This window comes from Gossypium hirsutum, chromosome D11 (assembly GCF_007990345.1).
Source record: "Gossypium hirsutum isolate 1008001.06 chromosome D11, Gossypium_hirsutum_v2.1, whole genome shotgun sequence".
In the NCBI taxonomy this organism is placed as follows: Eukaryota; Viridiplantae; Streptophyta; class Magnoliopsida; order Malvales; family Malvaceae; genus Gossypium; species Gossypium hirsutum.
This window is the reverse complement of record NC_053447.1, coordinates 19,547,389-19,618,290: the sequence shown is the minus strand read 5'-3', so window position 1 is coordinate 19,618,290 and position 70,902 is coordinate 19,547,389. Positions and strand designations below refer to the sequence as shown.

At 32.2% G+C, this 70,902-nt stretch overlaps 7 protein-coding genes and 1 pseudogene across 14 annotated transcripts; 5 read left to right on the top strand and 3 right to left on the bottom strand.

Moving 5' to 3' along the window:
• Positions 1-2,882: 2,882 nt before the first annotated feature.
• On the top strand, positions 2,883-4,782 carry LOC107911328 (uncharacterized; annotated as a pseudogene).
• A 2,446-nt stretch (positions 4,783-7,228) lies between these two features.
• On the top strand, positions 7,229-12,328 carry LOC107912877 (UTP--glucose-1-phosphate uridylyltransferase). 3 transcript variants are annotated; one of them, XM_041103861.1, is made up of 22 exons: positions 7,229-7,356; positions 7,462-7,546; positions 7,648-7,695; positions 7,783-7,874; positions 7,959-8,049; positions 8,159-8,219; positions 8,322-8,399; positions 8,493-8,543; positions 8,664-8,737; positions 9,558-9,630; positions 9,741-9,798; positions 9,898-9,944; positions 10,022-10,087; positions 10,448-10,480; positions 10,680-10,732; positions 10,800-10,875; positions 10,946-11,002; positions 11,087-11,170; positions 11,258-11,356; positions 11,433-11,537; positions 11,658-11,729; positions 12,041-12,282. In XM_041103861.1, the coding sequence occupies exons 2-22, from the start codon at positions 7,494-7,496 to the stop codon at positions 12,065-12,067; spliced, it is 1,398 nt and encodes a 465-aa protein (XP_040959795.1). In that variant the 5' UTR covers positions 7,229-7,356; positions 7,462-7,493; the 3' UTR covers positions 12,068-12,282.
• Positions 12,329-14,228: 1,900 nt separating this feature from the next.
• Positions 14,229-18,889, bottom strand: LOC107912878 (isocitrate dehydrogenase [NADP]). The gene is made up of 16 exons (XM_016841236.2): positions 18,682-18,889; positions 17,951-17,994; positions 17,737-17,846; positions 17,253-17,290; positions 17,021-17,098; positions 16,876-16,929; positions 16,684-16,785; positions 16,474-16,565; positions 16,273-16,376; positions 16,108-16,176; positions 15,908-16,023; positions 15,741-15,775; positions 15,416-15,558; positions 15,207-15,329; positions 14,917-15,012; positions 14,229-14,462 (listed from the first exon to the last, which is right to left on the bottom strand). The coding sequence occupies exons 1-15, from the start codon at positions 18,728-18,730 to the stop codon at positions 14,934-14,936; spliced, it is 1,236 nt and encodes a 411-aa protein (XP_016696725.1). The 5' UTR covers positions 18,731-18,889; the 3' UTR covers positions 14,229-14,462; positions 14,917-14,933.
• Positions 18,890-56,350: 37,461 nt separating this feature from the next.
• On the top strand, positions 56,351-57,239 carry LOC121223811 (uncharacterized). Its single transcript, XM_041106403.1, has 2 exons — positions 56,351-56,673; positions 56,746-57,239. Exons 1-2 carry the CDS (start codon positions 56,502-56,504, stop codon positions 57,198-57,200), a joined length of 627 nt encoding a protein of 208 aa, XP_040962337.1. The 5' UTR covers positions 56,351-56,501; the 3' UTR covers positions 57,201-57,239.
• A 412-nt stretch (positions 57,240-57,651) lies between these two features.
• LOC121223812 (uncharacterized) lies at positions 57,652-58,387 on the top strand. Its single transcript, XM_041106404.1, has 2 exons — positions 57,652-57,765; positions 57,844-58,387. Exons 1-2 carry the CDS (start codon positions 57,718-57,720, stop codon positions 58,336-58,338), a joined length of 543 nt encoding a protein of 180 aa, XP_040962338.1. The 5' UTR covers positions 57,652-57,717; the 3' UTR covers positions 58,339-58,387.
• Positions 58,388-60,745: 2,358 nt separating this feature from the next.
• LOC107912879 (transmembrane 9 superfamily member 4) lies at positions 60,746-64,287 on the top strand. 2 transcript variants are annotated; one of them, XM_016841238.2, is made up of 8 exons: positions 60,746-61,212; positions 61,294-61,334; positions 61,412-61,988; positions 62,070-62,207; positions 62,296-62,452; positions 62,988-63,472; positions 63,749-63,996; positions 64,094-64,287. In XM_016841238.2, the coding sequence occupies exons 1-7, from the start codon at positions 61,061-61,063 to the stop codon at positions 63,966-63,968; spliced, it is 1,770 nt and encodes a 589-aa protein (XP_016696727.2). In that variant the 5' UTR covers positions 60,746-61,060; the 3' UTR covers positions 63,969-63,996; positions 64,094-64,287. The 2 variants fall into 2 exon arrangements, with proteins under 2 accessions (XP_016696727.2, XP_016696726.2); XM_016841237.2 differs by having other exon boundaries at positions 63,749-64,287.
• A 278-nt stretch (positions 64,288-64,565) lies between these two features.
• On the bottom strand, positions 64,566-66,164 carry LOC107912880 (uncharacterized). The gene is made up of 3 exons (NM_001398576.1): positions 65,746-66,164; positions 65,392-65,629; positions 64,566-64,915 (listed from the first exon to the last, which is right to left on the bottom strand). Exons 1-3 carry the CDS (start codon positions 66,007-66,009, stop codon positions 64,785-64,787), a joined length of 633 nt encoding a protein of 210 aa, NP_001385505.1. The 5' UTR covers positions 66,010-66,164; the 3' UTR covers positions 64,566-64,784.
• Positions 66,165-66,434: 270 nt separating this feature from the next.
• Positions 66,435-68,956, bottom strand: LOC107912881 (gluconokinase). Of its 5 annotated transcripts, XM_041106402.1 has the most exons (6): positions 68,776-68,920; positions 68,559-68,615; positions 68,439-68,481; positions 67,836-68,074; positions 67,206-67,285; positions 66,435-67,088 (listed from the first exon to the last, which is right to left on the bottom strand). In XM_041106402.1, the coding sequence occupies exons 4-6, from the start codon at positions 67,838-67,840 to the stop codon at positions 66,649-66,651; spliced, it is 525 nt and encodes a 174-aa protein (XP_040962336.1). In that variant the 5' UTR covers positions 67,841-68,074; positions 68,439-68,481; positions 68,559-68,615; positions 68,776-68,920; the 3' UTR covers positions 66,435-66,648. The 5 variants fall into 5 exon arrangements, with proteins under 5 accessions (XP_040962336.1, XP_016696730.1, XP_040962335.1 ...); XM_016841241.2 differs by lacking the exon at positions 67,836-68,074 and having other exon boundaries at positions 68,776-68,956; XM_041106401.1 differs by lacking the exon at positions 68,776-68,920 and having other exon boundaries at positions 68,559-68,757.
• Positions 68,957-70,902: the final 1,946 nt, after the last annotated feature.

The following is a 70,902-nucleotide window of genomic DNA, read 5'->3' as shown; positions in this document are numbered from 1 at the left end:
ATTTTTTGTCGTGCAATTAATTAAATTATTAATCAAAAATTAATAATCAATTGAATCCCTAAAATATGTTTTTTCATCAAAACCCTAATGAATTGTTAAATGTTGACATGGTAGGTAATATGGTAGCTGACGTAAAACAATGATGCTGTGACGATTGGCATGGCATTTGACTTGAAAAACTTCTGTGAAGGGTTTAGTTAATTCTTAATTATTTACTAAGGTTTGATTTATTTTTTTAAAATTATTCTGAGAGATATTTAGAGATGATATAAAAAATAAAAAAAATGATAAAAACGATTGAAATTTTATAAAATTTATAAAAGGGCCAATAATTTTAAAATTTTATAATATTTAACAATTTTAATAACTTATGTAATTTTTTATAACTTTCTATTTTTACAATTTTCTAAAATTTTATAATTTTATAATTTTTTTAAAAAATTAAAAATTATTACTCTTTTTTTTATTTTCCTTCACATGTTATGTTACATCATACCTCAATTTATTATTATCAAACATCTCTCACATCACCTTTTCTCAACTAAAATCATTACGCATCACTATACCCTTAAGCAACTAAACAATAAAATTTTTATCTCTTAGACCCCTTACTTGATGCATCATACAAGTTTGATTATTATCACACTTCAAACTCCCCATTAAAGCCAAATCCCAATCTTCCAAATAGCAAAGATTTCTATAAATTTTTTTTTATATTTTTAAAACTTTTAAAACTTTTTAATACTTTTAATAAGTTTATATAACTTCTATAATTTTTATATAATTTTTATATTTAAAACTTTTCTATAATTTCTATAATTTTAATTATTTATGTAATATTTTGCATATTTTTCGTAACATATAAATAATGTTTTATAATTGTCGTACATTTTTATAATATTTAATAATATTTATAGTTTTCTTATAATATTTATATTTTCCAAAAAAATAACATTTTAATGATTTTTAGACTTAAATAATTAAAAATCAATTAAGTCTTCCTAAAAATAAATAAACAAGCAATTAAACCTTTGTAAAATAATTAAAGATCATTTAAGCCCATTATGTCAAAATTTTTTCACATCAAATGTCACATTAGCTACTACATCATCATTTTTTCCACGTTAGTCGTCACATCAATACTAAACGGTTTGTTAGGGGCTTCGATGGAAAACCATATTCAAGAGACTCAATTAATCGTTAACTTTCGATTAAGAATTTAAATGATTGCACTTTTTACAAGGGACTCAATTAAATTTTAAATTGTTTTCAAGGCACCTTTTTAGTACTTAATCCTTAAACTTCTAATTGAGAATTGCCTTTTAATCTTTATTTTAAAGTAATAAATTAAGGGTAAACTATCAAAATAGTCACTTTTGTTTATCTCAGATTACATTTTAGTCACTTATGTTTGAAATGTTATATTTTAGTCACTTACGTTAACATGTTGTAACATCTTAGTCACTGAGTCGTTGATTATCGTTAACGGTGTAATGATAAGCTGATGTGGCACGTTAAATAATTATTTCACACAAAAATTTTAGGTTAAATGATACAATTGGTCCTTATATTTTTTCTTTTTGAGCAATTTAATTTTGTTCTTTTAACTTTCCTTTTTTTTCTTTTTTTTTCCATTCTCTCCTGCTTCTCCCTCTGTTTTCCTCCTTTCCCTGTCTCTTTTAATATTTTTTTTATATTTTCCATTTGTTAAATTTTTTTTATGTTTATGAAAAAAGAAAATGTAAAAGCTAAAACCAAAATAAAACTTGTTTCACGTATTATCACCCCATAATTACAGACCCTCATCGTCCATCATCGCTTTAACTAACCACTTTGGATCTCTCAATGATTTAGTCTATAAGCTCACCTCACTCGAAGACCTCGCCAGTCGTGACTTATGGCAATCCACCCTCAACAAAGTTTCTCGAGCAAGTCCCTTTAACCTTCTAACCAACCCCTATGACTACCTTATCTATCTTACCTACAACATTCTTTCCCTCTCAAAGTTACGTTGTTTCACAGATTCTTCAAACGAGCTCTACACTCCCAATGTCTAAAACGACCACAATACGAACTTACCCTCAACTTTACCCAAATTAGTTTGGTTCCATCTCCCTTTCTCTCTTCGGTTCATCCATGTCGGGCTTCCAATCAAGCTTGTTTGGGAATATCCAAGAAGGTTTAGATCAATTTTGTCACTTGCTTAATTTTATTCATTAGAAAATAAAAGAAACGGAAATGAATACTCTACACGATTTTATAAAAGTTTGGAAACGAAAAAATTTTGTTTTAAATATAAAGAATTTAATTTAGATTTAGATTTGATTAAGGCTATGGTTTTTCATATTGATTAGTTAGATCCAAGTTTAGTTTCAAAATTAGGTTATATTCAAATCAAAAATTGATTAAGAATGATTGATATTTGGTTTTAAGTGAAATTCAATTTAGGAATCATGTGAAAGAAACAATGACTTTGTTCATTTGGTAAGTAAAGATTATATTTTTGCAATGAAGAATATGAGAAGAGAGAAAAATAAAATAAAGAAATAAAAAGAAAAATTAAAGTGTTTAAAAAAATAAAAGTACAAGGACTAATTTTAACAAATGGAAAATATAGAAAAATTATTTTAAAAAAATATAGAGAAGGGAGGAAATTTAAGGGAGAAGAAGAAGAGAATAGAAAAAAAAGGAAAGTTCAAAGAAAATAAAAGAAAAAATTTAAATTGTTTAAAATGAAAAAAATATAGGGATTAATTTATAATTTAACTTAAAATTTTCGTTTAAAAGGATGATTTATCATAAATTAATTAAAAGGGGAAAAATTAAGATTAAAAGGGAAATAAGATGTGGTAAACGCAACATAATAATTAGTGACCATTAAAACAAATTAAGAAAAAACAAAAACCTACGATTTCTATAGTGTTGAGAAATGCCCACGTCTACGTTTGATGAATGCAAAAGAAAAGGATGAAAAGGAGAAGAAGAAGAAGAAGATGGCGATGATGATGATAACGATAACGATAACGATGATGATGTTAATGGCACTTATGTTGGGAGCAGCGGCGGCGTGCATCGTGGTGTTGGTTCCATTGGGAATGGCTGGATGGCATTTGAGTCGAAACAGCGTGCTCCTTTTCAGCGGCGCCATTTTGATTACTCTGTCTGTTTGCGTCCATTTCACTCCCTATTTTTCCTCCGTTTCTGATTACGTTACCTCCGTTTCATCCGTTGCCGTCTTCCATCGCCCTAAATCTTCTTGCATGAATCTGATCCACCGGATTCATTGGGAGGTCAGGCCCAACGCCTCTCTTCTAAGTTTTAATGCCACCCAAAACCTCTCTTCCTCTTTCGATTTTTATGAAAACACTGGGATTGGTCCAAAACCCAAAGGATCAAGGCTTGCCGCATCCACAAGTTGTCTAAACCCGAAGCTTCCCATTTGATAAACGGCTCCTGGGTGTTGATCGCAGGTGATTCGCAAGCTCGATTGTTCACCCTCTCTCTATTGAACTTGATTCTGGGTTCCGAACCCCAACGCATGGATTCTGTTAAAACTGCTTTGTTTAAGAGGCACAATAATTACAGCATTTCAGTTGATGAAATCGGTATGAAATTGGATTTCGTTTGGGCACCTTATGTATTGAATTTAACCCATTTGTTGACGGATTTCAAGACTAAAAAGAAATACCCTGATGTCATGGTAATGGGGGCTGGTCTATGGCATATGCTTCATGTAAGCAACCCATCAGATTACGAACTCGTTTTGCAAACGTTAAAAAGTTCCTTGGTTTCTTTGTTTCCATTTTCAACCGAGTTAGGCATTAAGTCACCACCCCATTTGTTTTGGCTCGGGTTTCCGATGCTCATCAATGGGATGTTGAATACACACGAGAAGAGGGTACATATGATTGATGCAATGTGGCATGCCTATGATAGAGCCCTCGGCGAGAGTAGGCTATTGCGCCAAACTGGTGGTCCTATGATCTTGTTAGACATCCAGTCTTTGACTTGGAATTGTGGGGCGCATTGTACCTATGATGGCATGCATTATGACACAGCTATCTATGAAGCTGCTGTTCAAATCATGCTTAATTCATTGCTTATTAAATCTCGTCACAGGCATTTAAGCCGCCAGCAGTTTTTGTTTTCCTAAATTGTATCGACCCGCTGACCGATCAAGTATTCTCATTCCTCTTTTTCCCGCGCTGCGTTGCACAGCATCATGCTCGCAATTTGGTACCGTCTTTTTGAAACGCTCATAGGTCTTTCATGTCTTTTTCATCCCAAGATGCACGTCTTAAGTTTGAAGACCTCATTGCAACCATAGTATTATAACACTGGATTGTGAGTACAATGTTAAGCAACATAGCCTAGAAAAAAAGAGAGTACCTGGTAATTCGATGGGTTGTGATAAACTAGTTAGCTTTCCACAAATATACTAATGGGCTTACAGCATGATTCACAAGCATTTGGCCCTTGAGAGAGCTAGTGAGGGTCATTTCTACTTGCCAATCTAGAATCTTTGATTCTTGCCAAGGTTTCCCATGCCTCTAGATTAAACACACTAGTAAACTTTCTGTGTATATTGGAGGTTTTTTTTTAATTACTGTTTTCTTTTCAGATATTTCACATGCTTGTATGGTATAGTTTGATGACACAGTATGATTCGCACTCAATTTTGTTGTGACCTAACTTGACAATTGTATAATATTTGGATACATCTTTTTTATTTTTTGCAATATATAATAGCAGCAGTGAACTCTGTGATATCCTCCGGTATGTTTTAATGGCATAGCTTTTCTGAATTGGCACTTTTTTAGTTTGTATGGCATTTTCAAAAGGAATGTTGATAGATGGGGAGGGTCTTTTCTTATTAGTGTGTGTGTGTCTCATACATACATACATAAAAGGCCGCAACAAATCAAAAAGAGTAAAAAGGTTTTGTGGAGAAGGAGCCGTCCAGTCATTTAGACAACCAAAGATAATATTCCTAGAGACTTGCAGTTTTATTTGCTTCCCGACCGGTAAAATAGAATGATGCATGCAAGAAATAACAAAGAGAGGAACGAATATCCTGTTCGTTCGCCAATATATTCTGATATTCAGTCAAATAGACAAAATAAGTTGAGCACACGGCAGGGTAGTCATTGCCTCTGCTACTTCGGCTGTTCGGCAGAGTTGGCAGAGACAAGGTCTGGCATCCCGTCAAGCAAGTTTTATTGTTTTAGTTCTGCAGACGACATGTATGACAATGAAAGCATAAATTTGTACGCTCACCAGTCATATATGAACCAATGGACGTTGATTAGGGATTTTCCATCTTTTGTAATGACTTTCAATTAAATATCCGAAAGTTAAAAGAGAAAAAAAGGGGGTCATATTTGCGTTGTTTCTACATCAGTACCTGTACATATAGATGCGTGGTTCTTTTCTGGAGTTGGTCTTGTTTAAACAAAAAGGACGAAAATAATTTATTTTTAGATGATAAATCGACCAAGCCTAAAAGGCTCAATTTGGGAGTTATATCTGTTGATGTCTCCAAGGAAGTAATAGCTAATTGTAAAGATCCGAGGCATCATCCTCCAAAGGAGAAAAAAAACGATCCGAGATACAATCCAATACTCAAATCACAAAAAGACAAGGGAGGGGTGGGGGGGACAACGAGGCGAAATAAAAATATAATTTTATTAACCTGCCTTATTTTATTTGATTGAATATTCGTTAATAAGAAATATTAATATTTGAATTTAATTAACTGAAATTTCAATAAAAGAAAAGAATATATTTAATAATTTTGTTAAATTAATATATTTACTATTAAATGGATAAATTTAATATTTTATTATTAAAAATATTAAGTAAAATTAAATTTGAATAGAGTTAATATTTATTGTTCAATTGTATTAAATTAATATTTTTACTATTTAAAATTATTACTTATTGTTTAATTGTGCTAATATTTTTAAAGTTTTTATAGTTTTGTAAATAAAAAATTTATTTTGAATTGGATTGCGATTAAAAAAAATATTAAAAGATTTTTGTATAATAAATATTGTGAATTTATTTAATTTTCTAAAATAATATAAAAATTAAATTGATTTATTTAATGATAAAAAATTAATTTAGACCTGGGACCTCGTAAATAATTTAATCGAGGTTCATCTATAGCGATTTGGGCAAGCCGCAGGCGATGGGAATCCCATGTTGATGTTTGATTTAAATTGGGTAAGACACTCTCCTTCACTCAAAGGTACGGGGGGTTGACACCCACGTGGATGTGTTAAGTACGTCGACTTCGAGTACGTGAGACAAAGGATTCCTGGTCTGGCTCAAGGCCTGACCCTGTTGGTCTTTGATCGAAGCCAGGCGATTGGGCACGGGCTGATAGGGACTGGCTACATGGCTGCAATCCATTCACACCAATAAATCCAAAAGGAATCGAATCATTTTGGAGTTTTTTCAAAAACAATTTATTATTAAACAAAACATATTCATATTTTAAACTTCTAGATCTAGTCTTAAATATAAATTAATAATAAAAATATTTATGTTGCCTACATGAAATATATTCAGGGAATATGCGAAACAGGGGATGAAAGGGTAAAGAAAGATGCCGCGAGTGAGGTGTCTCGTTTAGGTAGAGATGAGCGCCACCTCTCATCTCTTATTTTGCTGTGGGCTTCGCATTCGTCCATAGTTTTCCTTTTCCAGAAGCCCAACCAGAAGTAACTCTAATTTCTCTTTTCTCTTTCAAACTATTCATTCTTTTCTTACAAACCAAAGTTTAAGACTTTTTATTACACTTCTCCATTTTCCTTTTTTCCTTTATGGACTTTGAATTTAGCTTTCACTTTGCGATTTTGAAAACAATATTTAAAGGGTTAAATTGAATCATGTTATAAAATAATTAAAAAAAACTGCTTCATTTCATTGCCATTTAATTAAAATTTCAGTCATTTTGTTCATTATTTATAGAGCATTTTTATACATTTAAATAATTTAAATAAGTACAAATTAAATTAAAAAAATTAATATCATGCTTAAAATTAAATTATTTTAATAATCCAATTTGTGATTAATTAATTAAAATAATAATAAAAGCATAAAATGTTAATTTAATATTTTTTATTCAATTAAAAAATTAAATTTATAGAGAGACAGAAATGTCATGTCAGGCTATTAATTCCATTGCACTCCATTTTGTATTTTTTTTATTAATTTGTATAAAAGTAAAGGAAAAAAAATGGTTTAGATATAAATTTGTATATATGCGTTATATTTTCATTTCACTTGACAGAGCTTAGATAATTTGTTTTGAAGGTGACCAACAACAGCACACCACACAGCAGCGCATTTGTAAGATTCTCTCTTTTGTGAATTCAGATTCCTTTCTCCTTTGCTTCGATTTGGTTTTCTTGGATTTTGAGATTCATCGATCCTTATACTATTATTCTATCAGAGTCTTGTTCTTGTTCTTCTTCTAGTTGTTTCCAATGGAAAAGCTGGAACACCTCAAATCTGCCGTCGCTGCTCTTTCTGAAATCAGGTTTGTTTCTTATCTTTCGTTATTCACTAAGTATTGTGGCGATTACTGAATTAACAGAGAGTAATAGTAAACAAATCTGTGGTTTCTGATTTGTGTCTCAGTGAAAATGAGAAAAACGGATTCATCAACCTTGTCTCCCGCTATCTCAGGTATTATTATTTCAAATCAGTTCTCTTCCATTTGTTTTCCGTTAGATTCAGATCCTGATGCTGAAGATTAATTTCATTTGATTGAAGTGGAGAAGCTCAGCACATAGAGTGGAGTAAGATCCAGACTCCAACTGATGAAGTGGTTGTTCCTTATGACACCTTGTCTCCCTCTCCTGATGGTAATGATCTTAACCTTATACTTTATCCGGTCAAAAGCAAGTATCTTTTGGATATGATTGATCTCTCACTATATCTAATTGCAGATCCTGCTGAAACCAAGAAGCTCTTGGACAAACTTGTTGTCTTAAAGCTTAATGGAGGTCTCGGAACCACTATGGGATGTACTGGTCCCAAGTATGCTTCTCAATCCTTCACTTTTACTCTATTATATAGTTTTTCATTCTGCACAAATTCATCTAACTGATTTTTCCTCTCTTTCCCCCCCCCCAAAAAAAAAACACAGATCCGTCATTGAAGTTCGCAATGGCTTGACTTTTCTTGACCTAATTGTTATTCAGATCGAGGTCATAAGCTGTTGATTTCCTTTCCTCTCCTTTCTTTTTTTTCCTTTTTGTTTTTGTATGATCAGATCAGGCTAACATTTTTTTTATCGGTATTTTGCTCAGAATCTTAATTCTAAATACGGATGTAATGTTCCGTTGGTTCTGATGAACTCATTCAACACCCATGATGACACATTGAAGGTTCCCACTTTTATGTTACATGTTTGGTTACTGATTTATTTTTGCCTTTGTTAAACATTGAATTTAACTTCATATAACTCTTCTTCATTGCAGATTGTCGACAAGTACTCAAATTCAAACATTGAGATTCATACTTTTAATCAGGTTGGTGATTTCAATTTTCAGCTTCTTCTGCAGATTCAATTGAGACTCTAAGACTTGAGAGATATATCCTTTACTTGTATTATCTTTTCTCTGATTTCTCCTCGTATTGGATTTGCATAGAGCCAATATCCTCGTCTGGTTGTTGAAGATTTTGCTCCATTACCAAGCAAAGGCCAGCATGGCAAGGATGGATGGTAAAACTTCTTCCTTATTTACTTCTTTTCACTTTAGTAGTCAATTAGTCATTCTGTTGCAATGAAAGTGCCAGCTTGGCATGGGTAAACTGTAACTTGTAGCTAAAGATGAATCGGAAGTTAAATGACCTGAAGTTCTTTACTTTTATCTGTTGGTTTCATTTTATATGTCTTCAGTATCAGCTCTGAATCACCATAGAAAGTTGTTATTACTTTTGAACTTTGTAGCTTAACTGAAATTTGTAATTCTTTGAAGCTTTGAAGTGGTTCCCCAAGGGATGGATGTATCATAAAGGTTTGTTTAGTTTTAATTCAAGAAAGTACGATAATACATGTGGCCATAATATTTAGAGTTTCAGAGATTTTAAGGCATTCTAATCTGAGCCATAAGACTTTCTAAAAGTGAGCTATAAGATTATAAGAATTTTATGCCAATGATGTATGTTACTCTTATAGTATAAGTCATTCAGAGGACGGTTGAAGAGGTTCAGCATTTTTTATATGAAGTTTAAGATTTTTGTTCAATGATGAATTGTTTCCTTCTATGTTAACATTTTCACCTGATTCTTTATGGATGTAGTGGTTGTTGAAGTTATAGGACTGGTTCATCTAAAATTATACCTATAGCTTCTATAATGTTCTATCTTTGCATTCACTTGTATAGTTTCATTTGACAACATCTGTATGTTCCTACTGTTTTAGTTATCTACATTTCATGCAGTGGTTGTGTTTGAGAAGCATTCATGGAGATTTTGATGATATTTTTGAATTGCTTATTTGGTGGTAATACTTTTACCGAAACAAACTTTTCTGGCTGAAGGTACCCTCCTGGTCATGGTGATGTGTTCCCATCTCTAATGAACAGTGGCAAGCTTGATGCTTTCTTATCACAGGTTGTAGCTGCGATCTGGTGTGGTTTTTTTAATATTAAAAAAAAAAAAACATTTGATTTATAAAGGTTCTTTGTTTTGGTAATTTATTTGTGTTTCATCATTCATTACAGGGCAAGGAGTATGTCTTCGTTGCAAATTCAGACAATTTGGGTGCTATTGTTGACTTGAGTATCCTCACTCTGGTTTTCAGTGAACTCTGCTTTCTAGTTGTTAGTTACACATACAAGTTTTTTTCTGCCAGTTTTAGTCCTTGACAGGTTGCTCTAGAAATCTTAAACCATTTGGTCCAAAACAAGAATGAATATTGTATGGAGGTACAAATCGATCTGTAAGCTATGTTATATGGATTTCCTAGCTATGTGGTTTTGCTATATTACTTCTATTTATGTAGGTTACACCCAAAACCCTAGCTGATGTCAAGGGTGGTACTCTTATTTCTTATGAAGGAAAAGTTCAGGTATGAAATGATCTCTTGTTTGATTTTAGAATTTATATATTTCAATCCTCCCTTTTTTTTTTCTCTAAACAGAAGTGTGTCCGAGGTTCTAAAGATATGCTCCCTCTCATTCTTATAAGCACCTTAGGTTTTGGAGTATAATTATTGTTTCACATGTTTTTCAATGATGACTTGGTAAACCAACCAAATGCGTATCTGATATCTTTCTAAAACTTCTTTTATGAGATTTTCAAGTTGTATGAGTTCTACTCTAATCTCCTTATGATTATTGAATAAAACTTGGAATGATTTCTGCAACAAAGAGGCTTATTGCAGTTATCAGACTTGATTAACACCCTTCCATTTTCTTCTGTGATTCAGCTCCTTGAAATTGCTCAAGTCCCTGATGAACATGTAAGTAATCTATTTCTCTATCTTTGTTTTTCTATTCGTTCTTCTACCTTGATTTTTCTACGAGGACATGAGGTTCACTGCTTGAAACTGCCAAGGCTAAACAACTAGACAACTGTAAATGCCATACATTGAAAAACTAATGAAGATAACATGCGGAAGCTTTATGGTTGAGGCTGACATGATTCTCTCTTTGTAACAGGTCAATGAGTTCAAGTCTATAGAAAAGTTTAAAATTTTCAATACAAACAATTTGTAAGTCATATTGCCTTAACATGTTAGAACTGTCTATTTGGCTTAGTTCTAACAGTCAATGTTACAGGTGGGTCAACCTGAATGCTATCAAGAGGCTTGTGGAAGCTGATGAACTCAAGATGGAGATCATTCCAAACCCAAAGGTTTGTACCTCTTTCTTACTATGTCGTCTCTGGTGGATTTCTGATTTCTAAACTATAAAATTGGCTGCAGGAGGTCAATGGAATCAAGGTTCTTCAACTGGAAACTGCAGCTGGTGCAGCAATTAGGGTATAAAATTGTACCAATTATGGTTATGATGTATTAAAATGTAAAAAGATCTGTCTAACCATGTGTTTTCCTTATGTGATTAAGTTCTTTGATCATGCTATTGGTATCAACGTACCTCGATCGCGATTCCTTCCAGTGAAGGCAACTTCAGATTTGCTTCTTGTTCAGGTCCTTTTCTTCTTCCCCTGACATCACAATCAATCTTGAATGATAATATGTAGTTTCCTCAACCCATCTCTCGTATTTCGTTTGCAGTCTGACCTTTACACCTTAGTTGATGGATTTGTTATCCGGAATAAAGATAGAGCGAATCCTACAAACCCATCCATAGAATTGGGGCCTGAATTCAAGAAGGTCAGTGCTTGTGACGTCAATCTTGCAATATAAATTTCCAGAAAAGACCTTTATGTATATTAAAATCTCTTAACAGGTTGGTAACTTCTTAAGTCGATTCAAGTCAATCCCGAGCATCATTGAGCTTGATAGCCTTAAGGTGACTGGTGATGTTTGGTTTGGTGCTGGCATTGTGCTCAAGGTATCTTTCTTTTTCGGTTTTAAGCTGCAGCTGTTATTTAGCAAGTTGTATTTTTAAACTGTTGAAGAAACATGGAGAAGCAGAGCAGGTGGGTTTATGTTCTAAAATATGATTTTTCAGGGGAAAGTGAGTATCGCTGCAAAACCCGGGGTGAAGTTGGAGATTCCCGATGGAGCTGTAATTGAGAACAAGGTAAAAACTTTCGCATGCATGCACTAATGCAACCTAATTTCCTTATTACAAATTGTTAAAATCAGAAAATTAGGAAAATTTATATTTACAAAAAAGCCAAGGATGAATTCCAAAACATTTAATAAAATAATTGTTTTTGTTAAAAATCCAGTTTTATTGGTTCTCGGTTCTCTGTTTTTTAGGGTTCTGGCTGGTTTTTTAAAAATATGTCGCCATTGGGTGGAGGCGGACAATGTGGTGTGGTCTAGTTTTGACTTGTAATCCAATTTTTTGGTTTTGTGAACTAATCAGTAATCTTATTGGGTGCATAGGAAATTAATGGCCCCGAAGACATCTGAGAGAGGCCCGTCTGCCAGCCGAAGTTTCCCTGATTTTGGTGTGTTGCAGTAGATAACGAACGCATCTTTTATATAGATAGGAAGTAAAATAAAATAAAAATACTTGGAACAGAAGTAGTATTTGCGTTTCATATCACATATATATGTTGTATGTCTTGCGGGAGTTTCCCTTGAATTACTATTTTTCGAGGTATGATGAAAAACAGTGTTCTGAATGTTGTATCTACTTTTTGCACCAAACAACTTAGCCCCTTTTACCAAGCATCTTCAGTTACGACATTTTAAAACATACAAATTATTTAGTATTTTAATTTTGGAAAATGATAATTATTTGATACAATGGTAGAGATTTTTATTATTAAGTATTTTAATTTTGATAAAAGATAATTATTTGATACAATAATTGTAGAGTTAAAAAATCCCATTTTAACTCTTGTGAGGAGTTAAAAAACTCTTTAAAAAATTTTAGGTTTTGCCGACCATCGCCCGAGGAATGTATAGGCATTTACCGGAATAAACAATGTTACAAAGGCATTTTATTTGTCTAGTGTTCCTTGTTTTTAATTATGTCTGTCAGAAAAATCTGGGATTAAAAACACTGTAACTGAGAAAACATGGATCCTCTCTATTATTAGCAAATGTGACCATACAACAAAATTTATTTATTCGGACGATAACTTTATAAAATCATGATTATCAGATGAAGATGATACGATAACTATAAAATTATTACTAAGAAATACCCGGTGGCGGCGGATCCTAGAACTAACTTTTAGGGTGTACTTTTAGGGGTTTATAAAATGTAAATTTTTAGGAGTTTAATAAGATTTAAAAAAAATACTAATTAAATTTTATAACATTTTTATGATATCATTGATAATTTTTAAAAATTTTAAGGGAGTTTACTTAAAAATTTCAAAAATAAAAATAAAATAAAATAAAAGGAATTTAATTAAAAATTTTAAGTGAAAAATTAGAAATATCTCAAATTTTGGGAGAGTCAAAGTCTTCCTCGGCCATCATAAAGATATGCCTCAGAGGTATCTGAACTTGGCAATATGTACTTACTTGGTACTTAAAACTTTTTTTTAAAATTTAATTGTTTGCTATCTAAATTTGAAAACCGTAAATTAATTTGGTAATTATTTAAGGTAAATAGTAACATCGTTAAAATATATTGATGTAGCATTGATGGAAATGGCACGATAACACTTAGAAAACTTTACATTTTGACATGTAGAAAAAAAAAATATATAATTTATAAAAAAATGTTTTTTTGCACGGAGTGAATCTACACAATTGGTTGTCAAGTTACATTTAAATTTGGACAACCATTTGTCTAAATTTATTCTAGACACAATTTTTAAATATTTGTAAATATTTTTAATTTTTTTCACATTTTTATATTATTATTATTTTAAAATTTAAAATATACACGGTTTTCAAATTTAAATACCAATTAAATTAAAAAAATTAAGCATAAAAAAATAAAAATTATCCAAATTCAAGTATACCCCTAATTTAAACAAGAGAAACGGAATTTTGAGTTTTTTTTTTCTTTTTTACAAATTGGAGGAAGTTAGAAAAATAAAAAGCATAACAAAGTTTTAAGACAATTTCTTTTTACCCTATTTTTATTTTATAAAAAGATTTTAGCTGTAAAAATTCATAATTATTAATGATTTTTTCTTTCTTTTTACTGGTTAAAATTATTTCAGTTTCTTTTCTTTTAGGAAAACAAGGTAATTGAATCATAAAATATTTTCAACATTCAAGATAATATTTAACCATTTATTACTCAGCTTTCCTCTAATTTATTTTCCTTTCTTTTCTTATCCTCAACTATTTTTAATCAAGTTTTAAAATATATAAAAAGTTGCTGCTGAATACTTTTTAAATTTAAGATTATAATTACACAAGGTAGGTATATACCATGCAACCAAATTACATTTTATTTGTTACATTAATAAAACATTATAATAGAAATATTGTTGTACATGTAATACAACATCAAATTAACTTCCAATGAGGCGAGGCAGTTAATTATATTTACCATGCCCATGCCCATTTTCTTTTGTTTTTAAATATTTTCTATGTCGGATTTCATCCATTTGTTGCATCATGCATATCGTAGGGGTGCAGATATGGTGTACGACGGAAATTTAACCAAAATCCAAATCCTTAAATATAATGTTACATTAAAAATCGAAACCCTTCAAAACATAAAAATGAGATGAATCAAGTGAGAGAGTGCTCGTCTCTGTATCTCATAAAATGGTGATTAAATTCATCTATTGACAACCGCCATCCTCACCTCATCCACGCCACCTCCACTGATGCTTTTTATTATTATTTTTCCTGCAAACCCGCAAAACCACCCCCTTCCATTTTCGACCTGCAACAGATAATAACGCAAACATTACCATCAATGTCTAAAGAAACATCAGGCCGCAAACACAAACGCAAAGGTTAAATTTCCCAGCAGATCCTTGTACAATAAAGCTTAAGTACAAACTTGTCCCTCCAACATGAAAAAAATTTGAGCAATTTAGTCCCTTTTAAATTACCGTCAGTTAAAATTTTACAACTTTGCTCCCAAGTCTATATTACAAGGACCCGGCACCAAAGCAAACATCAAGAAGCACAAAACATGCTATTAAAAAAATTTCTCATATTTATCCAAGTTAAAACATCTATTGCAAAATGTGCAACTTGCTAATAAAACGTTTTTCACTTAACAATTACGCAAATAAGTTAATTTCATATGTTTATCTTCCCAATAAATTGGTCTATACAAGGTGGAGGGGGCAAAACAAGCACAAAGAACTTTGATGGTTAGGAGTAGTTACCATTTTCAAATTTATGCTTAAGAAAGTCTTGCTTTTAGATCTGCTGCAACAGCATCAATGAACTCCTCAGTATTCAGGTACTTGTCCCTAGCAAGCCTGCAGCATCCATGTCAATGTTATAACCAAGTTCATTATAACATATATGTACATGTATGCAAAGTACAAAAACGAATTATATGAGTACGCACTGACATGCACAAACATTTCTTATAAAGGATCATTTGCAAGTTAACAGACCATAAAAATCACTGGCGGTTAAATTGCATAAAACATGCTTGACAAATACTTACTTAGAGCCGTGAATGATTAGTGCAAGATCTTTGGTCATCTTTCCAGATTCCACAGTTCCAATACAAGCTGCCTCTAGTTTCTCAGTGAAATCCAAGAGTTTAGGATTGTCATCCAATTTTGCCCTGCAAACAACATAATAGTTCTAGTAAAACATTTAAATAATTTTGTTAGCCGCCCATGTGAAAAAGAATGATGCCATCAGTACTACCTGTGTGCAAGCCCACGCGTCCAAGCAAAGATAGATGCTATGCTGTTCGTGCTGGTCTCACCACCCTTTTGGTGAACTCTGAAATGCCGTGTAACAGTACCATGAGCAGCTTCTGCTTCTATTGTCTTCCCATCTGGGCAAACCTGAAACACAAACAAATTCATCATGTAGGGTAAGTGGCATGTAAGATGGTGCTCAGGATAGGATTGAATTTACATCATCCCATGTTTAGTATTCATCTTCAACGCAGGAGGAAGATAAGAAGACTATTTATCACCAGCAGAGAAGATAATAAAATTAAATAAACTGTTGACATGAGATATACCAGCACAGATGTCATCAATCCAAGAGATCCAAAACCTACAAAAAGCAATTCAGGTCTAGTTAGAAAAGCAATATAGCTACCATGCCGCAAGAATAATGTGAAATTTTATCAATTTGGGGTTGAAAGGGGAACATTTTTTTTCCCTTTTACTAGTTTGTGACACAAACCTTGGGCTAAGAAATCACTCTGGACATCACCATCATAGTTCTTGCATGCCCAAACATAACCACCTTCACTCTTTAGAGCATATGCCACCATATCATCAATGAGACGGTGTTCATACCTTAAATTAAATAATCTGAATCAATATTTGACATAAATATAAAGAAAATTAATTTAAGTCAATCAAAGTGAAAAAGATCCTCACCATATCCCAGCAGCCTCATATTTTGATTTCCAGTTAGCCTCATAAACCTCTTGAAAGATATCCTTAAATCTTCATTAAATAAACAAACATAGCTATGGGAGTCAAAAACAGAATAACGAAGAGCTTGCAGTAATAAAAGTTTTACTTATTAAGCAAGCCACATACCTTCCATCATACTTCTTAAGAATAGTATTCTTCGTACTAAGATAAAGAGGCCACTTCTTCTGATAAGCAGTGTTCATGGAAGCCTCAGCAAAAGCACGAATAGACTTCATCCCCAAGCCAAAAATAAAGAAAAAGAAATCAGACACCACTAGAACAAAAAAGAAAGGCAACAAGACCATCAACAGAATTATAGATTCAGACCTCATCTGTGTTATACATGGCCAGTGAAACTCCTCCTTCACCAGTGAAGTTGAAAACTTCATATTCAGTCTTCTCACCCTGTCCCTCTGGAACTGCAAACAATAGCAATCGATGCTAATTATCCAAAAATCAAGCGCCAGGTACTACCAAATACCATTAAAAACAAACAATTGAATATCAGAAATCATCAAGGCAAAGAAAAGATTTTACCAAAAACAAGTTTAAGTTTCCCAGCTCCTTTAATGACAGCATCAGTTGCTCGGTACTGATCACCGAAGGCATGCCTTCCAATGCATATAGGCTTTGTCCAACCTGATGACACAAGAAATCAACATAGCTTAATATAAATGTAACTAACTAAATAAAAATATACATCTACAACATCATGATAAAGCTAAATACCTGGGACAAGTTGAGGGACATTTTTGCAAATAATTGGTTCTCTAAAGACAGTGCCTGAAAGATTACACCAGTCAAAATAACTGATATTGAAACATCACAAAATAATAGGAAAATTCTAGAAAGATACGAATGTATTAATGCTAACCGTTCAAAATATTCCTAATAGTCCCATTAGGACTCTTCCACATCTGCTTCAAGTCAAACTCCTTAACACGAGCTTCATCTGGCAATCACCAACACCATATTGTAAGAACTTGCCGAATTTCAAGCTTCCAAGCATATTACCGTTCCAGTAAGAATCCAAATTTCAATAATTGAACAAGTTAATGCATGCTTCTTTCCAGGAAGAACTGCAGCGAAGGTTCAGCCATGTATACCTGGAGTAATAGTAGCACACTTGATGGCGACATTGTACCTAAAATAAGAACCAGAAACACTTGAGGTCAGCTGAACACAACACAGATAACAAAGTGGAAGTACATACACCCAATTAAGTTTAGCATGTATTTCAATAGCAGTTATGATAATGTTGTCAGGGGGAAAAAACAGCACAAAAATATACGCCTATTAGTACCAAAGCAAGAGCAAGAAGCAGATTCTTAACTGCTTTGTTACTGTCGGATACTCTAATCAATCAAAAAATGGTTCACGGTTAACAGGAAAAATGCAAAGAATAAGATCAGCAATAACATGTAAATTTCTATCATGGTAAATGAAGAAATAAGCAGGAAAGAATATGGCCAGAAGGGCGTGCCACTAGGAAGGAAGCAGATGGAAGAATTAGCAACAACAGCATTGACTAAATATTGCGACAAAGAGATTCATCCCTCGGGAATTTAGAAAGAAACAACTTAAACATACTTAAGAGTAGCTTCTGCACTTTCAATTGTAACTTTATCATCGGTAGCATCACGATGTGGAAGACCAAGGTCAAAGTACTTTATGTCCAACTCCACAAAGGGAAGAATGAGCTACAGAAGAAAAAATATATATTACAATCACAAAAATATATTATAATTTTTGTATTTTTTTTACAAAAAATATATATACGTCATCATATAAATCAACGAATCACCTTATCCTTAATTGATTTCCAAATAACTCTGGTCATTTCATCTCCTGAGCCACAGAAATGAAAAACCACATATGATCAGGAAGACAACATGATGTACAAGACTGTATTATACCAGTTCAACAGAAGCAACACAAAGAAATCGCAAGGTTTAATATACAACAATGTTCCACGATATATATATGCTTTTGCGTCTGTACACGTCTGTTCGTATGTACTTGCACCCCACATGTTCGATCAAATGTCAAGAAACTATTGTTTTCCATATAGTTAAGTTTTCATTATGAGCAATGCAGTGGAGTAATATAGCATGCTTTTAGATAATCCTTTCTATGAAATATATTAATATAAATGAAAGATCTGCTGATTCCAGTCCAGTCAACTTGACGTAAAACTCATTAAAAAACGCCATATGAATATGATAATCAACATGGTCAAATTAACAGATGAAGAACGAAGTGCTTAACATATGAGGCAGGCGTAACAGAGTGATAAAGGATGTCGTTGGTTTTCAGTTTATAAGATCTGCGTCCAGATTCGTTTTAACACCAGTTTTTAATTCTTTATTTTTTTTGTTTATCGATACTGCTGATTTTACGGCGACCGGAATCAAAAAGTAACAACAGTTAGTAGCAAAGAAGAAAGCCAGATTTGAGTGAGAACAACATCTAATGTACAGAACTGAAGAAAATAAGATCTGAATCTGAATCTCAAAGAAAAGAAAAAGGAGATACCGTCCATCTCAACGATGGGATTGGCGACCTTGATCTTCTCAAAACCCATTGCTATTCCCACCGATTTGAGTTTTTTGTTTCGGATCAGAGATTTAGATGAAAAATGAAAAATGAGCAGCCACTGCGGATGCCGTGTCTTACAAAGTTGAGTATAAGTAGAAGAAGAGTAGATGTATATCGGTGACTTTAAGACGGCACCTCACCTAACACAAACCACCTTTTTTTTTTTTTTATATATCTTAGTCCCCGGTCCCCACTAGGTTGAGTTTTTTTAATTAATTGTAGACTTTAATAACGGATTTTTATTTGGAAAAAACTTATATATATCCCTTTTTATAATATATAAATTAAATAAAAATGATATAATATTTATAATATATAACTTTTATAAGAAAAGTAGTATAAATTGTTCAATAATTTTCATAATACTTCTTATAAATAATATATTTTGTCATAATTTTAAAAAAAATTATAATATTTTTATGAATAAGTATATTATTTTTATAATATATAACATGAACGCATAAATAAGTTATATTTATATTTCATGGAAAAAAAATTATAAATAAATATATTATAACACTTTGATAACGTTTAAATTATTTTTTATATTAAACCTTTTAACCATAACTTTAAAACTACAAGTAGCTTGAAAATTTTGTCATGCATCTTTTTTAAAATATTATTTTTTAATATTTTGTTATGCCTCTATAGGAGATTCGTCAACCTTCTGCCTCTGATTATGAAGTCTAAAAACTTCATTGAGAGTGTACTAAAGATGATAAGTCCCACGAAATTGAGTGTAAGTGAAATATCTTAATTACACTTTTCAATTCATACGAAAAAAAGTGAGAATTAAAGCAATTACATAAATAATTACACTCAAATCTAATTTTAAAAAAATATTTTTATACTAGTTATAAAAATTATATAGTTTTGATTAAAACTTAAAACATTTCAATTATATTTATATATTTTAATATCATTTTTTTAAAATCATATATTTTATTTAATTTTAAAAAATAAATATAATATAAATCATTATGTTTCAAAAGTCAAAAGATTTTTTCCTTTTTGAGTGCCATAATCAAATATTAAAAATTGAAATAAAATAAAATTTAAAGTAAAATCAAAAGAAATGTATAAAAGGGAGTCAAATATTTCATCTCCCATTGTTCCTATCCCTACCACCAACCAACTTCCTCAATATACGAATATTTATGATCCCTTTTTTACTTGAAAATGGCGAGATTTTATATTATTTTATAAACTAAATATTTTAAAAGTTATTTTTTTTCTAAATATTTATAAGTATAAGTTTAGTATAAAGAATATTGACTGATTAAGTTTACAAGTGTCAAATTTCATATTAAATTTCGAATCTCTATTGATGTCTAAGTTTAATTTAACATATAGACTATCTTTTCTCCTTTTTTTCCTTTTTTTTTATTTTATACATACAACAAAATTTTAACTATAAATTCTCTCATATTTCTCTTTCATAAAAGAAATCCTTTTATAAATAAAATACAAGTATAAGATGCTATATATTAGATAGTATAGTTGGAAATCTGAAATTAGATAATAAAAAAATTTAGTTCAAAGTGTATGCACGTTAACACATCATTTATTCTGACATAAGAATTTTGACACTTTCCCTCGTGTCTTGCATTGCCTTGGAATAATGTCGAATCAAATACGAAATCACATGAAATCTTGGTAAAATATAAAATAGAAGGGCATTTGCAGGCTTAAAATTTATATCACAATCAGTTTTGTTACTAACTCGTTGTTGTAATATACATTATGATATAAGTTGGAGCATGTTTAGTCGAATCTTATTTATTAATTTAAGGGTTTAGAAAGTTATAAGTTATAATAAAATATACATTTTATTTTAGTCATTTAACTATTTTTTAAATTTAATTATTAAATTTTTAAAAATTAAAATATTTTAATCACTAAATATTAATTGCGTGTTGAATTTTAACCGATTGTTGACATAATCATTTTTTATTTCTTTAACTAATTTTCAGGAAGTGTGAGTAAGTATTTTTTTTAGTTGGACTTTCACCGTCTCTTTTCTACTTTTTTTTTTCTTCTCTTTTCACCTTTCTTTTACCGTCTTTATTCTTTTTCTTTTATAGGAAATAAATTATTTCCTTGCGTATATGCCAATTTTTTTGTTAATTAGTCAAATAAGCTGTTTTTTTTTAATTTAGGAAAATGGGTCGATTTTAGAGAAAAAATGTGAAAGCGCGTTTAGCTAGATGTGCTTTTCTCCAACAATTTTTTCCCCAATGGTAAAAATTCAAACACTCCAACAATAAAATATTGAAACAGTCCAATGGTAACTTTAATTTCTTATAAATACGTAGGGCATTTTCTATTTTTTTCACTCAAATTCAATTTTCTCTATTATCTCTAAACTCCCAATTCTCTCAATTTTTTCAAGATTTGTTCGAAATTTTCTAATAAATATGTATAAAAATATTATATTTTTATTTTATTATTTCGTGGATTATTCATTTCGATTAAATTTTCAAGAATGGCAAGTTCTTTTATTCGTTTCGACAACAAGGACATTTCCGCCACTTAATTGGTAATAGTAAGGAAAAATTTTAAATTTCGTTATTTTCAATTAAGTTATTTTTGAAGTTTTAAAGTTTTTTAAATTTTAAAATTTTTAAAATTATTTTATTTTGTTGATATAAATAAGCGGATGATCGTGTTTTGAAGAGGTTCATACACAATTTATCAAAGAGTGCACCCAATGAAATTCATGGTTATTTGTAATATGAAGGATTTTTACATGCGAGTCGTATGCTCGAGGCTATACTTTGGGTCCTACACTTATCAGCGCGTTGGTGGAAAGATGGAGACCCAAGACACACACATTTCATCTTCCATGTGGTGAGTGTACAATCACACTCGAGAATGTAACTTTACAACTCGGTTTACCTATGGATGGGTCAGTCGTTACGAAGTCAGTGGTCATTCCCGGTAAAGAGGACCTTTGCGAGGCATTTTTAAGGAATTTGCCAAACAAGTTTCAAAGTGGTCGAGTAGAGATGAGATGGTTGCAAGATAATTTCAAAGCCCTTCCTTCAAACGTGATTACGTCGTGAAAGAATAATATGCCCAAGTATTCATTTCGAGGTTAATCAGGGGCATTCTAATGCCTGATAAATCTCGCTCAACTAGACGCGTTTTCTGTCTACCACCCTTCAAAGCCTGCCAAGATGCCCTGACCTTGGGAATCTCAGGTATGTTTTCAAGCACCAATTTCAAATATTTGATGAAAATGCCTCTTCTACGATGCGTTTTCAACCACGAGTTGTTTGTTTCTTTTCAATCTCACCCCTCCCCTGCGTTTATAAAATGAGGGCTCTCCTTCCATACTCCAGCATCTCTCCCGATCATCATCCCTTCACTTTACAATATTTCTCTCTCTCGATTTTTTCCCCGCTTCAATGTTTAAAATTTTCGTCGATAATATTTATTCTTGTTTGAGGTATTATTGAATCGTTGTTGATGCTATATTACTCTAAAACACACATTTCATATATCGTGTTGATACGAGATGAGACCATTACCTTAGAAACATATCTTGTAGAAGTCAAGTTTCGAGGTGACGGTTTATACGGTCACAGGTGGTAGTCTATGTAGAGTTCTTGGTCGACGGTCGTTATGAGGTCATGGATCAGAATATAACTGGGGAGCTAGTTGACAGTCGTTATGGGGTCATAAGCTCAAACTTTTTGGATACCCAGAGATGTTGCATTATAAATATCATACATAAGTTTGAGGGCATAATCATAAGAAAAAACTATGGGATTTCCCGCTATAACCGATGTAAATTTTTTCTTCATTTTCGCGTAGTATATATCTTTAACTTTCTTTCTTATTTGAAGGCCGACACAGCAGTTGACGCAAGAGGACTCTTAGGCGGGCAGTGGTTGTTGCGGTGGAGTAAAAGTGATGCTCCTTTCGGGGCAAAAACAGTTGTCGTTATTAAACAACCCATTAATAACTACAACTGCTGTCGTGTTGACCCGAGTTTGACCTCTACTCCGTCTGAGCATTGCTCTCTACCTAAAAGTCCTATTGTGTCCACTTCAGTGTCAGCCTTCAAATATGAATGAAAGGTTAAAGATATCGGTTGCTTGGAAATAGAGAAAAAAATTACGTTAATTACACTAAAAAACCCTTCGTTTTCTCCTATGATTATGACATCAATCTTATGTATGGTATATATAAGACATCATTTTTAGTATCTAAAAAGCTTGAACTCGTGACCGCTTAACGACTGTCAACTGGCCCCCAGTTATACTCGAACCCGTGATCGCATTACGATCGTCGACTAAAAGCTCTACTTAGATTTCGACCCATGACCATATCAAGCACTGTCACCCTAGAACTTGACTTTCATAAGATGGGTTTCTAAGGTAATGGTCTTATCTTAGCATGACATGAAATATGTGTTTTGAGACGTGTTATTGCATCTCTGACCCTTCAAATCTACCTATAAACTTTCACGGTGTCACCCTTAAAGCCTTAAACCTAAAAAACCCTAACCTTAAAAAAATAGGTGGCCAAAGAGAGTGAGTGTAGGTGTGCTTTCACACACTCTCTCCAAAATCAATCTATTTCTTTAACTAAAAAAATGGACTATATGGCCAATTAACAAAAAAAAACGACATATTTAGACAATTTAGCCTATTTCTTTCATTCATTTCCTTCTCCTCCGCCACATATTCTCTTTACTCCACTGGATTCTCTCTCACCTTCGTCCCACCCCGACACATCATCTTCATCTCTCTCTCCTCTACTCTCCTCGCGGTCGCCGTCATTCTCTCTCTCGTTGCCCTTACCCATATTTTATTCAATTTAATGATGATGTGTCATGTTATTATTCATTGATCGTGCATGAAATTTATGCACAGATAATGCATTTGCCAAATTAAGTTAGTGTCTAGTTAACTCGTGATATTAACTCAATAAAAAACTTAATATATAATATAAACCATACGAAGACTAAGTTCAGCTATAATTTTTTAAATTTGGATTAGCTTGAACAAATCAATACTTTGTACAATTTATTTAATTTCACTTTTATTCAAAATAATATTTTTGATAAATTAATATTTTTATGTATTTATTTTATATTCTTATATTTTATATTAGATCATGTCCAATGTCATTTTTTTAATATTCTAATATCACATAAGTTATATATGATTTTACGTATTTAGTTTTAATAATATATTTTTATTTTCATATCATGAATATAAAGTAATATTATCCAAATTATTTATATTTTTTACTATTAATTGAATGAAAACATTTAAATATAATGGTAGCTTTTAGTTTTAGTTTTACATTCTCATCGTATCAAAACTTTTTTAAACTTATATCAAATTATGGTATATACAGGTTTAAAAAATATGTAACCGAAATATTGATAAGTACGATTTAATTGAATTAATAAAATTAAGATGAAATATTAAAAATTATAATATTCTATGTTTAAATCTCATTCCACCTATTTTGTTTTTAATTTTATATAAAAAAAACTCAATTAAAGACTGCAAGGATAGAAATAGAATAGATATCTCAGGTGGTCCGACATTCCTATAGGAGGCGGCAGTGCCGCAGATTTCAGTTAAAATATCTCCGTCGCTTTCATCGGCTGATGAGCTTTTGCGTTTTCATTTCTGTTAGCCATTCGAAATGGATAATTGGATGTGGAAATTGGAATACTTTTTGTTTTTCCTAGAAAAGTGAAATCCCGTTTTAAGCTTAAAACGAATGCAGCCAAATTTTCTTTTCCTTGCCGGACCATTTAAGAAATCTCGTAATTTGCTAACAATTATATTTATATATATAATAAATTCATTTTTACGTAATTTCGTTACTAATATAAATAAATAAATAATTCTAGTAAACTGTAACCATCAATCTAGTGTTTTAGCGACAATAATTTATGTGAAGTTTGTTGGTGTCTTGATTTGAATTTTGTGGATAAAATTCATTTCCCATCCTTTGATGTAAAATTTGTATGTTTTGTTTCATTTATAAAGTTAGCAACCTCTAATCTTAAGAGCATGTTTGGTTGAGTGTAATGGCTATGCCATTACAGCCTTATTCCGTGGGCCCAACAAATCATATGTTTGGTTCAATGGAATGTCCTGTTACGGGCTTATTCCATTACGGGTGTATTCCCAAAATTGGCTGCTTTCTGGGGGATTTCTATTCCCTTCCCAAAGCATCGTTTAGCTATTACAGTTCTGTTTTACCCTCCCAACCCAAAAGCCACCTCCACTCGCTCCCTCCCAACATCAAACAGAAGCTGCTAGCAAAGTCACCTCCACCGGCTCCTGTTTCACTTTCATCTTGGCATCTTTCGCCGACTCCATCGTCTCAAATCTCTGGCCCAATTGTTTCAGCAACTGCTTCTTCACTTAATCGGCGGCTATTTTCAAGTTATATGCTCTATCTTTTTTTTTTTTGTATTTTATTTGATTTTTCTCTTCGTCTTTAATTTGAGTTCAAAGGAAAAATGGCTTCTTTTTGTATTTTCTTTGATCTGAACATTTAAGCGGCAATTTGAATGTGATTTTCAAAAACAAAAGTTATTTTCTTGATTTTTGGTGGGAGACGTTTCTGGATTTGGTTTCCAAAAATGAGAAAGCCTATGACTTTAACATGTTTCTTGTATAGAGTGAAGCTCATTGTTTTTTGTTTGAATTTTGATAAAAGATTGTTTTGATTCTGAATATTTTACATTTTCATTTGCTTGAAGTTCAAATGTTGTTATTTCTCTTATACGAAGTTCAATGGGAAAGCTACTAGGTTCTCTATTTTGTTTTCTTTCTCATTTACTTGTGGTTCTCACTTCTTTGGTTTTATTTAGTTTACTGCTAATCTTAATCTTCATTTTGTTTTGCAAATGTTAAGAAATGATTGTGTTTGGATAATGTTTAGTTGTCATCTCTCTGTCTCTTGTTTGAGTATTGGAGTTTAAGGAGTGATTCCCGCATTTCGTTCTGGGAATTTTTAGGTTTATAATGTTGAAATTTAACAGCATGAAGCTAATTTATAAAGTCTATGGTGCTTTCAATGTATTTGCATTATTTCTGAGTTACATGTCCAATAGTCCTTTCCGTTTGAATCATGCAGAAAGATATAGATTTGTTTTTCACTTTGGAGGAGGGAGTTCAAGGAACTTTGGACTACATTACCCTTGAATTTGGTCTGATCCGCAGTCTATTGTTTTGCCGAAGTTTGTCTTATTTAGATGAGGCTGAAATAATTTTTTTCCGGTCGGCACTGAAAAAATAAAGGGGGAAAATGTGATAATAGTAAAAGCAAGAAAGTCTGTTGCCTTTTCAAGTGGAAAGTGTTTTCAAAGTAGGAGAAGTGATGCTCACATTTGTGATGGTTGTAGTTAGCATCTTGTTTGTTATTTTAGGTTGACTATTGGATTTCTTCAAAAACTCATTCTTTTTTCCTGGATATGGAGGCTTTTAGAATTGAGTTGAGTGGGAGCTGACTTTTTTGCACATCATTTCTTCTTTTCCCCTCTTTTTAATTTTTCACTTTTCTATTCTGCAGATAGAGCCAATCCCAAGTGGAAATCTGCCTCCTGGTTTTGATCCAAGTACTTGCCGCAGTGTGTGAGTGTTTGCCTAGATTTTTTTTTGTACTTCTTTTTCCCCTTTCTCCATTTTGTTTTGTTTGTATATTGTGAGTCGCTTATTTCCCCTTCTTGCTTAAGCACCTACCGTAGTCACTTCTGTGCTTATAACTGCATGAATTACAGACACTTTCCTTCATGAGTCTGCTGATTGGATACGTTGCTATGACCCTCTGTTAGAATTGTGTGACCCAAATTCTAAGAGATTGCTTGCAAGTCAAGTTAAACAAAAATATATTTTATTTCTAGAAGATTTAGTATTTATTAGTATAGTATATTTAGCATTTATTAGTATAGTTTATTTGACTTACTAATTTAGCCTATAAATAGGCTCTTTTACAATCTTAGAAATTAGACACACCCATTAGATTAGAACTCATAACACATTCAGAGAATTTTGTGTTTACGTTTTTGGGTTCTTTGTTTTCGGGTTTTCGGGTTTAGTTTTTATCTCCATCTTTTGTACTCTTCATTCTTTTGCCATTATAGTAAAATTATCTTTGCCCGTGGTTTTTATCCTCTTTAGAGGTGTTTTTCCACGTTAAATTTGTGTGTTCATCTTCTCAATTTCTTCTGCTATTTTTACTTGTTTGTTGCTTAATCGGGACGATCCTAACAAGTGGTATTAGAGCTAGTTTAACTTTCATAGATCAGCCCGTTCAGAGATGGCAGCAACAAGGTTTGAAATTGAGAAGTTCGATGGTGAGACAAATTTCAATCTGTGGCAAATTCGGATGATGGCAATTCTAGTTCAAAATGGCTTGAAAAAGGTTGTTACAAGGAAAAAGCCTGAGAATCTAAATCAAACAGAATGGGAAGAGCTTGATGAAAAGGCCTTGTCTGCAATCCAGTTGTGCTTCGCGAATATAGTATTGCAGGAGGTATTGATGGAGAAGACCTCATTCGCCTTGTGGAAAAGGTTAGAAACTCTTTATGCGACTAAGTCTCTGGCTAACCGTTTAGTGTTGAAACAACGTCTATTCACGTTTCGCCTGAACGAATGTGAGCTTCTTAAAGATCACATCAGTCAATTCATTACTCTTTTAAATGATTTAAAGAACGTTGAGGTTCATATTGACAATGAAGATCAAGCTATGCTATTATTGTGCTCTTTACCCTCTTCATACAAGTCTTTCAGGGAGACCCTGATTTATGGCAGAGACAAACTCTTATTCGAAGATGTGAAGGGTTATTTGTTGAGTAGAGACAAACTCGACAATGAGTTTGGTTTGAATAGCAAAGCAGATAGGCAAGCTTCCGTTTTAGTAGCATCAAAGAAACGAGACAAAAGGTGTCGCTATTGTAAAAAGTTAAGCCACATCAAAGCAGATTGTTATAAACTGTGAAATAAAAGAGCTACTGAGAGTAACGAGGAAGATGTAGTTGGTGCTAATTTGGTCGATGAAGGCGATGATGATTTCTTGTTAGTGTCAACGAGCGATAATTCCAAACTTACGTCTAAGTGGATCCTATATTCAGGATGTTCTTTCCACATATGTCCCAATAGAGAATGGTTCTCCACATACAGTTCAGTTGAAAGTGGAGTTGTGCACATGGGAAACGATTCATCTAGTAAAAAAATCGATATTGGTACTGTTAAAATTAGGATACACGATGGGACGATTAGGACACTCTCAGATGTCAGGTATGTACCTGATTTACGAAAGAATCTCATCTCCTTGAGTATTTTAGACTTGAAAGGATGCAGAATCAACATCGAGTCGAGCGACATTAAAGTATCTCGTGGAGCTCTCGTTTTGTTAAAAGGTAAAAGAACCGACAGTCTTTATATTCTGGAAGGTTCTACAGTGACCGGTGAAATCGGACGTCCCTCGTCCGTTACGGAGTCAAACTCAACTCATTTGAAGCGGAGGCAACTTGGTCATAGGAGGGAAAAAGGTATGACCGTTTCGTTGAAGAGAGGTTCTCTTTTGGATGCAGGTTTTAAAAAGTTAGGGCACTGTATTCGTGAAAATCAGACCCGGGTTAGTTTTGATTTGGCAGTGCACAAGTCGAAGGCTAGATTTCTTCCACCTTCTAAGCATAGATTCGACTCAGTTAATTCCCTGTATAGTTCAAGATAGGCCCGTGGCGGGTTTTGGCAAAGATGACATTGAAAGAATTCGTGTCAAGGTGGAGATTGTTAGAATTGTGTGACCCAAATTCTAAGAGATTGCTTGCAAGTCAAGTTAAACAAAAATATATTTTCTTTCTAGAAGATTTAGTATTTATTAGTATAATATATTTAGCATTTATTAGTATAGTTTATTTGACTTACTAATTTAGCCTATAAATAGGCTCTTTTACAATCTTAGAAATTAGACACACCCATTAGATTAAAACTCATAACACATTCAGAGAATTTTGTGTTTACGTTTTCGGGTTTAGTTTTTATCTCCATCTTTTGTACTCTTCATTCTTTTGCCATTATAGTAAAATTATCTTTGTCCGTAGTTTTTTTATCCTCTTTAGAGGGGTTTTTCCACGTTAAATTTGTGTGTTCATCTTCTTAATTTCTTCTGCTATTTTTACTTATTTGTTGCTTAATCGGGACGATCCTAACACCATCTGTGCAAAATTCTAAGCTAATGGCTCTTTTAATTGATAGTTAAATGGTTTTTGGAATGTGATAGATGCTTGCATGTTCTTGCATCTTTTTAACAACTTAGAAAGTTACTTACATAGTTTTTTTGATTTTTGAGAAACTGCAGGTATGTGGGAAACATCCTTTCACAAGTGACTGAACCACTACTCCAAGAGGTTTTTGCAAGTACTAGTCCTGTTGAAGGTTGCAAGCTTATCAGAAAGGAAAATGTATTATTTTCAAGATTTTCCCTCTTCTTACTTTCCCTTTATGAAGCTGTGAGGGTGCACTATAATGAATATTTTATATGGAGCTTTAATTCTCTGCCTCTGGAAGGAACTTTTTTTTTTGAAGCAATGTAGGAATGGGATAGCAATGTAGGGTGTTGGATTTATTTTTTCTTAATTAATTTATATATATATGATTTTGAATTCGGTTTTATTTAAAATATTTATTTTGATTTTAATTTTAAATTGATTTCTTCGATTTTACCTTAGTTTAATACAGTTGGGGTATTTTATTTATTATTGAAAAAAATTAAAATTAAAACCACATAGATAAACTAACCAATTTTCTTAAAAACAATTACTTTTACCTCGACTTTATTAATGGACTCTGTCATCAAAACGACAAAACACTATTAGAAGTCCATTCATTTCCTTTCGTTAAAGTAAAACTTTTTATTTATGCTTCATACCTATAAAATTATAGTAGATTGAAACCCATTAAATTTGAGATTTTTTTATCACCCCTAATTGCGTTAATTTATCATACATTTTATATATATTGAGAGAAATTTATGCTTAAAACCTAAAATATGGAACCATCTAAGTTTTAATAAATTCCCTGTTTTCTTTTTGATATTGGCTTAATAAAAAAATTTGAGTCCTACAAATATATAATCTTTCATTTTTTAAATGTTTAAAATATAAAATTTTAATAATATGAGTTGGCTACTTAACTCAATTCTATTTTATAATTAAAAAATGTCATGATTTTGATAGGATAAGAAAGATAATAAATAAAGGTTCCATTTAAAAGCATGATAAAAGAATATATATAAAATAATATCATTTTATAATTATGATGTTTAAAATATGCTTTATATATATAATAGTTCGAGTTTAAAATTTTTTATTTGAATTGACGAGAATATTTTTTATTTTTTATCATATTATTAAATTGATATTTAAAAATAATTACAATATTTAAAAATTATTAATTAAAAAGAGTCTACATAAAATAAAATTTGTTATAATTATAAATTTAACAAATATTGTGATAATTATTACATATTTAAAAATACTTATAATTTAATTACATTTATTATTGAAAAAAATTAGTTAAAATGATTGTAATTGATTAAAACCTAATACTCCTAAATGAATAAGTTATTAGAGAAAGGGAATGAATGTGGCACTTTTAATCAACAATTTTTTTCTTTTTAATTATTTAAAAAAAATAAAAATATTAATTAAATAAAGCTCCATATAAAAAAAACCCCAGAAAAACATATATCCTTTCATCAAGCTGTAATGAAAAAAAGAATTGAATTTCAAGATTTTTCCTCTTCTTTTTTTTCCCTTTATCAAGCTGTAATGAAACAAATATCCATATAAAGAAATGAATTTCAAGTTGCAAAGATAATTTTAATTTCTATTTTTTGCTTCGTAAATATTCTAAATTTGCATTGTTCATTTTTCTTTAATAGTGTGTTATTGCAACTTGAATTCTTTGGTTTGTTTGATTGCTTCCTCCACCCACAGTTGAGCGTCTTGTATTCACTAAATCACTGTAAGTTCTTTGACAATTAAATTCTTTAATTTTATTTTACTATTATTGAAATTAGTATTGGAGAAATGTGACCCTTTTACTACGATTTGAAGATATATAACACTTTAATATCTTGCAGTAATGGCTCGTCTGCCTTTAATAGGACAAAGTGTGAGGCGTAAAAGAATTGGTATTGCATTGACAATATGGTTGCAAATCTGTAGAATTGCGAGTTGGTTCTTACTTACATTGGGTGCCATCCATAGCCTACATACTTATAGACCAAGGATTAGGTCCTATATTTTAGATTTTTATGCAAAACGAGATTATGTGAAAAGGCTTATAAATGCTAGTGACGAGACCTGTATTGAACAAGTTAGGATGAATAGAATTGCCTTTTTTAAACTATGTGAGATGTTACAAATGTTAGGGGGATTGAAGTCGTCAAGGAACATGCTTGTTGATGAGCAAATGACAATGTTTTTACATATCATTTCCAATCACCTTAAAAATCGAGTTATCAAGCATCACTTTAGTAGGTCCAGGGAAACTATTAGCAGATCATTTCACAATGTTTTAAATGTTGTCATACGTTTGCAAGATGTGTTATTTAAAAAGGTAGAGCCAATTACAGCTAATTCTACAGACCCAAGATGGAAATAGTTTAAGGTATTGGAGTGAGTTCAATATATAGCTTCTACATAATTTAGTTGATTTAGATATAAATATAGTATCCTAACTCAACGTTTTATACATGTGATATAGAATTGCTTAGGTGCTTTAGATGGAACCCACATCAAGATTAGGGTTCCAACAGTTGATAAACCTAGATATCGAACGCGAAAAGGTGACATAGCAACAAATATGTTAGGTGTTTGTACACCTGATATGCAATTTGTATATATTCTTCCTGGTTGGGAAGGTTCTGTTGCTGATGGACGGGTTATTCGAGATGTCATTAGTAGGAGACATGGACTAAAAGTTCCTCATGGTAAAGTACAAAATTAGAGGACTTTGAATTATTCTTTAAGATCAAACATTATTGGGGAATTAATCATTTTATAAAAAGTTTTTTTTATAAGTTGTTATTATCTAGTTGATGCTGGATACACAAATTGTGAGGGATTTCTTGCACCTTTTAGAGGACAACGATATCATTTGAATGAGTGGCATCAGGGTTATCAACCAAGTACTCCGGAAGAATTTTTTAATATGAAACATGCCTCAGCACGTAATGTTATTGAAAGATGCTTTGGGTTATTAAGACATAGATGGGGAATACTTAGGAGTCCATCATTCTATCCTGTAAGGGTGTACAATAAAATCATTATTGCATGTTGTTTGCTCCATAATTTTATTCGAACCCATATGAGTATTGATCCTATTGAAGCGGAGAATGTGGTAGATGACGATGAACCGAATATCGTAAATATTCATTCATCGGATGCATGGGCTACTTGGAGGATGGAACTAGCTCACCAAATGTTCAATGAATGGCAAGCATCTAGAAATTAGTTAGGTTTAAGGACAAAATGAGTTTGAGTAAATTTGTTTATGTTATTTTATGTATCTAGTTTGTCAAACTTTGGTGGTGTGTGAATTGTTTTTTGTATTGTACTAAACTTGTTGAATTATAATTTAATTTCTTTTCATTCATCATGTGTTATAATTTTATAAAGTGTTGAGCTTTTGATTCATGATATTGAACTTAATTTTAATTTTATAAAGTGTTCACCTTTTGATTCATGATATTAAACTTAATTTTAATTTTTTTTCTTAAGATAATTATGTGAGGTGTTTCAGAATCAAATGTTTCTTCCCAAACTTCTCGAGGAACCAAAAGGAAATGGGTTCCAGAAGAAGATGCAGCGTTGGTTTCTTGTATGGTGGACTTGCACAATGTTGGAACCTTTAATGCTGATACGGGGTTCAAAGCCGGTTATTTAAACGAGTTAGAAAAAATGTTAGAAAAGGCTTTACCCAATGCAATGTTGAAGGTTAGACCTAATATTGAATCGAGGATTAGGCTACTGAAAAGGGATTGGTCAATCGTGTATGACATGCTTAAAGGCCAAAACAATAGCGGTTTTGGTTGGGATGAGCATAGGCAGCTCGTTGTTGCTGAAGATGCGGTTTAGAACTCTTATTTAAATGGAATAATTATTTCAAGTCTTCATTATCATATTTTTACCAAACTTATAACTAATATGAATTCCTCATTTTTATAGAGTCATAAAGAAGCCGGTCAATTCAAACATTGTAGTTTCCCTTACTACGACCAACTTACTGTCATCTACGCAAGTGATCGAACGACTGGGAAAGATGCTCAAACAGCCACTGATGTTATTGAAGAAATAAATGTTCAGGATGTACCTACTACATATATTAATGAAGAAAGAAACGAATTCTATGATTGCGAAGCTGATGTCTCTTTGGATGACATGGATGTTTCTGCTACAGCACCGTAACCAAATAGAAACCCAGGGGGTTCCACATCTTCAAAGAAGAAAAAAAAGAATTCTGATGCAAGTGATCATATTTCTTCTTCATTTCATGATGCTGCCACGTTATTGGCGGAAAACATATAGGCCATTGGCGAACAAATCAGTAGGAGTATTGCCTCTGATGTGGTAGTTCAACAAAAGTCAGAAGAATTCCAGATCATCCAAGAAAAAGCTACAAATTTATATCCAACCTTGTCTGAAATAGAATGTTTAACTGTGGATGAGTGCTATCGAGCATTGAGCAAAATTCCAGATCATCCAACAAATGCTCGTTTTCTTTAGTTTACCTTCTGATGTGCGGTTGGAGTGGGTCAGAAGATTTCTTACTGACCATTAAAAATCATGATTCTGTTAATAATATTTTCGTAACTTTTTTTTGTTTGTAATATTTGGGATGGTATGTCATTACAATGCTCTAACTTTTTGATGTTGTAAAACTGTATAGCATATGGATTATGACATAGAATTTCATGAATTTCATGTAACCTTTTGTTAATATATGAATATTATGTTTATGCAAAATATAATTCTCAAGTTATTTATTACTGCTAATATTTTTTTTTATTGTAGAATAATTAAATTATTTATTCCACTAATGATATTTTAGCACATTAAATATGTATTGCAGTTTAAAAATAATAAATTAGATTATACATTATTTTTATAGTATTATATATTATGATTTTAGTAAATTCATATAAGAATAATTATATTGAATTTTATTAAATTATATTGAATTTTATTAAATTATATTTAATAATAATTATTTTAAATTATATTTTATAATATTATATATTATGATTTTAGTAAATTCATATAAGAATATTTAATATTAAGAATTTTATTAAATTATATATTTTTATTAAATTATATTTAATAATAATTATGTTAAAATATGATTAAATTATTCATTATTTATATTAATAATCTTATTAAAATTTAATAACAATAACAATAATCATCTACTTAAAAAATTTCTGCTAAGGGTATTCTAGTCATTTTAGTTTTTTTTCCTTATGCTATTACAACATCATTCTATTCAACCAAACACAAGAATACTATTACAGTTCTATTCCATTCCATTCAACCAAACAATTGAATTACTATTACGCCTCTATTCCATTACAGTGAACCAAACGTGCCCTAAATGTATAAGACAATTTTCTTTAGTTGATATCCGTTGACTTTTAATTTTATAATAAAAAGTTATTTTAATTGTATTTATTTTAATTTTTCATCTCTTTCTATCTTTAAATTCGCGTTATTTGTTAAATTACCTTAAAATAAATAAAAAAAGTTAATGTGTGTTAATTTTATTGATGTGATATATATACGAAATTACATTAGCAATTAACTAATTTTTAAAAAATAAAACTATAAAGATAAATTTTTTAAAATATAAATTACTTAAATTATTTAACAAAAATAATTATTTTAACTTTTATAAATTAATTCCTTACACGTGAGTTCCATATAAACAAAGTTAACAAATAACTCTTTTTTGACATTTCGAGTGATTGACAATCAATACACTCCAATGATTTGTAAAATTAAATGATTATGCTTTTAGAAAAGATCAAAATATAGAACATGTAATTAGTTATGTTAATCAAAAGGAAGTTAGGTATGAAAAACAATAATAATTTTGGTGGTAATAAAACTCCAAACTTTATTTGATACTTGAATGTGAAAATTTAACACTGTTCTGTTTTTTTCTTTTAATCATTAAGTCGTTTTTGGAAATAAATGAAACGACAAAGTGATAGGGAACACCAGAGCTAGGTTATGTTAATTTTCGAAATATGACATTTCTCTTAACTAAATTGTATTTGAAAGGAAACAAACATCTGAATTTTAGCTATGGTATTTTCGTATGTAGTACCGTTTTACAGTTTTTATTTTATATTGAATTAAAAAAATTGCAAATAAAGTTTAATTGTAATTTTTATACATTTGAAATTTATTCCCTATACTCTTTTGATTTAATAATTGAATTTGAATTCTAGTTTATAACACTATTAAAGTACTACTTTAGCTAAATTGGACAGTTAAAAAAAATTGCTTGCATGATCAATATTACACATATAAAAAGCGAAATAAACAAATAAAAATATTGAATTTGAAATGACAAATTCTTTTTCTGAATTTTATTCGTTATAATTTTTAAATGACAAATCAGTTTATTCGTTTGGATGACGAGCATATCTCCATCGTTTAAGTACAAATGGTAAGAAATATTATTAATTTATTTAATTTTAAATAGTTATTTATTATGTTGTTTAGATTATTAATTTTTTATATTTATATACTTAGCCTGAAATCGAATTTTGGAGACGTATATAAACAATTTAAGCGAAGGTGCATCAAATGTCATTTATGGACACTTGTGAGATGCAAGATTTTTATACGTGGCTTGAATGCTCGGGGGGACTAAATTGGATCCCCCACTTATCAGTGTTTTGGTTAAAAGATGTAGACCAAAGATACACACATTTCATCTTCCCTGCAGTGAGTGTACAATTACACTCGAAGACGTTAGTTTACAACTCGGTCTATCGTACAATGAAGAAGTCGTTACGAGGCCAGTGATTAGTGCCGATTAGAGTGCAACATGCGGGAAACTACTAGGAAAGGTGTCGAACAAGTTTAAGGGTAGCCAGATCGAGATGAGATGGTTGGAGGACAACTACAAAACTATCGAGGCTTTCGTGAGTGATATTAAAAAAGAACAATTCGCGCGCGCATTCATCTTGAGGTTGATCGAGGGTCTGCTAATGCCAGATAAATCTCGCAATCTGATACTTTAAGGTAGCTACTACTGCTAGTCGACTTGAAAGAAGCGAGATGACTTAGTTAGAGATTAGCGGTGCTGACGACATTATACCGAGATATGTGTTGAGCGACTATACATAAAAGTTAAAATCAGCAGTTGCATGCTCCTTATTCAATTGTGGGCATGGTATCTACTACCATTTTTACGTCCCCGAGTGGAACTCTCTTACGAATTTTCACTTGTAATATGATTAAATTCATTTGATAATATCATTATCATTTTTATTTTTCATTATTGTAATTTTGAAATCACACATTATTTGAATAGGTGGAACAACCTCGCGAGACATAGTGGTATACCGATCGAGCTCAAGGATATTCGACTAGCTTTAGATTAACAAACTGAAGAAATGTTAGTTTATGAATTTCAAAGTTATCTGTTTTTTATTCTAGCATTGGAAATTAAATATTAGGCACATGCTAAAATTTATAAATTCGTACTACAGTTTAAATGGATGCCATATGCAAATCAAAGGATTCAAGAATGCGTGCCGGCCGAATTTCTAACCAATCACAACATCTATCACGTAAAAGTACCATTGGTCGTTTTTGCAATAGTCGAGATACACAAATCTGACTAAGTGATACGACAGTTCGGGTGTACGCAACGTGTTTCACCACCACCCCAAGAGCTCGATGACCTACACAAGTTCAACATGTAGGGGAGACTCGAGGAAGATTTGTCAACATTTCACAAAAAGTATATCGAGATTTGGCAGCGTAGGTACGATTACTTGCCAACGCGTAAACCATTTCTTACACTAGAGTTGGCGATATCTTTAGATTACATGGTTTGATTCAGGCATACGGAAAGTCGTATCTACTGCCAATTTTAGAAATGAGTAGGCAACGTCATTGTAGGAGGCCAAGACGAGGGCCCGTCAATCTTAAGTCGGGAGAAGATGTCATGGGGGGATCAACATCTGCTCTATCTCCATAAGAGGACCCAATCATCGTGCAACCTCTCAGTCAGTATAGTTTATTTAATTTTGTTTTTAACCCAATTTATTTGACACAAACATAATAAGACACACAATAATTCCCTGCATCAACACCTTCAGCTCTAGTTTATTTTACATAAGCATCACAACACACACAATCATTTCCTGCATCAGCACATTTAACACCAGTTTATTTTACACAAGCTCTACAACACGCACAATCATTCTTTGCATCAACACATTCTCCAGGGGTATATTTTGCACGACCGCCACCCACCCTACCGTATTACACATTGATGCCGCTAGCAATATCGACGCATCCGGTATCACTAAAAATTCCCACATTTTATCTGCAATCGACCTATATGACAGCATATAGTTATCCACTGATAGCGTCACAAACACTCTCAGCATTGTTGTTCTACCAAAGTGAGCCATTCTCGTAATCGCTGACTCAAATATAGGAGATATACGATGGGTGGTTAGGACACAGTCATAATCAACCACGGAGGAAGGAGATAATTGTGGCGATCAACCTTGGAGTGCACGTGAAAACGAAGACGAAGTCAATGAGGAACTGCCAACCTAAATAGTACGACGAAACCCTAGGCCTACCCGACGCCCATTCGGTTGTGGTGCATATTCAGGACACCAATGATTATGTTATTTGTAATTTTCCCTAATTGTACACTTTATATTACATCCCAAATGTACACTTATTTACAATATACGAAACAAATTTATTAAACTGGTTTGCTTTGTACCATTTTATATTGTGAGTTTAAAATTTATAATTATTTCTGTTATTTTTTTCATTTAAGTTTTTCTCCGTCTATTTTTTAAGTAAAATATTTTGAGAAAGTAAAGATTTTCTAAGAAGGTATGGAAAAAGATTAAAATTTTGGCTTGTGTATTATAATATATCGTACTTCAATAATTAATATTAACTTATACTTTACAAAAAAATAATGAATAAATGAATAAGTTAGTGTTTTTACTGCATGAGTTAGTGTTTTAGTTGACTCTTCTCCTCGATGTTCCCAGGTTGTGTGGATATGTTGGCTTCGTATGTCTTTGGTTCCTACAATAACCACATAATCTTGGTGTGTCTCTCCATTCTTGAATACTCATATTGCCTCATATCTGAGTTGATTTCGGCTTACCTTTTGGCTTGCGCCGCAAGTTCTTATCTACTACCAACTTGAAAGGAACGTGCGAGGTAGACACCACATGCTTTCATCTAGGACAGGTAAGAATTCATATTTCCAAACATTATACATGCGTTCAAGTTTGTAAACTTAGTCAACGTAGGTCATGCAATCTACATATGCCGAGGCACATGCCGCAATTACATGTGCGCATGGATAACAAAGTATTTGAAATCCCCCACACTACAATTTTAGTACCAGTTGATCCAGCCTCCTCTATTCGTCCTCTTGTCTTTTTTCGTTATCAACGGCAGTTGCTTCTGCCTCTTGGTTGGATGTGCCCTCGCCAGTTGAGGTTGTCGGGAGTAGATCATCCGTTTTTGTAAATTTGATGTCAATATCAAGATCACTTTTATTTGGCCCACCCTAATAACTTAATAGTGTACCCGTGTAAGTGTTACCAATGTTGAACAAAGGTGTTCCGAAGTTGAAATCAAAGGCGCTGATAGAATGTCATATAAGTGTGTCGTAGGCCCAATGACCAAATACGCTTGACTGTCCCCCAAAGTTAAAATCGAGGGGCAAAATCGATGATGTCTCGCCATTGATGATGATTCTAGGTGTCTTGGTATGAGTTTTGTAGTAATGATGTGAATCCATCGCACAATTGTGTGTTCAAAGTTTTTGCTACTTGATCTGACGTGGAATTTGGTGGACACGGTGTAATCGAGCTTAGGCCACCTTTGTCATCTTTGACAAAGTCGACATATAACTCTAGTACAACATTCCCACTAGAGTAATGAGATTCGATCACCGTCTCCAGCTCGTTGTCCCCTGTGAATTCAAAAATGACATATCTAATGGGGTTAAATAAAGTTAGATATCTACATTTTAGGCTCGACATTCTTCTTTGGATCCCTACTTTGCGCCTAATCTTTGTGCAGAGCTTTTTTAATATTTTGCTCTGGTTGAATCCTAGATCTTTTGATTTGGCTGATACAAAAACGGGCCCAATTTCAATATTACAAATTTGACCGTTGTAATGGATAATCCCTAAACCTACACATAATTTAACGAATTACCTTTGCTTTGACAATATGTAGGAACGAAATTCAGGTTTTCACGACAACGTCAATAACTCCTAATGCCAAGTGTCTTTAAGATTAACGGTTTGCTTCAAAGGTCAGTATGGAAATCTAGGGATTGTATTGAGTTTATTTTATAAAGCTTTTACCCCGACATACATGAAACGATTCCAACAACAACACATGCCCCGAGCTTCATGGGTTTTTGAGATATGCATTTAAAGTTGAAATTCATGGGGGAGAAAACTCTCCCCTGCAGCGACATTTTTCAGCACCAAGATAAGGCATTCAAATTTATCCTGAGAATCCTAGGTTGTAGGTAGGGGTGAGCAAAACTCGATTCAACTCGAAAAATCGAAAAAAATTCTAATTTTGAGTTAAACGAATCGAGTTATTTGAATTAACTCGAATTTTTTTTTCGAATTTCGAGTTCAAATCGAGTTGAGTTTTCGAATTCAAATAACTCGAATAATTCGAATATCAAACTATAATATTTTACATTTTTACCCTATACTCCCAAACCTTTTTACTTTTCCCTCAAAACTTTTACTCCTTCCCACTTTTCCCCAAAACTTTTACTCCCCTCCCCTCCTACCTCCCCAATCTACCCAAAATCCATTTCCCACTAAAATTTTACTCTCCATTTACTTTTTCTCAAAATTTTACTCCCAAAAACCCTCAAACCTTTTATTTTCCGCCACAATTTTTACTTCCTCCCACTTTTCCCCTAAAACTTTTATTCCCTTCCCATCCCACCCCCATCTACCCCAAACCCTCCCCCATCCAATTTTTTTTAAATATTTTCCCTTCAAAAATTTACTCCCCCTATTTACTTTCCCTCAAACTTTTATTCCCCAAAACTTTTTATTTTCCCCCTAAACTTTTACTTCTCACCCTTTACTCTCAAATAAAAAATCAAAATTATCTAAACAAATCACTAAACATAAATAGTAATAATTTTATTTATATCTACTATTTATATTATTAAATTAAATTTCACATTTTATATTATTTATATTATTGAATTGTTTAGTCATATTGAATATTTATATTAAAATTGAATTATTAATTATGCCATAAAATATTCGTGTTAAAATTTTATATTGGTATCAATTTCATATTTTATTTTTAAAATAACTTTTATTAAAAAAAATCATATTTTTACATTTAATATATTATTTAATTCCAAAATACATAGTGACAAGAATCTGAAGATAATTGAAACAACAAAGCAAGAAAAGAAGCTAACCAGTATATAAAAATTTAATAAATAAATTATGAGGTGATGAAAGTTAATAAAAAATTTGATTAAGGTGGACAAATTTTATTACGATGGGTGACAATGGTTACAAGGACCCAAAATTATTTTTTAAAATTTAACTCAAACAAATATATTCGATTCGATTCGATTCGAATTTCATCTCACTCGACTCGATTCGAGAAAATTTCAAATAAAGTTAGGATGATAAAATGAGATTCGAAAATTCGATTAACTCAAAAATTTTCGATTCAATTCGATTCGATTCGATCGAATGCTCACCCCTAGTTGTAGGGACTCAGAGGCATAAGCAATCAAGTTGGGTGGGGGTTGAAATACCTATATAAATGCACATTCTCATCCCCTACTCACACATCTCTCAGTCTCATTTAAATTTTCGGGTTTAAAGATTTATTTGTCTTTCACTTTGAGGGAGACATAGTCATAGTTTTAAGTTGTGTTTGGGTTCACAGTGATGCGGTTGAGCTCGATAACCTACAAATTTCACCTGTTGTGTGAGTATGGAGCTATCGCCTAAGAAACTAGGATCTCTTTGCAACTCGAGATCCAAGTTGACGGTGATTATACCGTCTTGAGTTGAAGTGTAACTATGGCTTCAAGTTTAAAAGTTTTATGCTGTTAAAGGATGGAGCATAACCGAGGTAATAGTTGACGGTGGTTATGCAGGCACGACAATGATTTTTTACTCGTTCGAGGAAGAAAATCACAAAGGTCATCTAATATAATCAAGTAATTCATTTTATCCATCTCCACTAAAGGCAGTAACCCTGTTACTAAAACCTGTTATACCCAAATTCTATCATAGGTTATAGTAACGGGGTCACTATTTTTGGTGGAGATGGGTAAAACAAACTACTTGATTATACTGAAACGTTACTGTGCTTTTCTTCCTCGTACTTGTGTATGAGTTTTATAAAGCATCCTCTTCTGATGAGAAAAACTTGATGTCGTGTCCGCATAACCACTATCAACTACAGTCTCATTTATTCTCCATCCCTTGAAAGCATAATATTTGTAAACTTGAAGCACCAGTTAAACTTCAACCAGAGACCATATAATCACTGTCAACTGAGACCTTGAGTTGTAACGCGATCCGACTTCCCGGGTGATGGCTCCTTACTCATATGAGAGATGAAATTTGTAGGTCACTCAACTCTACGATACCACCATAAATTCAAACATTCCTTAAAACTATAATCATGTCTATCTCAAACACGAACAAAAATAAATCTACAAACTTTTAATTTTCAACTGTAAGAAAAAAAAATTTTAACAAAGTAAAACAGGTCCTACGGGACGCGTTTTCCTTTCTCTTTCCAAAAACAGTATAAATCGGTATTTAAAAAAAAATGACTTAGTTTTTTTAAAAAAAATCTGGATATTTCAATAATTCTACCTAGCTTCAGTGCATCTAGTTTAAGTGTGTGTAATTATTTTAATTTTAAAAAAAATCAGTGCTATAATAAAACTTTGGTTATTAGATCATAGATTAAAATTCTAAAATTAAAAATATATATATATTTTCTTGGAAAAAATAAATTTCAAAAGTGCGCGTGCGCGTGAGAGAGAGAGAGAGAGAGAGAGAGAGAGAGAGAGAGAGAGAGAGAGACGTACTGAAATTGGTCAAGAAAAGAAAGAGTAAAGCAACAATTGACATAAAATGATGAAAGAGTTGAAACAAAAGCCTACATCAAAGACGAGAATGATGGAAGGGCAGATTTAAGCAGAAAGTTTGGTGGGAGCGGGCACTGTGCATATGCAAATCCTATCCTTAGGATATTGTCAATGATGCTGCGGCTGCGGCAGCAACTGTTTCGTTTTCTTATATGAAAGCAGGTAGATTGGGGTTGGAAAAAGAAAGTTAGAAACGTGGGCACTCAAATATTATATTTGTTAAATAATTATACGAATTAACTTAATTAAGTTTTAATTTTTTCATAAAAAATGTGTTAAACTTAAAAAAGAAAACATAAATTGAACACAAAGAATAGATACAAATTTTGAAGTTTGATTTTTTTATCTCATCATATATATCATTTATATGTATTTCTAGTTTGGTTGAAATGTCATGGGATAGTTAACATTAGCTTAATCAATTAAACTAATATGATTTATTTAAGCTTCTCGTTGAGTTGGTTTTTTTATTATATAATATTATAGAGTAAAATTTTAAAAATTAAAATATGCTTTAAGCAAGATTTTCAGAACCGTACTGATGGTCAAACTGTTCGTTTTTTAGCTAAGTTCAACCGGTTCGTAGTGGTTTGTCGGTCAACTGGTCTGATGCCTCTTTTCGGATTGATACCTCAACCCTTTCAAACAACTATGACTCTAAATCTCTACACTTCGTACATTTAGAATTTAGTCCACTTATTTTTATTTTCAAAAATTTAATCTCTCTGTTTTTTATTTATAAATCTACTTTCAAATTATATATAATCAAGTAATATTTTAATTGAAAAGTTAATGATATTTGTTGACACCATTTTTTGATTGAAAAACAGGGTCGACTTGGGTTTTGAAAATGAAAAAGGGAGTCGCCACCAATCCTTTTTGAGGTGTGATTGGGTCACCTTGGAAAGAGGTTGTTTTTAATAAATAATTTGATTTTATTAAAACAATGGTTTTGGTCTACAAAATCTAGAAAACGGGTTCGGGAGTTGGTTACGTACGAGGAAGGATTAGCACCCTCGTAACGCCCAGAAATTGGTACCTAGTTGATTATCTAATGTCTTGATGTCGAAAATTGAGAACTTGAAAGAATTAAAAATACAATCCTTGTATTAAAATGAAAATTTTTGGAAAAAGAAGTATATTTCACGTTAATCGAGAAAGAGAATTTTATCCAGTAAGTTAGAATACAATATCTCAAATTCCCGATACGCGAATGAAAAATGCTTATTTAAAAGATATTTTAGCCATCTCGAATTTAAAAATGAGATCACGACCAGTAAGTTAGGACGTGATTTTTTTAATCCCGAGGTCATTTAAAATTTGAGTTTAAAAAGATTCGTGCATTTAGATTTATCGTGAAAATCGAAACTCAGTAAGTTAGGGTACAATCTTCTTGAATCTAAACATGAAATGTTGCTTATTTGAAAGTCGAAACTTATGCATCGAAATAAATTAACGGTAGAAATAAAACACGAGGTTAATATGTATAGAAAGCGATATTGAATGCGATAGTAAAATAATACGAGTAATCAAAATGAATAGATAAAAGAGACAATTGCAAAATAGCAAGTATAAACAAATAAAATTGCAATATTCTTTTAAAATAAAAGTAAATAAACAAATAAAATAAAATTCATAGGAATATGAAGCACATATATATATATGCGTGTTAAAATTATGAAGTATAAAATATGTATGTGGATATATATATACGTATATCAGTTATAAAATCTATAAAAATATGTATGTATATACAAGACATAGAAACTATGTATGCAAAAAAAAGGGTATATCTTAAAATGTAAAGAATATATATATAGATGTATATATATTTACGGAAGTAACATGTATGTAGATATGGGCATGTTCAAATTATAAAGTAATATAAAAGATATAAATATATGTATATCAGGAACGTGTATTGGAATAAAAGTTTATTACAATTTATATAGATATAGACAGTATTGAAGTAATATAAAATCATAGATTAATATATTATGGAATATAATATATAATAAAAGAGTTTAAATAATAGCACATAATAAAATAAAATAATATATGAAAATGATAAACAAATATAAAAATTAATATGATAATAATAATAATAGTAATGATAATAATAAGAAAAGTTTGAAAGTATAAAAAAAACTTGAAATAAATAATAAATGATCAAAATTATATATACATATAAAATAAACAAATGAAATAAATATGTTAACTCATGAAATAATAAGATAATGAATACATAAATGGAAAGAAAATAAAACTAACAATAACAAGCAATAATACTAATAATAATATATTAAAATGATCAATTTAACGATAAATAACCAAAATATCCAGCAGAGGATTAATTTGAAACTAAGCGAAACCTTAAGGCTGAAATCGAAATTGGAAACAAAGAAAATGATCAAATTGTGACGCGCGCAAAGGGTGGGGGACCAGAACAGTAAATATCCCTCCCTCCCTCCAAAACGCATCACTTTGAGCGGGACTAAAATGGAACAAAAGTAAAGTTATACGGCTAAATTAAAAAACAAAAAGGGACCAGATTGCACTGGGCGCAAAAGAGGAAGGATCTCGCGCACAAATATCCCCTCACCGCAGAAACACGCGGATCATAGGCGGTCCCGAAACGACGTCGTTTTGGGACTCTTCTGAACCCTCCCAAAACGGTACCGTTTTGATACCCTATAAATAGAAAAAACCCTAAAAAAAACACTTCCCCTTTATTTTTTACAAAAATTTCAGAAGGCTCTCCCTCCTCCTCTCTGCCTTTTCCGAAAGCTGCCCAGAATCCGGCGAGAGACCGTCACCAGCCTCGCCGTGGACGGTGGCCAGAGTCACTCAAAAGTCGGGTTTTAAAGCCCCATTCTCGATCCTTAAAAAATGTCCTTTAGACCCAATAAGCCGAAAAAAGGAGGGATTTTTCGTACCCTCTTCGGTCCGATTCCAACACCGAGAAGATCTCCGGCGACGGGCTTTCGAAACCGGAAGGTACTCTCCCCTTTTGTTTTTCGTTTCTACTTTTGCATGTAAATAATGAACACACAAAAAAAAATAAAATAGATTAAAAAGGAGTGTAAATGGATAAATCTAAACCTTTTGATTTCTGTTTTCTTGTTCACATATATTCCAGAGGGAAAAAAAAACCTCCTTTGAATTACATTAGGTTCGGCTTTTATAGCCGATTACGTTGTTTTTTCTTTTTACTGTATTCTACTGCTCTTCTGTCCCTGCTTTCTTCTATCATTTTGTCATATTTGCAGGTTTTGGGCAAGGTCAACGGGTGTTGGAAGGATAACCCAGACCATTTTGGTGCAAAACCGGTCGTGCTTCGGGCGTCGAGTGCGCTGTGAAGGCATGAGGAGATGTACGGCACACTGAGGCTGCTGGTCGTGGTGCTGAATTGGGCTAGGGTTTTGCCATTTTGGGCCTCTGTTGTGTTTTTATTTGGGCCATGGATTTTGTTTTAATTTTGTTTATTATTTTGCGTTTTGAGTTCAAGGCCTGGGTAAAATTGAGCTAGTACAATATTAACTATTTAAACTAATTAATTACGTTACAAAAATATTAAACTAATTAATAGCATTATAAAAATATAAAGACTGAATTATATTAAAAATTAAAGTATAAGAATTAAATCTTAAATTCAAATATATTAGAAAGATGAACCTGATGAATGTGTGCCATCTTTGAGCACAAGGAAGATGCTTTGAAGCTTATTTTAATGTATAAAATTGAAAAATAATTATTTTAAAATTTAAGTAAAATATTTTATTAAAAACAATTTATATTAATATTTAGTAATGAACTTATAGATTATATTTTATAAATATTTAGTAATAAAAAAATTATAATATAAAATATGAGTGTTTAATAATACAAATACAAGTAGTTTTTTAAACATAAACAAATACAAATATTTTTAAATATTGTTTAATTTTATTTGTCCATTCTACCTTTAATGTGTCATTATCCAATCTTATATACCTAACTCAATTAGGCATTAATTATTATTAAGTATATATAAAATAAACATTGGTTGCCAAAGCAATGCTTCTATTGCATGTCCTACTAACAAATATAATTCACGTTCTGCTTGCTTCATTAGAAATAATTTTGAACAAATAATTACAAACTTTTGCTAAATAATAAAAAATATTTACGTAAAATTATTTAAATACAAATATTCTTTTATTAATTTTTCAACAAATAATATATTTTTCATAAATCATTTTTTGTATAAAACAATTGGATTTAGAAAATTAAAATGCAATACATTAAACTATTTTAAGAATAGTCATTTTCAACAAATTGATTTAAATCAAAATAAATTCAGAGAAATAAGAAATTTTTATAATGGTATTTTCTCTTCATAATTGGATTATACCAATTTCAAATTAAGTCTATAAATAATAGAAAGATGATCTAATAGACACCATGTCTTCTCATATGTGACATATTTAAACTATCTATTTCCTTTTTTATATTTCTCAATGCCAACGATGGAGGGAACCATGTGAAACAACATATATTTTATATTAACATGTTGTTGTTTTAAATTTCATATAGGTAAAATGGTAATTAACTTATAAAATTTCATATAGATAAAAAGAATCAAATAGATTAAACAATAACCATTTTGTGTACCAATACAAATAAAATCATCTTCAATTATATAACTGGACAAATCTATGAACACCAATTGCCTGTGAAAATTCTATTGCTGCTGGTGCATTAGCGACTTTAATAAACATGCACAACTTCAACCTACCAATTCAACTATAAAAATCTCTTTATAGCTCGCACCAAACCACTAGCGCCATGGCTAACTTCTTGCTCTTTAATCATGGAAATAAGCTATCCAACTCTAGACTCACCTTTCGTATTCCCATCAAAGTTCAACTTGCATAGTCGAGCATATTCCAATATCCATGCTAAAACCCATAACCCAAACACTATTATTATCTCGGATAACACCCCAATCGTAGTCATACCTATACCACTACTCATCCCCTATCAATATTAACTTGTATTTTAAAATTATGGAACATGTGTTCCATCATTGGATTTATAAATTTTATTTGTTTCATTTAGAGATGATATAAAAGTATGAAAGACAAATATAATCATAATAATATAAATTATAATTTAAAAATAGATGTTTTTGTAATTTTACAACTGAGTTAATGACTTGACTAAAGGTGACATTAACTCAATAAAGTGCATAAATAATAGTATAAATAATATAAAATTATTTGTATAATATTTATCATATACAACAAATCCACTTATTTTCAAATAAAACACAAAATTTTTCTCTAGATATTTAAGTGATACATAATCAAAAGTGGCCTAAGGCTTGAACTTTTGAAATGAAAGTAAAACATTAAGTAATACTTTCATACCACAAAGTCAATTTTGATTTTTATAAGAAAACACATTAAAGGGTTATGCATTACATCTTGTAAATAGCAAGTACTCTCGGATTCTAACAGTCAATCCTTATGTAGCAACCATTCCTTCTCTACTTGCATAAGCAAGCTCATCAAAAGTGTTTACAACTTCACTTGTATGATTATAACAAAGTTAATAATTGCAAGAAAAAGGGAGTAGTGCTAAGAGCAGTGACAACTGCAAATGGCACAACATAAGAACAACAATGAAGATAATGCAACTTTTTTGCAGCTCGGCTTCCTTATGTCTGCAAGGCCTTCTTTAGAGAGATAATCCACTATGTTTTAACATTGTACAATCAATGATTTAAATCTTATCATACCCTGGTATAACAACCTCACTTTTGCACCTAAGATCTAGATCTCCCTCCTCTAAGTTTTTCACCTTACCTTGAAAAACTTAGTTTGAAAAACTTGTTTACTTACAAGAATTCACTCACGATAATGAATTCCTAACGAATGGATTAAATGTTACTCTCTCAGTACAAAACCTATACAAGTTTCAAGAATATATATATCGATTCAACTTGCTAACATACTAAATCAATTATAATCAATCTTCCTAATAAAGTAGCAAACGTAAGCAATATCCTCTAAAGTTCAAGATAAGTCATAGATCTGCAAGCTAGGAATGTATTATTGTAAAAATGTTCTTACAATTGCATTATACATATGTGACATTTGTATTATTTGAACGTGGAAAAATATTTTTATATATCATTTTATCATTTGATGAGACCATAAATAATGTGATAGAAATGACCTATCTGGTATTTTCTAGTTACTTTAATACCAAAATAGATATTTTATAAATAAAAATATCAAAATAAATATTACATCAAAGTACATGTATCATTCACGATGTTATTTATATTATTATTTTACTATTGACTGAGTTGATATTAATAGCCAATTGGACACCAATTCAGTTGGAAAATGACTAAAAACAAACTATTTTTATAAAGTAACAAATACTATATGAGGGCATTTTTATATAAAATATTTTTTATAAAATGTTACTATGATGAGATTTAAACTTAAGAGATCATGATCTCAGAAATTTCAACTAATGACTTATTTGGTTTTTATGTAAACTTTTTATAAATATACATTTTACATATTTTTAATCGATAATTTAGATGTATATGCCATTTTTATTTTTAAATAAGGGTTTTAGGCCGTTATTTTTAAAATTTAGGGAAATAGGTCATTTTTAGAGAGAGAAACGAAAAGCACGTTTAACTAGATGCACTTTTTGTTTCTCTCTCCCAGGTTAGAGTTTTTTTATATTTTTAGGTTTAGGGTTTTCTAAGAGTTTTAGGGTTTTTATTGGAATTGTGAAATTTCATAAGTAGTTTTGAGGAGTTGAGGATATGATAACGCGCCTCATGACATATACATTTCATATGTCATGTTGGGATAAGACCATCACCTCAGAAACTTATCTTGGGGAAATCAAGATTTTAGGGTGATAGTGCTTGATATGATCAAGGGTCAAAGTCTAGGTGGAGGCCTCAGTCGACGGTCGTGATATGGTCACGGGTTCAAGTAAAATCGGGGGCAAGTTGACAGTCGTTATGCAAACACGAGTTCAAGATTTTTGGATACCCCATAAATGATACCTTATATATACCATACATGAGATTGATGTCATAGCCATAAGTAAAAATAGAGGGATTTCCAGTGTAATCAATGTAATGTTTTTCTCTATTTCCAAGTAGTCGGTATCTTTAACCTTTTATTCTTATCCAAATGCTGACATCGAGGTGGACACAAGGACTTTCAAGAGGAAAGCGGATGTTTCAACGGAAGTAAAGGTCAAACTTGGGTCGACGCGACAACGATTGTAGTTATTAATGGGTTATTTAATAATGAAAATCGTCGTTGGCCTGAAATGAGCATCACCTTTACTCCACCGAAACAGTGACTCTCTGCCTGAGAGTCCTCTTACGTCCACGACAATATCGACCTTCGGATAAGAAAGAAGGTTAAAGGTACTAGAAGGAAACTGAGAAAAAAATTACGTCGATTATAGTGGGAAGCCCCATAATTTTTCCTTATGATTATGCCCTTAAACTTCTGTATGTTATTTATAAGGTAAAATTTTCGAGTATCCAAAAATTTTATGCTCATGGCCGCGTAACAACTGTCAACTAGATCCCCCGTTATATCTCGATCCATGACTGCATAACAACCGTTGAGTGAGACCTCCACGTAGACTTCTATCCATGACCGTATAAAGCAAAATCACCCCAGAACCCGACTTTCCAATGATAGGCATCAGAGTTAATGGTCCCATCTCGGTATGATATATGAAATGTGTATGACTTAGAGCAATATCGCATCACCGAAAACTCAAGAAAACCTCAAACATGAACCAAATATTTTTAGCGACCCAAATTTTTAAAACTGAGAAATGTTTTATAGTGGAGGAATGAAGAGGCTTGGGGAAAAGTTGTTTGAGGGGTGATGAAACATTGAGTGGGAGACTCCTTTTATAGGCGCATGGTGTAACACCCCTAACCCGAGTCCATTGTCGAAATAGGGGTACGGAGCATTACCAGAGTTTACAAATCAAACAGACAGAAAATGCAAACATTTCATATCATATAGCATTCATGTCAAAAACAAATCAAAATCATACATATTGTCCCTTATACGAGCCCTCGAGGCCCCAAATTATGTATTTGAAACAAATTGGGACTAAATTGGAAACTCAAAAAATTTTTCGAAAACATTTAAAATTTTCAACACTGCAGGGGTCACACGGCTGTGTGACTTACATGGTCAAGAGACACGCCCGTGTCTCAGGCCGTGTGGACATTCAAATTAGGGACACACGGTCGTATCCTAGCCCGTGTCCGTGCCCGTGTAACTCACTGACTTGAGCCACATGGCCAAGCCACACGCTCGTGTGCCAGGCCGTGTGAATATACTGACTTGCACTCTTTAAAAGATATAAGGGACACATGGCCATGTGTCATACACGGTTGAGACACATGGTCATGTGTCACACATGGCTGAGACACATGTCTGTGTCTCTGCCGGTGTGGACGAAAATAGACCATTTTAAAAGCCATATTTCTCACCCAATTTGGTGTCAACCTACAATCAACATTATGCATATCAACAAGCCATAATTAGGCATCCAAAACAAGCCAAAATAAAGCTTTAAACATATAATATCTTCACATACAACCAATATGCCTATAGGTACCTCAGATGACAGCTTATAACATGCGTATTCATGTATTCAATATATTCATATGTATAACTAACTTATATGGATATTTGTACCCAAGGTTTACCAAGCTAATTTGCATTATTTCAAACCAAGTCACTTACCTACCAAAACATACAATTTGGTGCCAAAATGTATTTCAAATACTAACATATTTAAATATATACCTTACATATCAAGGTACTGATTCATGATCAATTCATCACATCCCAAAACACATGTATAAAATGCACATTTAGCTAACATTTTACCTTTCACCATACAACCATAAACCAAACCACACATCAACCATATAAGGCAAATATGCACAAACCAAAATGTGCCAAAACACAAGTCAAATAAGTGGCTAATCTCAACAAAATACATATAGGCTAACATTAACCAGAATACCTATACATGCCAATATAACCAAAATCAAAACATCCGAAAGTACCGATAGAACCGATGGATAGTGTGATATAACTCTGACAAGCTTCCAACTCGATCGAGCTTCCGATAATTTGAAAAGTAAATAAAAACAACTACGTAAGCAATGAATGCTTAGTAAGCTCGTATAAAATTTAATTATATCAATACATTTCTAATATGAAATTTATACATATCAAGAATAATCATATGCTGATACCACACGATTCAAGAAACCAAATTCAACAACTCACGAAATGATTAAATCCACAGCATCACTTATACTTATTATCCCTATCATAGTAGGAATTTAAACAACTTTAAACTCTTCCAAATTTCTTTATTTTCATTTGTATTTCATTACTTTCCACATCCGTTCCATATGCATAACACACAAGTCATAAGCATATCATTCAACCATAGCCACAAGCTAGTGCATTTAAACTTAGTCCTTTTCGAATTAATCACATGATACGCCATTTCATAAGAAATTACATAATTTAAACCTTACCACTCTTTTATGAGCACAAGCATATTTTCATTTGAGCACTTACCATTTCAATGCAACTTATAATTAAACATATTATCATTCAACCAACAACTTGGCACTTGCCTAAGCATCAAACAACAACACATGTTAGCATACTTGAACATATTTCATAGAAATTCAACATTGTTAACCTTATTTTCTCAACATGCCACACTTGAGTTTATTACTCGTCTCAACTTATATAATTTTCATGTATCAACATATCAAATATATTCATATATGTACATGTCATGATACATATCATTCTCTTACTGTTTCTTCATATACATATATTATCCATTTCAATATATCAATATATCATGTACCAGCATTTCCATGTATTTCATGTATATACCTGTATTAGTTCGTATCGAACTCATATCGTCTCGTAACAGAACATTGCTCGTTGAGCCATTTAGAATATCGTTGGATACTCGGGTAGCACACACGAGTGTACTAAACTGTAATCTGTCAATTTTTGTACATGTATGCTCATACGAGCTGAATATCGGTTAGCTCATGCGAGTTGAATACTGGTAAGCTCTCTCGAGCTGAGAATCGGTAAACCTAATGACATGTCATTTGTATACCAAGAATTCTTAAGGTTCAAATGGAACTCGATAATCGTCATACGTTTTTGGATTTACGTCGTTTCATAACACAATAAATTGCATACTAACATATATATTGATTTAATCACAATATAATCACATATTAACATTCAATTTAATCAAAATTATACAGAATACAGTTCATACGAACTTACTTGGCTAAATTGCAGAAATACCAAAGTTCAGGGGTATTTTGGTAATTTTCTATTTTCCTCGATTTTTCACCCGTTCTTGATCTAAATTAATAATTTCATTCAATATATTAATTTAGGCAATAAAACAATTCATTTCATTCAATTTGGTCATTTTTGACATTTTTAAAAAATTGCCCCTAAAATTTTACTTTTATTCAGTTTAGTCTCTGAACCCAAAACATGCAAATTAACCATTTTTAATACAAACCCAAGCTAGCCAAATGTTCATAATATTCAAAACATCTCATTTATGCAACAATTTCACATTAAATCATTATATTTTTTACTATTTCAACAATTTGGTCTCTAATCAAAAAATTCATCAAAAATCACTTAATAAAATACTTTTAAATAACAATTAATATCTCAAATTCATCATTTAACATTAAAAATCACAAGATTCATCAATGGCAACATTCAAAATCTTTAACAGTTTCAAAATCGAAGGTACGGGCTAACTAGACCTAGTTACAACGATCTTAAAAATATAAAAATTACAAGAAATAGGATCGATTATACTCACATATAAAGGAATAAAGCCAAAACCGAAAACTCCTCCATAGCTATGGTGTTCAGTAGAGTGAAGAAGAAGAAATGAAATTAGGGTTTGTTTGATTGGCGTATTTCATTTTCCGAAAAGCATTTTCCCTCTTTTACGGTGTTTGATTGACCAAAGGAATTGATTTTTCGAAAAAGCAACTTCAAAACACGGGAAAATCGAGCCCTTCTTTGCGTAAAATGTCTTACAGATTTTTTTCCGTAAGACATTTTCCGGAAAACACAGCTTCAACCTCTCATTTCTTCCTCATTTCCTCTCCGTCCATCAACGTCAGCCTCTCCTCCTCATCGGTGTGCTTCTTCTTCTTGGGTTATCAACAGGTTCTGTTCTCCTTTTCTCTGTGTATTATTTTTGTTAATCGTGATTTTTTCTTGGGTGTGCCTTTCCTCCTTTTCTCTGCTGTTTTTCCTCCTCTATGTTTTTCCTCCTCTACTTTCTTGATCTATTTTTTTTTTGTTTCTTTGATTGAGTTCTTATTTTAGTTATTTTGTAATTTCAGTTTTGATTGTTAAGGGTTTCTGCAAATGGGTAGTTTTCTGCAAATGTTTTCTGCAAATCAGTTTCTGGGTTAACTGGAAAATGGGTAATTTGGATACTTTAGCACCCCATCATGCATGCGTATGCTATATAGCTTCTACAATGTTTGCTAAATTTCATCTGTAAGTTCTCTTGACCTCCAAATTGGTCGATTTAGAACCGACATTTGGAATTTAGATTCTTTGGCAGTTTTCTTTCCTTCTTCTTCAATCATATAAATTTAGTGATGATTGTTAAAGAAAACACTAAACCTCATCTAAAGTATAAACTACAAAACTATGGCTACTATTGCCTCTTCCTACCGCCGACACCCCGCAGTTGGATCTAAAAAATCCATAACCTTTTTTGTATAACCAAAGTTGTAAGTGAGAGAAGTAAAAGATAAAAAGAGGCAATGATGTTTGAAGGTGATGGAGGTGTTAGGCCACCAATAGTTTATGTTTTACAAATCTTTTAAGCTGCTTTAAGGAAGGAGAAAAGTATGAATATTTTGGCTGAGATCAATGTCTCATTTACATTCTTACAAAAAAGAATACATTTTTTTAACTAGAAGAATATCAGTCTTATTTTATCATACATTATAGATGGTCAAAAGTCAGCAACTGCCATGTTGAAAATATTGAAGGAGATAGAAGTAGAAATAAATAAGGAGGTGACAAAAATAAGCAAGTTAGAAAAGAGGTGGGAATGGATTGACCTTGGGAGGGTGGGGTGATGAATAAGAGGGGGTCCATGTGCATGCTGGCTCCAGCCAGTTCATTTACTCACCTTTTTTCCAACACTTGTATTTGCATTTACATGGCCTTATCATGGTCAAGCTCAATAAAAGCCTCATTTTTTTATTTTTTTAAATGAAGTCCAAATTTGAATATACATTGTAGATATCTATTTTGTTTTTACAATACAATCACGCTGAATTGATTAACTAAAGAACCTTGATTTGTTCTTAAATTTCTGGCTATTCAATCAACTTGGAAGCTTAAAAAATGTTGAAGCTTGTTCTGCATTTGTAGCTTTTAAAGGTGCTTTAGTTGGATGGTCATGATTATCAGATTGTTGCAATTTATTGTCTTGTTTTATTAGTTAATAGGAGTAAATGTAAAATGTTCATTGGCTTTTAAAATGTTGGAATTCTTTGAATTACTTGAAATGCTTAATGATGTAAACTTAAAGTGCTTTTTTTTTATAAAGATGGTTACTGATATTATTGGATTCTTATCAATCTGGTTTTCTTTACTAAAGGTGGTGTTGATTTTGTTTCTAGTTTTTTCTCAACTGCAAGAAATGAATATATTTTGATAGATTCTTTGTGCTATTTATGAGGCACTCATTTACTATTCCATTATCTAAACTAAATGTTATCTGCTATTGGGATTTGATTTTTGATGGTCTCTTAGGCAGTAGTTACTGATTTGATGGCTGCAAATTTAGCCTTTGCTTGAATGAGTGCCTCATAAAAGAAACATTGAATACATTGCCCAAGTTTAAGGACACCGGACGACTAAAACACTTAAACCAAGATGTTTTAAAGTGTAACTTGTCCCCATATTTGCCCAAGGTGTTTGCTCAACCCCCATCCCACCTCCTTTTGCCTCCAAAAACCAGAACTGTTTGTCTTGATGTTCAGAACTGGTTTTAACTGTTTATGTTTGATTCTATTATGTGGGTAATTCATGATTGGTGACAATTTGGTCTTCTTTTTTTCCTGCTCAACATCCTATATATTTAATTTTCTTTTCCATTCCATAAGGGTTGCTGACAGTCAAAAGAGTTGTAACTTTCATCTTCATGCGCTTTTTTCTAATCATGTGGGTAATATATTTAAAACTCTTTAAATACATGAAACATATTATAATTTAAAACTCTTTATAAATACATGATCAATATATTTTACATCATGGTAACTTTATAAAAACATATTATTAACTATGATCAATATATTTTAGTCATGATAACTTAAATAATAAAAATATTTTATATTTTTACATGAAAGATAACCTAATAATATATAACAAACTCTTGCACCAATTGAAGTATTGTATTAACTATGATCAATATATTTTAAGTGCTAATTTCAAAAAATTATTATTGGGCAATTATAATTAGCTTGATATGTATGTATGCACTTTTTTAGTCATTGTAACTTTATGTGATCTTATGAAAATCTTGCATCTTTTGTAGTAGTTAAAACATATTTGTGTGGCATTATTTTGTGTAGATGGATCGTAATCAACATCAAATGGCAATTGCCGGAGTCGTGGTTTCAGTTTTAGCTTTTGGGGCTCTTTGGATTAAAAAATTAGAAACTTGGAAGGAAATTGCTTCTCGCCCTCGTGTGAATTGAGATTATGAAAGAGAAAACTATATTAATAGTATTTTATATAGTGGTGACCAGCATTGCATTGATATAATAAGGATGAGACCGATCGTCTTTTTAATTTATGTGATATTCTTAGTACGAATAATTTGTTACAATCGTCTAAATCTGTCGATATTAGGGAGCAAGTAGTTATATTTTTACATATAATTGGTCATAATGTAAGGTTTCGAGTGGTTGGATCTAGATATTATAGATCAATTCAGACAGTTCACCATTACTTTAGGGTTGTATTGAGAGCTATTTTGAAATTGTATAGACTAGTTATTAGATTACCTGATGAGTCAACTCCTAGTGAAATTAGAAACAATCCAAGGTTTTATCCTTATTTTAAAGATTGTATTGGAGCATTAGATGGAACTCATATTCGTGCATCCGTTCCACTTGGTATGCAAGGAAGATTTCGTAGCCGTAAAGGGGGGACGACACAAAATGTATTGGTTGCCATTACATTTGATTTGAAATTTGCCTATGTTCTAGCTGGTTGGGAAGGTAGTGCACATGATTCTCGTATTTTAAGTGATGCACTTTCACGCCCAAGAGGATTAAGAATTCCAGAAGGTAATATTTATCACAAATAGTTCCAGTAAGCTCATAGTTTATCAGTATTAATTACGTATTGTAAAATTGTAGGTAAATATTATCTTGCTGATGCTGGATATGGCATCCGAATTGGATGTATTACCCCATATCGTGGTGTCCGATATCATTTAAAAGAGTTTGCTGCTGAAGGGCCTGAAAATGCAAAGGAACTCTTTAATCTTCGACATTCATCATTACGGATCACTGTTGAACGTGTTTTTGGGATTTTGAAGAAACGGTTTCGTGTATTAGATGCTGAACCATTTTGGAATTTTCAAACTCAAGTAGATATAGTTTTGGCTTGTTGTATCATTCATAATCATATAATGGGAGTTGATCCTAGTGATTTAATTAATCAAGGATTATACGAGGAGTCTGAGTTTGATTCGATAATACAAACTCTCACGGAGCGAGAAGAAAGAGAAGAAGCAAGAGAATGGTTTGCTAAGAGAGATGAGATTGCACAAACTATGTGGACTGATTATATGGCTAGAAATATTAGGTAGATTTAGAGCTTAGGGTTATTGTTTCTATGTTATGTATGTTTTAGACTGATGTTTTTTTTTTTGTAAATGTTGGTTGGATAATGATATTGAAATTTTAGATTGTTGGATTTTGATGTATGTCTTGAATTTGTTAGATATTGATTATGTTTTAACATTGTTGGATATTGAATTGATTATTATATTTTAAGCTTGTTGGATATTGAAATTATTGACAATGACAATTATTTAATGTAGAATGGGTAAGGGCAACAAAGAAGGGACCTCAAAGCAATTCAGGTGGACAAAACCGATGGAACATGTTTTCTTTGAAATTCTAGCAAAGGAGGCTCGAAAAGGAAATAAGCCTTCTAATACTTTCAAATCAGTTTCTATTAATCGAGTTGCCAATGCCATTTCTGAAAGATTCCAAGTCTAATGCGATACGAAGCACGTGGAAAATCATTTGAGGACAGTAAAAAACCAGTGGTAGATTATATACAAAATTCGAGGTGAAAGTGGTTTTGGATGGGATGATAACATGAAAATGATCACATGTGATAGAGCGACATACGATGCAACAGTGATGGTAATATATGTATATATATGTTAAGTATATTTCAATTGTTTTTTACTTGTTATTCTAATTGTGTATAATATCCAACAGGCACACAAGAAGTATGAACCATTTTTGAATAAAAGCATTGATCATTATGATGAAATGGCTGTGGTTGTTGGCAAAGATATGGCAACAGGGAGTTTTGCCAGAACATTTGCTGACATAGATTTGGATGATGGTAATGAAGATTCAATGCCTGTAGACTGCGACAATGAAGAGGCTGAAGAGGTAAGAACAAATGTATCTTCATCTGGCACATCCAAACGTAAAAGAAAAAGTGGTCAAGAAAGTCTCGTTAATGAACAAATTAAATTTGTGCGTGAGCAACTTGGCAAAATTGCTAATGCTTTGAAACAATTTACTGCCGACAAGACAGCACAGCTTTACGAACAAGTGATGTCGATGCAGGAAGAAGGATTTGATGATGAATTCTTGTGTTCTGTGTGTGATTATCTAGGGAGTCATGAATCAGAGGCCAAAATGTTTTTAGTTAAAAGTAAGAAGCATAGAAAAATTTGGCTTCAAAAATTTTCTCAGGGTTGAAGATATTGATACTTTTATGTGGTGTAATATTATGCACTTGGACAATATTGTTACTATGTGGTGTACTACTAATTATGTATTTGTATAATATTATTTCTAGTACTCATTATGGTTTCGAAGCAATTTATAATTATTCAATATTCTTACTAGTACTCATTGTGGATAATATTTTTTCAATTTATAACGATCAATATTGTAGCTTATTATTGAGTATTATTATAAATAAATCATTGCAATATATGTAAAAACAATTTAAAATATAAAAATTTATTAATATATATTAATATATGTAAAAAACAACTTTTCCGGAAAATATTTTCAGGAAATCTGTCAAACAGCAGAAAATATTTTACACAGATTCAATCAAACACCAGAAAAATATTTTCCAGTAAGTCATTTTACAGAAAAGTAAAACATTTTCCAGAAATCATTTTACGGAAAACATTTTACTGCCAATCAAACAAACCCTTAAAGTGTTTTAATTTTACTTTAATTTGTTTTAATTTCCATTTAATTACAAAATTTTCATTGAATTTATATTATTTAATTCATTTTCAACCATTATGCCGTCCCACTCATTATTTATAGCTTAATTATTACTTAAGCCCTTCCTCCTTTATTAATTAAACCATCTAATCACCTAAATGTATTAATTAACATGTTTTGTAATTTTTTCAATTTGGTCATTTTCTCTTAATTAACTATCGAAACTTTAAATTTTCTTAATGAAACTTTAATTTGGTTTATAGAAACGAGGTCCTGATACCTCATTTTCTAAAACCACTTGAGCTTAGGGTCAAACTACTTGAATTTATATATTATCATATCAAAACCCTTTTAAAATCCATATTTTACTCATAATATTAAATATAATATTTACGAACTTACTCATTGGATTTGATGGCCCCGAAACTTCTATTTCCGACACCACTGCAAAATGGGTTGTTACACATGTGAAAGGTAAAATTGTGAAGAAGAAATTTCTTGCGATCGAAAACGCGCCGCAAGCCTAGCATGTTTGACGAATATATTCAAAACGAGCTTATAATCGACTAAACAATACAGTCGGCAGGTACTTTTAACCTGCAGCAGAAGAAAAATGATAGAAGCACACCCAATTAGACGATCTTCTAAAAATGAGTTTTTGGGTTGTTTAATACAACTATCTATTATTATTATTTTAGTTAACTTATAAATATAACATATATATATACGCGCATGCACATATCATTAAACCATGACCGGCCATCACCCATTTAAATGATAATATAATTGCAACCTTAGTCCCATTTATTTATTTCAATCTATAATTTAACTTTTAACTCTTTCACGATTTAGTCCCCGTACTTTAATAACTCCTAATTTCATGAAAATTACTTATCTAAAATTTAATTCACCTCTAATATAACTTCGTAAATATTTATGGGTCCGGTTTACGAAAACAGAGTCCCGAAGCTACACTTACCGTCACCCTTAATTATCGGGTTGTTACATCGGAGGCATTGCCAAATTATGCATGATTTCCTCCAAAACACGATCATCCACTTATTTATAATGATAAAAAATATATTTTAAAATATTTTAAAATTAATTTAACTTAATTAAAAATAACGAAAATTAAAATTTTATCTTACTTATTACTTGAGCAGTTGAAATGTACTTCTCATCAAAACAAATTAGAGAGGTTGTCATTCGTGAAAATTTAATTCGAATGAATAAAATGCAGAGTCATTAGAAAATTGATTTAAACGAGAATATCAAAAAGTTTAGAACAAGAGCTTGAGAAAATTGAGAGAGTTGAGAGAATAGAAATACTTGAGAGAATAGGATGTGAGTCAAAAAAAAAGTAAAATTGGGTGGTATTTATAGGGAAAATTTTTGGACGGTTGGACATTTAAATTTTTTTATTGTTAGAATTGACTGTTGGGGAAAGCGCGCTCAGTTGAATACTCTTTTATTTTCTCAATAAAAATAACATATTTTCATATTTTTTGAAAAAAATGACATATACTGCTAAATTAGTCATTTTTAGTGTGTTATAAATATTTATTTGTACTATTAAAAATTGGTTCATATATATCAGCACGAGGTATACGAGACACACCACGTATCAATATTTGGTTAATCAATTAACCATGCCAATTTTAACCATACAAATAGATAAAATTTTTAATAAAAATGTATAATTTTTTATCTAATGTTCATATATTAATTTATGTATTTTTTAATGGAGAAAACAAAATATAATTTAATTCGATGCATTATAGGAAAAGGATATATACAACCGTACGGACTAGCATTATTTTTCCAGCAAGCCGACGCTTGGATGGAGCCCATCGTCGAATTGACAAACTGCAATGTGATTTGATGGACTGAACTAGTTTTAAAGCATGAATGTTCCAATCTCACAGGAGACGAATCTTGGCAATAAACTTGGCCTGAAATCTTCCCCTACATTTGATGATTGAGATGCTTCTTCGTCTCTTACACTGTCAAAGTCAAGTAAACGGATTGTTTTTTAATCCCCTTCTTCTCCCACCAATCTTATATATTTATAATATACCACCAACACTATTTCCCCACCTCCTGGGAAACTGGTTGTTCAGTCATTATCGTATAAAGTAAACTCACTCGTCTTTATGTTACGACTTGGTCTTCCTTTTAGAAATTAGAATACAACTGGTTTCCCTTCCTCTATTCGAATCGTTTTTGCAGTGAGGGAATGGAGAGAATAAGGGCGTGTTTGGTTGCAGTGGCCCTTGCGAGCCTATTCTGCGTAGCGCATGTGAGATCCAGTGCCTCTGATCATCGTTACAAAGCTGGAGATGAAGTCCCTCTTTATGCTAATAAAGTCGGTCCCTTCGGCAATCCCAGGTATCCCTTCTTTCCATTTTCTCAATTTCCTGATTTTACAATTTTTTATTTCCTTTAACCTATTTTCTCTTTCATTAACAGCGAGACATACCGTTACTTCGATTTTCCATTCTGTTCCTCAGGTTCGTTTCTGTTTGTTTGGTCGTTTTTGTTCTTTTTTTTAAGGGAGTTTAAGATGAATTGAGATTATGCTGTGCAGTCCCCCTGAAGGAGAAGAAGGAAGCTTTGGGCGAAGTATTGAATGGGGATCGGCTAGTGAGTGGCCCTTACAGAATTGACTTTTTGAGTGAGAAAGATGCTGAGATTGCTTGCAAAAGGAAGCTTTCAAAGGAAGAAGTTGCCAGGTTCAGAACCGCCATCTCTAAAGACTATTACTTCCAAATGTACTTCGACGACCTTCCGTTTTGGGGCTTCTTTGGCAAAGTTTATAACGTAGGCAAGGCCGATCCAAGCGATTGCAAATATTATCTCTATAAGCATCCCGTATTCCAGATATTTTACAATAAGGACCGTGTTATCGAGATTAATGTCAGAATGGATACACGCGCGGTTGTCGATGTCACCGGAGATGAGCCTGTTGATGTGGATTTCATGTACACCGTTAAATGGAAGGAAATAGACGTCCCTTTTGAGAAACGGCTGGATAAGTACAAGTCGTCTTCTTCCTTGCGGCAAATCCAGTGGTTCTCAACCCTTAATTCATGTGTCACCCTTTTGTTATTGACCGCTTTCCTCGCCACCATTCTCATGCGAATCCTTAAGAATGATTTCATTAAGTAAGAATAAAATTTCTCTGTTTTGATGCATGAAAATCCACATTTAATTCAAATTACACGGTTTTATATTTCGGTTAAAAGGTATGCACATGATGAGGAATCAGCGGATCAGGAGGAGGAGACTGGGTGGAAGAGCATTCATGGTGATGTCTTCAGGTATCCGAAACATAAGTCTCTGTTTGCTGCAGCTCTTGGTTGTGGCACCCAGCTCTTTACTATGTGAGTGTATTGACCTTTGATTTACAGTTATTTTTGGCTTCTTGTTTATAAGCAATCTAGTGACTGGCTTATTTGCATCATCTTCCAGCACAATTTTCATTTTTATCCTTGCTGTAGTTGGGGTCTTTTATCCATATAATCGAGGAGCTTTGTTGACTGCTTTGGTAGTCATTTATGCCCTTACATCTGGAATTGCTGGCTACGCTGCAGCTTCTTTCTATTGTCAGCTAGAAGGAACAAATTGGGTATGTAATACTAGTCTCTGTTCCATTTTCAATCTAGTAACTGTTTAGTAGTGTTGGGTATGTGAAAATTTCTCATATCCATTGTCCAATGCCGAAATGTAGATATTTATTAGTTAAAATCTGAACTCACAAATTTACCAAATATAACTCCAAAACTGAAACAATTGGGAATAAGCAAATGTAATCAATGCATAATAAGCCTAAAAAACCTATATCTACATACACTGACATTTACCTCATAAAATAGACTTTCTTCCAAATTGAATGTTCATCTTACTATTTTAGCATGTTTCGAAATGCTGCTCACTCCCCCAAAATGGATAAAAAAGCTTTTGTAATGTTCATTGGAATACTTTGGGTGGGGTAACTCTTGCCTTTATCTTAATACCATCCACTCCTGCCTGCTGAATCTCAATGATAGAAAGTAGGAACTTAGAACCAAAGCATGTTACCCTCATTTTAGAATGGTGACTAAAATGTGAATATCTTTTTTTTGGTCAATTATAATGTCTACTTCTACACTTTTTCATGGCAGGTGGGAAACTTATTACTGACAGGAAGCTTGCTTTGTGGACCACTTTTTGTCACATTTTGCTTTCTTAACACTGTCGCAGTTGCTTATAAAGTCACTGCAGCATTGCCATTTGGAACCATTGTGGTGATTTTTCTCATATGGGCTCTGGTCTCTTCTCCTTTTTTAGTATTAGGAGGTATTGCTGGAAAGGATAGCAAGGCAGAGTTTCAAGCCCCATGTCGGACCACAAAATGTCGTAGAGATATCCCGCCGTTACCTTGGTATCGGAAAACTCTTCCTCAGATTGCAATGGCGGGATTATTGCCATTCAGTGCCATCTATATTGAAATTTACTACTTATTTGCCAGTGTGTGGGGACATAGAATCTACACCACATACGTCATCCTGTTTATTGTCTTTATCATTCTCTTAATCATCACTGCTTTTATTACCGTGGCTTTGACTTATTTTCAACTTGCTGCTGAAGACCATGGATGGTGGTGGAGGTATGTTGTTCTTGGCTCCTGATTTGCATATATAAAGAAACCCATGCATTTACAAGTGGGTACAAAGCCATGTTTGAAGAATATTTTTAAATTCCCTTCTTGTTTTGACGAGCTCAAGTACTCTTTGGTTGCTTGTTTGTTGGATAATTTCTAGTGTTATTAATATGAATTATTTTGATGATTCACTGATATTCAACATTCATATAGCATCTCAGGGTGCCACTTTTTTCATTAATCAGTTGGTCTTAACTAACATTCTCTTCTTTGGTATGTTAGGTCCTTCCTCTGTGGTGGGTCAACCGGGTTGTTCATGTATGCCTACTGTTTTTATTACTACAGTGCGCAATCAGACATGTCAGGCTTCATGCAAACCTCATTCTTCTTTGGATACATGGCTTGCATTTGCTATGGCTTCTTCCTCATGCTTGGGGCCATTGGCTTCCGTGCATCTCTATTCTTTGTTCGTCACATCTATCGCTCTATTAAGTGCGAGTAGAGGAATTTTTAAAGTTTGTTTACAATAGGTAATTCTAATTACGTTTGCTTAATAATTGGAAGCAATGGCATAGTTTGTGGAAAGATTTCATGATAACTGTCGGTAGCCATTTTCAAATCACATAGGGAGAAGATTGGGACATTGTGCTCTGCCTCAAAGCAGCAGTGAAAGCGCATATGTGCGCTTGGGACAGGTATTGAATTGCTATTGCAATATCTTGTGAAAAAGCAAATCATCTTTGCTTGTTACTTTTTCTCAGAAACTTGTAATCTTCTCAGTACACCGACTAAAATTATCCCATTTCCATTTTTGCTTGTTACATATTTTGTTAAATGAAATTATATACAAAAGTTTAAGGAAATCTCTGCAGACCTTGATTTAGAATTAAGCTTACCTGGCAAATCTCTGCAGACATGTTGAATGGGTAATGCACAAATTGAGGAAGCATAATAAAACTAGTGGACGATGAGAAAGATCAAATTTGCTCAGGATAGTGATAGCAGATCTTCCTCGTAACCTATGGTATGGGTGTCTTATAGACCCAACAATATTAAAATCTAAGTCGTTAATATAGAGTAACAAAATTGAATATTGAGATAATGACAAAAGTTGCCTCGGATCCAAACATCTTCATAATTCTCAGTCTCATCTATGAACAGGCAACACCATCTCACCCGCATATACAAGCACCAAAACGGCCAAAAACATAAGCACAAGATAAAAATTATACATATGTTGAAGCATCTAGGATTTCTTAAAGACAAGCATTTGAATCTGAAACTCTGTCCACTTACTTCCAGTCGTGTAGTGTTCCAGTTAGTCAATACGGGCATGCTGTGCAAAAGAGTAAGCTGAAATAACTGATCCAGTCTTGCTCAATGATTGCTTGGCAAATCCCACACTTTTCCTAGTACCCAACCATATGACCCAAAAGAATCCAACCCAACCTGATTCATGTTGAAAATATGTATCAGTTCAAATCCCCCAGTCCAGAACGTTCAAGTTGCAAAATAAGAAAAGCCTAAATACTATTTATGTGAGAAGAATTAGCCATGAACAAAAAAAATTAGGGTGTACATAGTTAAGAAAAAAAGTGAAGAGCAATTTATGGGCCCTGATAACTTTTGCTTTCCAGTTTTAATACATCTTAACATTTTTATCAATTTTCTGTCTTTGGGGTATTGCAGCACCACAAAGATGCTTAATTTGGCCTAACATATATAATATCAAGCAAATTCTAGCAACTTAATTTGGCTTACAATCTAAGACAACCCTAAATGAAGGCATAAACAAAAAGGATTCATCATGTTGTGGTTTTGTAAGGCAAGCAATAGCATAGCAAAAACGTTGGATGTCATAAACAGAAAGAACAAAATCGAATGAAACAAAAGTAAGCAAAGACATGGTTGGAGAGATATAATACCTGCAGCTATCATAGCAGCAAAAATTGCTGAAATCGTCGCAATAGAAAAAACGAGTGCAGCAATTGACATGGCCCCAATATAAATAGCTGTTACACATGCAAGGGAAAAGAACAAGAAGCCTCCCGCAGCTGCCAAAGAGATGAGAAGAGAGACAATAATGGCATTGACGGTCGCTACCAGAAATATAAGCATAAAGGTAAGCAACCCTGTCAATGCAAGAAAAGCAACAGACCCAAGCTGCACAAGATTTGTTGGTCAGAGAAAGAGAATCAAAGTGATTAAAACCCAAAAACAGAAATTAAGAATGGGCTAATAATAGTTTTATCAAATTTAAAGCAGGGCGATAACATTACAGAAATGACGAGGAGAGCACGGAGGGGGCTGCCTCGACGAGTCCACCGCAGGAGGGTTTGGCCAGTGTTTCTAGAGGCTTCGCCGAGACGAGGCCCATTCTCGGAAACGGATATCTTGATCCGCTGCAGTAACGGGGCTGATTCCGTCGACGATGCATCGGGTAAGATCATCGAAACCGAACGGTGGAGAACATCATAGAGCGTTTCTTCCTTACGGATGCGCTGGTTTTCATTTAGGGTGACGCCGTTCGTTTGGTCCGCCATGGCGGATTTGCTATTATTTACTTCAAGTTGAAGATTGACGAAGGAGAATATAATAGAATTAGGATTGTTGGTCGCTTGAATTTGATTTTCGGAGTCCAAAGAAAAAACCTCCAATGGCGGATTATCCGTCTGGTCTGGTAGTTTGAAGAATCGAGTTTGAATAAAATAAATTTTAACTTATATCGGTTTCATCGATCTATATTACAATCGGGTAAAGTACACCCAGGATCACTCAACTATTAGCTATTTTACATTTTGGTCACTCAATTTTAAAAGATTGCAAATTGGTAACTGAATTATTGGAAAACTATCATTCAAGTCATTATTCATTGTAGGGTAAATTATACCCAAATTGTAAACTTACCTATCCCCATATATGACGCCTGTTAGCAACTTAAGTTAAGAGGCTAGTGACCAACAGTAACTATCGAGAAAATTGTGAGCTTACTAATAGTTGAGATTCAATGTTTTTACAAGTATTGTGAATGGAGAGGGAACCTTTCACCTCTATAGGGTTTGATCTTCCTCAACGTTAAGATGGTCTTCCTTGAACATAAATACAATGGATTATTACTACTCAAATACATTACATTTGATAAAACACTGAAGCGATTGCAATTCGAGAAATCATAAATTGCTTTAACAATCCCTATTCCCAGTGGCTTGTTCAAAATCAGAGAACAAAAATGTTTGTATTTTGCTTACAATGATTAAAGGGCTTAAGGTGGCATCAACTTTAAATATCCCCTCACCTTCATCTATGTGAAGCGACTCTAGTTGTGATTGCAGAAGTGTGGCCGGCATGAAATGCTTCCCTTCTGCAGCTCGTTTCTCGAGCCGAGCGGCAAGAACATCGGCCTTGGCATCCAAAAGAACAAACTGCACCGTACTAGCATAGCTCCCATGCATGTAATCAGCATCAGCGGATCTTAGAATTTCTCTGTAATGTTTCTGCAGTGAAGAACACCCAAGTATCACAGTTTTTCCGTTGTCTAACTTATCTTTTAGAACACCCCGTAGCGTTTCTAGCCATGGAATACGATCCTCATCTGAGAGGGGAATACCTTGGCTCATCTTTTCTGTGTTTTTAAATGAATAGCAAATGTTAAAGACAAACAAATTTTAAATAATATATATAAAGAGAGAAAAACTGCGAATTCATGCTGAATAGCCATGTCTATATCTCTATTGCTTACCTTTATTTGATAGTGGGTGGAAATCATCAGCATCAAGAAAGCTACAGTTCAAAACTTTGGCCAACATGTCACCTATTGTGCTGGTTATACAGAAAAGTAGAAGAGCATGAGTACGGTGATCTTATTGTTACCTTTATACTATATCTATGCTACTCGGACATAGGTGCGAAAGACCCTAATCATGCCATCAAAAATAACATCAATGTATATATACTACATATGAATTACAAGCATTATAGAAAACGCCATGGGAGAATCAAGTGCAAAGAAGAGCCACATCACAAAATAATCATACAACGTCTAGAAAAGTTCTATTTGAAAGACTAATGACTCAAAGCAAAACTTCTTTACTATGTCAAATGTTCACGTCATTCTCCATCAATAACATGTTAGACCCTATAAAAATATTGAGAATTTTTACCAAAAGTAAAAATCCACATGATCACTTCAATACCTATGAAAAGTAACTTAAAGACCATGATTGCTAAAATCTCAAAAACCCCATAGTTACTAATAATAATATGGTGATAGAATTATGGGTGACATTTATGCCATTCTAGATCTGTATCTTAAGATGCACGAAACATTCTCATAAGCTTTTATCAAAGATGGAAATAGACAATTGTTCACCTCATAATGGTTAACTATTATTACCGAGAGATGCCTATCAGGCAATATCAAAAGGGTATCTTGAAGGGTCGTGCTCAGCAATGACTATGTTGTTGTTATTTGGATGATTGCACGTACCCATGAATAATTAACAAGAGTCTGGCTTCCTCCCCTTTAATGTACTAATTCCATACATCCTCTTTCTATGTTACCGCAGAAACAAATTTCAAATGGATCCCCAAAACTAATTCCACTTCGGCCTTAGAAAAAAAAATCAATTTTAAACACAACTATACAGAAGAAAAAGACGGCTTAAAGTTAGTAGAAAGGTATAATTCCTGAAAAAAAATTGTAAAATTGGACTAAGAGTATAAAGTTACCATAGTATTATGATCAGAAACATTCATTTCGTGAAGGACAGCAAACTTATGGCATGATGATAGTTTTGATGATATTTGAAGATAAATGGACTACAAAATTATGACTAAATCAATGGATATCTTTTCCTTTTCCACATATATTGAGGGAAAAAAATTGAAAAAGCTTTTAATAATTACTAGGTTCAGCTTTCAATTATGAATGAGAAATTACAAAGCAAAAACAAAGGGAGAAAAAGGGGCTTACGATTTGCCAGCGCCACTAACGCCCATAATCACAACAACTCTTCCTACAAAAAGAGAGAGAAAAGAAACATAAACAAATGTATAAAAAGAAAATACACGGCAAATATGAGATGAACGTTACCTTTGTGATCAAAAGCCATATTAAGTCAAAGATGAGCTACGATATTTTCCTTCACTGCTGCAATTCAGCAATAGGAGATGAAATCAATAAACTATATTTTGAGTCAGAAATAAAATCCAAAGACAAGCTGAACGATGGGAAGAGACGATTAAAATAAAACAAGTAAAGAAGTAGAATATAATAGTCGTGAAAAACAAAGTGGTCCATGCATTTGAACCTAAGTCAACTCCCGATTGCGATCCACCACAACTAGAAACAGAGCTCCTAATACCCAGAAAATATGGGGGTTGGCCTTGCAATGCTGTTCGAATAAAGCCCAATTAGAGAAATATGGTGGAAAACTAATTAAACAATGGAAAGGAAAAAAAAAAGGAAGAGGCAGGTGGAAAGATATTAGTTGAGAAATTAGCTTACCCGCTACAAATGCCCAAATGGATACTCACGGGTTGGTGGTAGTTATGTTAAGTAAAATACCTAATTTTTTTAGTAATAAATTATTACAAGGGGTAAGCATCAATCTTGAATGTATAAAATATGTTATTTAGGTAGAATTTTTTAAAAAAAATCATTAGAAATTATTTAATACTAGAGTATGGCACAATTAGGTTAAAAGAGTTATATAAAAAATATATTTATAAAAAAATTTATGTAAAAATATAATTTATTGAAATGTCAGATTGAAGATCATGGGGTTTTGAGTGTCAAATCTGATCATGTGAATTTTTTTTAATATTTTTTGAAAGATAACAACACCCTCATAATAATATTTGTTATTTTAAAAAATAATGAGATTTGAGTAATTTTCTAACCGAGTTGATATCCGATTATGGCATATGACTATATGGTGGAAATTTTTACATATAATGTTTATTATTATTATTTTGCTTAAATATCAAATGAATCTTTGGTTCAAATAGTAATTTTTAATGTTTAACATTCATTATGTTACAAGTTCAAAATTCATTATATGATTCTTTTAGATTTTATATCAAATATAAAAAGATAAAACATGTAAAATAGTGGGTTTTAAGTAATTTTTTAATTGAGTTGGGAATCGATTCGACGATGTGGTTGAAATAAAATTTATGTATTACATATTTATTAAAATTTTGTATAAAAAATCAAATGAGACTTTAGTTGAATTGATAAAGTTAAATGTTTAAAATTCATTGTATCTCAAGTTCAAATCTCATTGTGATAGAGGGTTTTTTTGATTTTATATAAAATGATAATAATATAACTTATTTTATAAAAAAATATATATATGTATAACTTACTTTTGTATATAAAAGGGTACTTTAGTAATTTTCTAATTGAATTGGCACTTAGTTAACTCGAGACATGGATTGTAACATGTTGATAATAATATAAATTTATTGGTGAAAGATAATAATATAATTACTTTGTATATAGAAATGTATTTTAGTAATCTCTCAACAAGTTGATGCTTGATTGACTCGTGATACAAACTTATTCAGTAACTTATATGTAAGTATAAATATAGATACTCGCAAATGGAGTCTTCAAATCTTACTTATTTAAAGGTGACACGTACCACATTTAAGATGTAATGAAAAAAAAACTAAATGTAGAGGGAGGAATTTTGGACAAATTAGAAATTATCATCTGGCATTATTGTTTATCTCTAACTAAATTTAAATCCATTTAGAATTTTTTTATAAAGAAATCATGCTTTATTGACAATTATTTTATCTCCAATTGATAAAATTAAAATGAGATAAACAATGAATAAAAATGTTTAATTTTCTGATCAAATCAAATATTTTCAACTGCAACTTTTGATAATAATACAAACCATATTTTTTCATAGTATTTTTCAAAAGTAGTTATCACAGGCAATAGTAATACCAAATTGGCCCGAAAGATTCATATAATTAAATCGTTACTTTCAAAAAAAAGATGGTTTATTTTTACTTGATAAAGTTAGATATTTGAGATTTAAGTAAATGAGAGTATTTAAGTCAAATTTAAGTTTTGATAATAATAAAAGTTACGATATCGGACCACTGACTTGTAAACATAATTGTATAGGACATTGAATTAGAACAAAAGTTTGGTTGAACGAATCTCAACCAATAAATAACAGAATTTTATTTGATTTAACATTGAGATTGCAGTCGAATGCGGCTTTTAGGCCGAAAGCAACGGTAAACGGGCCCTAATGTAAAGTAAAGTGCGAGCGTGGCCTTTGTTTTCTCACTTCGCCGTTGAATTAGAAAAACAACCCGGTTAGTCTGCGCGGGCAAAGGCAAGGCAAGGCATTTGTCAATTGCCAAATTTGGCCATTCCCTAGTTGGCGTGTGGTGCAACCCCAAACTGGAAT

Excerpts from the sequence above, each read along its gene's own strand:
- LOC107912877 (XM_041103861.1), top strand. The coding sequence starts at position 7,494 with ATGGAAAAGCTGGAACACCTCAAATCTGCCGTCGCTGCTCTTTCTGAA. Across the intron at positions 7,875-7,958 it reads CTTGTCTCCCTCTCCTGATG|ATCCTGCTGAAACCAAGAAG; the intron begins GTAATGATCTTA and ends ATCTAATTGCAG. Across the intron at positions 8,738-9,557 it reads CAGCATGGCAAGGATGGATG|GTACCCTCCTGGTCATGGTG; the intron begins GTAAAACTTCTT and ends TTCTGGCTGAAG.
- LOC107912878 (XM_016841236.2), bottom strand. The coding sequence starts at position 18,730 with ATGGGTTTTGAGAAGATCAAGGTCGCCAATCCCATCGTTGAGATGGAC. Across the intron at positions 17,291-17,736 it reads AGTGCAGAAGCTACTCTTAA|GTACAATGTCGCCATCAAGT; the intron begins GTATGTTTAAGT and ends TTCTTATTTTAG. Across the intron at positions 16,377-16,473 it reads CCATGTATAACACAGATGAG|TCTATTCGTGCTTTTGCTGA; the intron begins GTCTGAATCTAT and ends TTGGGGATGAAG.
- LOC121223811 (XM_041106403.1), top strand. The coding sequence starts at position 56,502 with ATGCAAGGAAGATTTCGTAGCCGTAAAGGGGGGACGACACAAAATGTA. Across the intron at positions 56,674-56,745 it reads AGGATTAAGAATTCCAGAAG|GTAAATATTATCTTGCTGAT; the intron begins GTAATATTTATC and ends GTAAAATTGTAG.
- LOC121223812 (XM_041106404.1), top strand. The coding sequence starts at position 57,718 with ATGAAAATGATCACATGTGATAGAGCGACATACGATGCAACAGTGATG. Across the intron at positions 57,766-57,843 it reads CATACGATGCAACAGTGATG|GCACACAAGAAGTATGAACC; the intron begins GTAATATATGTA and ends AATATCCAACAG.
- LOC107912879 (XM_016841238.2), top strand. The coding sequence starts at position 61,061 with ATGGAGAGAATAAGGGCGTGTTTGGTTGCAGTGGCCCTTGCGAGCCTA. Across the intron at positions 61,989-62,069 it reads CTTAAGAATGATTTCATTAA|GTATGCACATGATGAGGAAT; the intron begins GTAAGAATAAAA and ends TTCGGTTAAAAG. Across the intron at positions 62,208-62,295 it reads GGCACCCAGCTCTTTACTAT|CACAATTTTCATTTTTATCC; the intron begins GTGAGTGTATTG and ends ATCATCTTCCAG.
- LOC107912880 (NM_001398576.1), bottom strand. The coding sequence starts at position 66,009 with ATGGCGGACCAAACGAACGGCGTCACCCTAAATGAAAACCAGCGCATC. Across the intron at positions 65,630-65,745 it reads GTGCTCTCCTCGTCATTTCT|CTTGGGTCTGTTGCTTTTCT; the intron begins GTAATGTTATCG and ends AATCTTGTGCAG. Across the intron at positions 64,916-65,391 it reads TGCTGCTATGATAGCTGCAG|GTTGGGTTGGATTCTTTTGG; the intron begins GTATTATATCTC and ends AACATGAATCAG.
- LOC107912881 (XM_016841241.2), bottom strand. Across the intron at positions 67,286-68,438 it reads GTTAGTGGCGCTGGCAAATC|CACAATAGGTGACATGTTGG; the intron begins GTAAGCCCCTTT and ends CTGTATAACCAG. Across the intron at positions 67,089-67,205 it reads CCACCCACTATCAAATAAAG|AAAAGATGAGCCAAGGTATT; the intron begins GTAAGCAATAGA and ends TTAAAAACACAG.